The sequence below is a fragment of the Balaenoptera acutorostrata genome, chromosome 17 (assembly GCF_949987535.1).
Source record: "Balaenoptera acutorostrata chromosome 17, mBalAcu1.1, whole genome shotgun sequence".
Taxonomy (NCBI): domain Eukaryota; kingdom Metazoa; phylum Chordata; class Mammalia; order Artiodactyla; family Balaenopteridae; genus Balaenoptera; species Balaenoptera acutorostrata.
In genome coordinates, this window is record NC_080080.1 from 1333631 (window position 1) to 1403364 (window position 69734).

General features: G+C 53.5%; 2 protein-coding genes and 1 long non-coding RNA gene across 5 annotated transcripts; all 3 read right to left on the bottom strand.

Moving 5' to 3' along the window:
- Positions 1–22603: 22603 nt before the first annotated feature.
- Positions 22604–24171, bottom strand: LY6L (lymphocyte antigen 6 family member L). The gene is made up of 3 exons (XM_028169313.2): positions 24006–24171; positions 23735–23851; positions 22604–22830 (listed from the first exon to the last, which is right to left on the bottom strand). Exons 1-3 carry the CDS (start codon positions 24169–24171, stop codon positions 22604–22606), a joined length of 510 nt encoding a protein of 169 aa, XP_028025114.2.
- Positions 24172–39551: 15380 nt separating this feature from the next.
- On the bottom strand, positions 39552–42348 carry LOC103008867 (uncharacterized). The gene is made up of 3 exons (XR_449720.3): positions 41514–42348; positions 40106–40138; positions 39552–39964 (listed from the first exon to the last, which is right to left on the bottom strand). It is a non-coding gene; the product is annotated as an uncharacterized LOC103008867 (long non-coding RNA).
- A 6111-nt stretch (positions 42349–48459) lies between these two features.
- On the bottom strand, positions 48460–52628 carry LY6E (lymphocyte antigen 6 family member E). 3 transcript variants are annotated; one of them, XM_057532482.1, is made up of 4 exons: positions 52472–52628; positions 49970–50080; positions 49471–49590; positions 48460–49384 (listed from the first exon to the last, which is right to left on the bottom strand). In XM_057532482.1, exons 2-4 carry the CDS (start codon positions 50019–50021, stop codon positions 49164–49166), a joined length of 393 nt encoding a protein of 130 aa, XP_057388465.1. In that variant the 5' UTR covers positions 50022–50080; positions 52472–52628; the 3' UTR covers positions 48460–49163. The 3 variants fall into 3 exon arrangements, with proteins under 3 accessions (XP_057388465.1, XP_057388466.1, XP_057388467.1); XM_057532483.1 differs by having other exon boundaries at positions 49970–50075; positions 52472–52605; XM_057532484.1 differs by having other exon boundaries at positions 49970–50096; positions 52472–52580.
- Positions 52629–69734: the final 17106 nt, after the last annotated feature.

A 69734-nucleotide genomic window follows, 5' to 3' on the forward strand; every position in this document is an offset into this window, starting at 1 on the left:
GATGATCAAAACTTCCAGTGAGAAACGGCGTGTTTAATTGGGAAGAGTCCCAGCTCCCGGCGCTGATGGTCAGTGTGCGCACAGGGTCCCTTCCAGCCCGGGCTCTGTGGGATGTGCTTGATTCCCCAAGGGCAGAGTGAACTCACTCCTGCACGCCCAGGGGAGGGAGTGCTGCCAGGACTCAGGTCAGCCTGTCCTCCAGCTTCATTACACTTTTATCCTCAGCCCCAAAGATTTTTTGAAGATTTTATGTGTCAGTGGGAGCATTTCATTCTGTGAGATTTTCAAAGGCCATATACACTTCTTTTCCTGTCTAATCAGTTTTCAAAGGTAGTCAACCCGGGTTTCAAATCAGCCTCCCCAGGTATCTTCTCATCCTGGGGTCACTGTCAGTATCAGCCTGTTTTTTTTTTTTCTCATTTAATTCTATTAATAAATTTATAAACACTTTGTTACACCATGCAACTGTGGCAGAGAGATGAAAATAACGTTTGTTACGTGACACTTAAAGTGACAGCCTCATTTCCTTCCTTTGCAGCTGAAATGAACTTCATGTACATTCCCCACGATCCCAGTAGCTTGGTGCTGACGGGAGGCTGTTGTTCACCTCATTCTGCACTCCTTCTGGCCGGTGGACATAACCGTTTCCCAGGTGGCAGCACAGATATTTGCAGATTCGGGCTCCAGATGTCCTTACGTAACGTTGGTCATTGACACCTGCCCTCCCGCAGGTGGGAATGTTCATCCCGGCTGGTCCAGCAAGAGCGGAGTAGAGGTTCCTTTTTACGTGGTTCTCGGGTCATCAGAGAACAATGGTAGAGCCCACACTGACCAGTGATGTCCAGTAAATACCCCCACCCAACCCTGCCTGGCCACTGACCTTTAAAGCCACAAGATGCCACGGTGACAAGAATGCCAAGAGCCCTCGTGGGTGGGGGGAGGCGGCCCTCCCCTGTGTTGTTGGCGGTGTGACCTCTTGACTACATCATTCATTGGCTTTTGTTGGCCTCCCAAGCTAATTTCCAGCTGAGGCCAGTCTCCTGGAAGGGATCTCCCTCTGGTGTCTCTAGTGGGGACAGCAAGGCCTTTTCTTCATGATGCTGAGCCTCCAGGAACATTACTTCCGCCTGACTCAGTACCCCCAAGACCAAATCCTAAAGCCCCCTGAACTTACGGCAGGGTAGGGCCAGTCCTACCCAGGCCAGTGCACCTGTTCCCGTCACTGACTATGGGTGGGGTTAGTTCACTCTGGGAAGATATACTTCCAAAAATGTGGTGTGTCCCTGAGGGTAGGCACTTTACCCTGACTTCGGCTCAGCCTGGCTGTGTCGGAGGCTCCGGTGAACCTCCCGGCTGGGCCTGTGGGAGGGGAGGGCGTCCATGCTCTCAGGCCACTTAGTCACCCACGCTGAGTACCCTCCCCTCCACACCTGTCACGTCTGGAGGAGCAAATCAAGCTCTGACGCTCCAGGGGGGCAGCCACCTGCCCCCACCTCCCGCGGGCAGGGGCTCAGCCGACTCCCGGCCACACAGAGAGCGAGGCCGTGCCGCTCGGCATTCCCCGGCCTCCGGCTTCACTGGCGTTATTTCCTGCAGGGCGTCGGGAAGTAAGCAGATGGCAAATGCAGCTGCGGACGGTGCACTGAACAGCACCAGCTGGTGTCAGTTACCAGAGGACACGGGCTGCTGTTTCACTAACGCGCTCAGGTTGTCCAGGCGATGTTCCGAGGCAAGCGCGTAAGTCAGCAGGAATCCCGTCCTGTGACCCAGGCAAGCACTCGGCTTGGTGCCGTGAAGGGATTTGCAGACATGGCGCGCACCCCACGATGCACAGGTGTGGGTGGGCCCGCTGGACCTCATGCGCCCTGCAGAAGGGGAAGTCAGGGCGATAGACACACGAGGACCACTCGGGAGAAGGAATGGGTGTCAAGGGACAGAGCAGGTCTGCTGACCCCCAACAAGGGAAAGGGGGCCTCAGCCCCACAAGGAAAAGAGTTCTGCCACCAAACTGATGAGGAAGAAGAGCCCAGCTTGGCTGATACCTTGATTTCAGTCTGTGAGAACTGAGCAGAGAACCCAGCCAAATCCACCCAACCTCTGATGCAGGAGATCCCTGGAGCACAGGACCTCTGGGCCAAAGCACGCTCCTCTTTCATGGAACACCTGTGGGATTCCATGGTTACCTGGCACGGTTGTCGACCACAGCATGGGTTTTTGAGTAATCAGTGCTCTTAACTGAGCTACTCTTCACCAGAGTGTGGCATCTGTTTAATTGGTCACAAGAGAAAAGACTTTCCGTTGACTAGAAAACTGGTCGGCTTCTTTCTGATTATCCCAGCTCCTCTAAAGGTCTAGCTTTTACCTACTAACAGCAGCCAGAGAATAAACTCTTCTTCCTAATGTCCCTCTGTCTGTCCCCTGGGCAGCTCCATGGGATCCAGGTCTATCTCCTCCGTTTGCCACTGGTAGGACCTGTTCTCTGTAGCTGCCTCAAGACTTCCACTGTTCTGTATCAAGGATGGGTTTTCAGGAATCCTGGCTCCCAGTGCCTTGGTTTTCCCACTCCTTTTTCTTGTCATCATAAAAAAAGCAATCCTATTCACAGCACCAGCCAGAGGTAGCACAGGGGTTGGGTTGTCCAGTTCACTGTGAGATGCAGGGCAGCACGAGGACCTAGCCATCCTCCCCGTGACGCCTCCCTCGCTGGGGTCCAGGTTGACGAGTGCTTGGCGGTGTGTGAGGCCGACACCAACACTGGGTGTTTCCATTGTGAAACATTGCCCTTCAAACGCCAATAACCTCAGGGGAGAATCTGACCCTTCCCAGGGCTGTGGCCCATAGATCCAGATGTGTTTATCACAAGCTGAGGCAGGCCAAGGTAAGGACACACCCCTGTCTGCTAGTAAGAACACCAGGAGCTCTGAGCAGCAAGTCCACAGGAAATTTGCCTGGTGGTTTCCTTTTCCTCTCTTTGTATTTTTCTCCTTCTCCAAGGCATCCCTAGGGGAGGAAGGGAGAGTTGCAACCAGCTGTTAACCCTTCCTTTCCATGTATATATGAGTGTGTGTTACAATTATGCATATCTGTGTGTGTGCATGTATGTGTGAATGTGTATGTGTGTATATTTTTGTATGTATATGTGTGTATTTATGTGAGTGTGTATATGTGTATGGGTGTATGCACGTGGGTAGGTGCGTGTATACGTGTGTATTCACGTGAGTGTGAGGATGTGTGTGTGTGTGTATGTGTGTACACTCACATGCCATGTTTCTGGATATGGGTCATGGTCAGAAAAGTTCCATGGCCACTGGCTTAAAGGACTGAACTCCACTTGTTTCCTGAGTTACCCCTGATTCAGTCCGGATCATGAGGGGGCGTACCATGACCCCACTGTTGCCAAGCGCCAGCCCGCAGCATAGCCGTGCAAAGAACAGTGGGCACTGCTTCCCTGAATTGACTCCAGTATGATGTCAAGAGGTCTGTCCCACATGGAGATACAAGGGAGCCCCTGGTTCCCCTTGTCTCCTCTGAGGGGACGTAGGGTTGTAATTTGGCCTCTAGGGCCCTAGCTCCGCTTTGGCTCCTGGCACGAGGAGGTGCACCTGTCCTGTTTCCTTCACACGGGATTCCAGCCTCGGCGCTGACCGCCTCACGCCCTGCACCTTCCACAGGCGGCGGTTCGGCCTTCGTGACTGCCCCAGGCCCAGCTTTGCTTCTGTTCCTTCCCCTCTCCCTCCCATTCATGGAGTCTCTGATCATCGGCTTCTGTGGTCCTTTACTCTTTGGCTATAAATGGGGGCAGTTTGGCTCCTCTGACCCTCCTCCTATTTTCTGGTCCCTGCACAGAGCAACGCCCACAAAGTCCACCCTTGCTCTGCCTTCTATTCCGACTCCACCGTACAAGCTGTGGCGTCTCGCTCAGACTCCCTCCAGCGGTCTGGGGACAAGGCAAAGCGTGCAGTTAGGTACGTATGGACCTCGGGGTTCATGCGAGTCGGGCGGGGGTGCGTTGCCCAGATGCTGCAGGAGCATCACAAGTGCTCCGTGAGCACAGGCCACACCCTGAACATTTAACCAGACCTCGGGGCTCCAGGGCTGCCAGCCGTCTCCTCTTGACTCGTGAAGGACACAGTTTAGTATTTCAATTTCCCATCTAACAAAAAGACAGGCTCGGTGGTCTTCCTCAGGCCACTGTTCCTCCTGCTTCCCTACCTGCACCCCTACTCTGCAAAATTAATGAATCTCACACCAGGAACAGGTGGGTATTTGCTATGGAACCTTGAATAGTACATTCAAGAACTTTAATTTCATTCTAAAGTTCCAAATTTCTCCTAAATGAATTGTTTATTATGATGGCCACACTCTCTGATCACCACCCATTTAATTTAAATGTTGATACAAATAGATAAATAAAAATTAATTTATACCAGTAAATTAAAATATTCTTCTGGTATATCTAAGGATGAAAAATGAAATCACAATGGAAATGGGGAATTCCCTGTTGGTCCAGTGGTTAGGACTCTGCACCTCCACTGCAGGGGGCATGGATTCGATCTGTGGTCAGGGAACTAAGACCCTGCATGCTGTGCACGGTGTGGCCAAAAAAAAAAAAAAAAAAAATCACAATCACAATGGAAATGTAAAACTATCTCTAACTGAAAAATAAGGAAAAAACAACATATCAAAATTATTGGGATGCATGAAATTGGGCATTTTTATCCTTAACTACTTATACTAGAAAATAAGAGAAGCTGAAAGTGTCCAATTTTGAACTTAAAAAATGAACAACAGATTAGATCCAAAAAAAGAGATAATAAAGGAAAAATTGGAAATAAATGAAAAATAAAAAAGAGATGATAGGATGATCAAGCGAGCCAAAATTATCTCAAGACCAGCAGAAGAAATTCCTGACACGATTGAACAAGGAAATTAAAAAGAGGTAAGGCATATATAGATAATATAAGATAAAAAGAGAGCACATCCACAGACAAAGCACAGCTGATATGGCAATTTGAAAAACCAGATGAAACAGAAAAATTCATAGAAAAGAATACCTTGAAAAATGGACTCGCAATTAGATAGCATGAACTGTGCTATAGCTGACATAAATTAAAGCAAAAATCTCCCTAAGGGAAACATTAGGCCCAGATGATTTTACAAGTGGGTTTAACAGCCCTTCAGATCCCCTCAACCTCATGCACTTTCCCGAGAATAGGAGGAGAGAATACTCCCCAGCTCATCCAAAAGGCACTGCAGTACAATGTGAAGGCCTGAAAATCATGGCAAGAACATTTCTGGCCCATTTACTCAAAAACCTAGAAACAAAACTACAAGCAAAATTTTAACAAATTAAATCCAAAAAACGTATAAAAAGATAATTCAAGATGACCAAGGTAGATTTAATCCAGGAATTCAAGGAAGGCTTGAAATTAGAAAATCTATAAATGAATTTTAACCACAGAAGCAGACTAAATGATAAAAGTCACCTGGTCATTCAATGAAAAAGCTTTTGGAAAAAACTTAACACAAATTCATGAAAAACTTCTTATAAATAGGACCAGAAGAGTATTACCCTAAGTTGGTAATGGCTACCTGTAAAAAACTTACCACCAATTGTAAACAGGGAAACATTATTAGCATTTTCGGTAACATCACGAATGATACATAAATATTCACTCTCACCATTTCTATTCAATGATAGAATAAGATAGTGTAACAAAATAAGAAAATAAAAATAAAGGCATAAAGGAAGAAACTAAACTGTCATTATTTATAGATTATAGAAGGGGTTGGCAAACTACAGCCTGCAGGAAAAATCTGACCCACAATGTCGGATCTGGCCATGCCTGTTTGACTACATTCTCTCTGAGTGACCAAAAACAAGCAGGTACCAAAGGGCAGTCAACATTTGGGACAGGGGACCACTGGTAAGTTTACTATTGTTATGGATTTTAGCCTGAGGACATCTTCCAGTCTGTGCCATATGGGGAGACTAAAAATCAGGTAGAAAATCCACATTCTTGCTGACTTGAAGAACCAGAGGGCAAAGTGCATGACCACAACAGCAGCTGGAATATGAGGGAGCAAATCCAAAAAAGATTGATCTAGAGAAGGGGAGTCCAAAATTCCATGTAGAAAGTCTCCTCAGATCTCTGGTTGACCTCTGAACCATGCATGGGCAGGGAAGACTCCAAGAAGCCCAGTTAAGAGTAATAAAATGGAACTGAAGCTTTAATTGTCAGCCTCTGCAGAGGAGACAGTTGAGTTCAGCCAAGTTAATGGGCTGATTTTAAAAATTAATACCCTTCAGAGGAATATAACAAATTCAGACTTTCTATGCATATCATTCTCAATGTCCAGGAAGCAATCTAAAATTACTTACACATGATGAAACAGGAAAATATGACCCACACTCTGAAGAAGAGATAATGAATGGAGATCAACTCTGAGGTAGCCCAGATTTTGTAATTACCACATAAAGGCTTTAGAGCAGACATTATAACTATGTATAAGGGTATAAAGGAAAATATGCTTGTAATGAATGAAGGGATAGGAAACCTGAACAGAGAAATAGAAACTATAACAGGATTGAAAGAACTAAAAAGAGAAAAATATTTGAACTAAAATTTCACAAGCTGGGCTTACCAGAAGATCGGAAGTGATAGAAGAAAGAGTTAGTAACTTGAAGAGAAAACAATAGATATTAACCTATATGAAGAATACACAGAAAAAGACAGACAGGAAAAAATGTACAAAGCCTCAAGGAACTGTGGAACAATATTAAAAAAGCTCACATAAATGTAACAGGAGTTCCTGAAAAAGAAGAAGAGAGAGAATTGTTTGAAGAAATAATGGTGAAAAATTTTCCGTATTTGATGTAAGGCATAAAATTACAGATTTAAGAATCTCAACAAATCCCAAGTAGTATAAATATGAAAAAACTACATTTAGGCACAACACAGTCAAACTGTTGACAATGAAAGATAAGAGAATTTTGAAAGCAGGCAGAGAAAAACACCCTTGACTAAGCAGAGAGACAACAACGCAATTATCAGTTGACTTACCATCAAAAAAATTGAGGCCGGAAGACAGTGGAACAATATCTTTAAAGTGCTGAGATAAAAATTGATTTGCCTAGAATTCCATACCCAGTGAAAGTATTCTTCAAGAAGGAAGGTGAAATAAATACTTTTTTGATACAATAAAAGTATGAGAATTCATTGCCAGCATATCTGCACTGCAAGAAATGAAAAATTTAAACTATGAGCCTCTCAACAGAATAGTTTTATTGTTCTTTCATATAAGTACAGAAGGATATAAACTTTGCCCAAACTATCACCCTTCACTGCATCCCAAACATTTTGGGGAGTGGTATTTTCCTCATTCGTCTGTTCTGGGTATTAAAAAAATATATATTTCAGATGCTCTCTTTTTAAAGTCTGTGTTAATTTGAAATGTGTTTTTTAGATTTTTACATGTGTTAAAATTCTATTTATCTTTTTGTTAGTCATTTCTAACTTAATTTTCCCAAAGTTGGAGACTATGATCCTGAGATATGAGATAAAGAAGACTTTTGAGAAATGATAAAATCTGGACACTGAACAAAACCAAAGCACTGGAAGATCTTGTTCAAGTCTCAGTTCAAACACCTGAGTGCCAGGGGCAGGGGTGTTTAATTACTGCCACAGAGAGAGTGCCTGAGGGAGCCCGTTGGGCCATTAATTTTATGGAACATGAACTTAATACAATGAACTGTCCTCTCTTATTTCAATGAACTGACAATAGCAAACTCTCCTTCAACACGAGATATTGCATACGGGGCAGCCCTAAATTCTAGAGGATTTGGTCAATTTCTCAGGGCATGAAAAGTGGGCAAGGAATATTTCTGATGCCCCAATTGTTTGCCATCTAATTCTAGTTCCACTCATATCCTCTGGTTGATTTTTACCTTTTCAGCAAGTGGCAGGGGAAAGTCAGAGACGGGCTGCCCATCGCAGGCTATGGCGTCTACCTGGGGAGGAACTAGAATAGGCCCTCTTTCCAGACTGAGCTTTACAGAGAACTAAGCAGGGCCAGGAGGGGACGAAGACATCACAGATCTGAGAACAAGAGACTTGGAGAGTCTTAGAAGGAGGGGGAAAAAGAAAGTTGACAGGGGGACTTCCCTGGTGGCGCAGTGGTTAAGATCCTGGCTCCCAGTGCAGGGGGCCGGGGTTTGATCCCTGGTCCGGGAACTAGATCCCACATGCATTTCGCAACTAAGAGTTCCCATGCCACAGCTAAGGAGCCCACCTGCTGCAACTAAGACCCAATGCAACCAAATAAATAAATTAATTAATTTTTAAAAAAAGAAAAAGAAAGAAAGTTAACTGGTGTGTGACAATGAAACATGCAAACATGAATAGCCTAGAGATTTACATGCTTGCTGGGGGTGGTGCAAATAGGGATCTGAGCTATCTGGCACTCGAAGTGAAAAAGAAAGATAAGCATGTATATAGTCATATATACAGACAGACAGGAAAACACCCCACCCCCTGCCAACATGTACATAAACACAACATTTATAGACAAAAACCCAAAATACACACATTCAATACCCTTTCATATATGTGTCTGTGCAGGACTTTCATAAACGCTCATGTGACATTTTTATGTGCATGCGTGTTGTTTTCTGCAGTGGTCGCTACCTCTAAACTGGCTTCGTGACCCACACAGCCTTCCTCAAACAGGGCTCCCTCCTGAGCCCCGGACCCCAGACGGTGCTTGCCGGCTATTTTCTTGGTTCTCTCAAGGACCGCACATGACTTGCCATGAGGGTGCCTCAGGATGCGAGAGCCACCTTCTGAGAAGCGGACAGACCAAAGCTGATGGGGCTCAGGTGCGCCTGGGGGACAAATGTGACCTGTGACCTTGCAGACGCCCCTGTAGCTCTGGGAACCAGCTCTTTTGCCTGTGAGAATCTTCCACCTGGTGTAAGCCAATTCTGGGCTCTGGCTGTGTCCTGCTCATGGGACTCAGCCATGGAGACCTGGCCGGTGCCCAGATGTGGCCCTCGTGGTGGGGGAAGGGCTGCAGTGCCCAGGAGAGACCCCAGGTTCCCCTCTCAGTGTGTGTGGCAGGTGAGGAGGCAGGGAGTGCCCAGGGCCTTCTGCAGCCGAGAGGGGGCGGGGGGAGGTCTGGCCACAGTGGATGGGGGAGGGGAGGGCCTCAGCACCTGGGGGAACGGGGACTGGAGGGCCACTCCCCTCCCCCACACTCGTCTGTGACTCATCTGAACCCAGAGCTTCACATGGGACACAGGAGGCCCCGGGAGGACAACCCGGACCGCGGGCACCAATAGATCTGGGGCCACCACACGAGGGTGACCGGGGGCTTCATTTGCTGGGAGGTAACCCGGGACACCCGGGGCTGGGGGCAGCTGTGGTGTGCGGGAGGGGTCGCCAGGCCCAGGACTCTCTGCTGGACCGAGAGGTGAATGTGAGAGTAATTGGAGGAATGCGGGGCACTGGCTCCACTGTCTCCGGCCCCTGGATCGCGAAAGGTTCTGACCTTAGCAAGAATCAGAGACACTTGGCCTTACAGCTCATGCTTATACACACACACACACACACACGTGTGCGAGTACACAACCTCCTCGACAGAACTGACAGACCACTCGCGCTGCAACGCTGACCGGACAGTGCCCGGTGCCCTCTGACCTGTCCTATCCTGCTCTCTTGCACTGAACAAAAAGCTGTGACTTCGGACCTGCCGCAGGCCACTTGCAAACACTGCTCCCGCCCTTCAGGCTCCGGCTGGGCCGTGGGGACAGCCCGCAGGGGAGAGCACTGGGACATCTGAGCAGCTGCTGTAAACCAGGGGCTACAGCAGTGAATGTGGGGTGCCCTTCCCAATCTAGAAGAGAAGTCGGAACACATCACTCAAGATGAGCGATTCCGCTACATGTATGAGGTAAACCGAACCGTCTTTTCTAGCTGCATTTGTCCACGGGTCAGCTGTCTCCAGAGCCCAGGTTGTTAAGACTCAGCCCCTGTGAGTGGATGGGTGCCTGCTCACCTCCCGCCGTGTGGCTGGAGCTCAAGATTCCGGCAGTGCCTCACGGTGGCCACGTCGGCTCAAGTCGCCTCGTTGGGAGAGCACCCAGGGCCCACGATTGGTCAGGACCGTGACCTGGGTGCTCTGAGGTCAGGGAGACTTGGGGTGGGCTGTAGTTGGGGGTTGGGGGGAGGGATGAGGGGCTTGGCTCAGAGGGCGCCAGCTAAGTGAGAGGCCCCCCTTTGCTGTTGTCACATCTTCCCTGAGGGCTCTCCCACAGCTTTGTCACTCACGCCTTGTCTCCCCACTACTCAAGGCCTCCTTCCTCATTAAATTATTCAGTGTGCTTCAGCCCTCGCCCATCTCCACCTGACCTCCACTCATCACTCAGTTCCTTGCTTGCTTTTGCTTTATCGATCCATGTTCCCATTGCCAGCCAGGCTTCCCTGGGGGACGTGAACCGCAGGGTCTGTATGGGGGACAACTGTCCCCACCCATGTCACCAGCACAGAAGGGACAGGGTTGGCGCTTGCCGGGGAGAGGCCCTCTTAGAGTGGACGGCGGAATGCCGGGGCCAGGAGGACAGGTGCGCCTGGGCCGGTTCTCAAACTTGCCAGGCTAGGGCGGCAGTGAGTCTGCCCTTCCCCCATCGGGGACCCTCATCTCAGAGGGTCGGCCCTGTCACCCCGTCCACAGAGAGGGAGGGGTTGGGGTGTGTGGGAGCGGGTGTGTGCAGAGCTTAGGGGAGCAGGGCATTTCCCTGCACCTGCGGGCACCTGGACCCCGGCTCTGCCCAGTCCTCACCTGTACACTATGGAGACGTTTAGACGCGTGTCTGCCTGGGCCTGTCTGCAGGGCTCCCTTCTGACAACCCACAAAGGGAAAGAAAATCACCAAACAGCCCCCAAATAGGAGAAAGGGTCACTGGGTGTGGTAGGAGAGACCCAACCTCAGAAGGAGGCTTTCCAGCTGGAGCACAGCTTAGAACCCCTGCGGAGGCCTGAGGGTCCGTCTCCCAGGAAGGCTGGGCAGGTGGGAGCAGGAAGCCCGGGCCTGAAGGCCCAGCAGCTCCCGGCAGCCTGCCCCTTCCTCCTGGGCTCACCCTGAGGGGTCCTTGTCACCCCCAAACCCACCCCCCAGGAGAGTAGAGATGGAAGGACAGGTGAGGGGGAGGGGAAGAACGTAGGCCGGGACCAGCCTCTCCAAGGGGCATGTGTTCCCCAGGGTCACTTCCTTCAGAGCAGAGGCAGGGAGGGGACCCGAGGGGGAGCCGCAGGGAGGAGGGGACGGGGGGCAGGGAGGGTAGTGCAGTGACAGCCCCCTGAGCCCAATAAAAATGGAGAGGGCTCTGTGTGGCTCTGAAGGCCTCCTGGCCCCCTGACCTGATGCCCCCTCCAGAGCACCCCCTCCTGAGGTCACTCAGGTCACTCCCTCCTTCGTCCTGGGATGTCCCCGTGAGCTTTACATGGAGGGAAGCAGCCGAACATCGGGTCCACGGAGGGGGAGACGCCCGACCCAGCTCACGGGGCGGAGTCCCCTTGGAGCAAGCAGCCCAGGGACCGCCGGGCCGGGCAGCTGAGCTCGGCCTTGGACTCACCCATCTGGAAGACCACCTCGTAGGAGTGACAAAACAAGTGCACGATCGGGGTGCAGGCAGCTTTTATGCAGCGAGAGGTGGTGTTGACCTGCAAGCAGTGGTAGCAGTGCAGGCTGGGGTCTGGGGGGAGGTGGGGACAGAGCAGAGTTCGCTCAGGGCGCACCCGGGGACAGCCACAGCACCACCCGCTGAAGACCCTTGGCGACCGTGGGCTCGCAGAGCCCCAAGTGACAACCCCCGCCCCCCCCCCCGAGACAAGGGCCTCCTGGGACCCAGGTCAGACACTCACACCTGCAGGCTGACGTCATCACCCCCAGCTCCCTGCAGGCCCGGGGGAGCGTGCGCGTGCACGTGCACACACACACACACACACACACACAGACACACAGACACACACACACACACACACACACACACACACACGAGCAAACGCCCCACGCAGCCCTACCCTCACTGAAGAACCCACCAGGCCTTCCCTTCTGCCACAGTTGGCCTCACCCCTATCTGCGCACACCAGGACCCACCGCAGGACCAGGAGAACCCCTCTCATGGTGCGGTCAGGCCTGAGTCGGTGGAGGCAGAGAAAGAGCCTGATCCAGAGCCCCGCCCCCCAAACCTGGCCTGGGCACCTCCGATTCCGCTCTCCTCCCCCTCCCTCGGTCTCACACCCGCACACACCCTTGATTCCCGTTTGCATACGTCCTCCTAGCTTCTCTGCTCCTCTGTCCGGATGTGGGTCCTGATTCCGGGACCCTCACCTGACCCCCCTCTCCTACACCTTCCAAGTCAGAATCAACCCTGCTCTTGGGAAGGCTTCCTGGGGTTCTTAAGTCGGCAGCCCCTGAGGCCCAGGGAGGGGGAGGAAGCTGAGTCATAGCTGGGTGTTGGGGGAGAACGGGGTGGGGACTTGGTCTCCCCACCTGTGGGTCCACCCACCTGGGCCAGCCTCAGACTGAGCCGGCAGCTCTGATGCAACTTTTTTGGTGTAATAGACCCCATGGAGCTGGGAGGGAGTTCCACACTGTGGAGGATATGGGGGAGAGACTTGTAGGGGTCCACAGATGGCTGAGGGGGAGACCCAGAAACCCCTGAGCGCTGAAAGAGGGCGGCCAAGGGATGGGGTGAGAAAAGACAGTTCATCATATTAAGTTCATGGTCCATAAAACAAATGGCCCCAATGGGCTCCCTCAGGCACTCTCTCTGTGGCAGTAATTAAACACCCCTGCCCCTGGCACTCAGATGTTGGAACTGAGACTTGAACAAGACCTTCCAGTACTTTGAATTTGTTTAAAGTGTCCAGATTTTATCATTTCTTAAAACTCTTTATGTCATATCTCAGGACTGTATTCTCTGACTTAGATGCAATTAAGTTAGAAGTCAATAACAAAAAAGATAAATACAATCTTTTCACATGTAGAAATGGAGAAGAAACACATTTCAAATTAGCACAGTTTTTTAAAAAAAATCTGTTTATTTATTTATTCATTGGCTGCGTCGGGTCTTAGCTGCGGCACCCAGGATCTTCGTTGAGGCATGTGGGATTCGTTGTGGCGTGCCAGTTTTCTCTTCTCTTGTTGAGGTGCGCGAGCTTGAGGGCTTAGTTGCCCCGAGGCATGTGGGATCTTAGTTCCCCGACCAGGGATGAACCCGCCTCCCCTGCATAGGAAGGTGGATTCTTTACCACTGGACCACCAGGGAAGTCCCTAGCACAGTTTTTTAGAAGAGGATGTCTTAAATATTTTTTTAAAGACCCAGAATTGATGAATGAGGAAAATACTACTTCTCAAAATGTTTGGGATGCAGTGAAGGGTGATAGTTTGGGCAAAATTTATATCCTTCTCTACTTATATGAAAGAACGATAAAGACTAATATTCTGTGAAGGGGCTCATAGCTTAAACTTTTCATTTGGGAATAATTTCAGGTTTATAAAAAAGTTGCAAACAACTTTGCAACTTTTTAAAGAATTATACTAAGTATAGAATTATACTACACAACCCTTTACACAGATTTTCCAAATTTTAACATCACACATAACCATAGTACAACGATCAAAATGACAAAGTTAACACTGACGCAAAACTGTTATCTAGTCCATAGACCTTATGCGATTCTGCCCAGTGCCCCTCTCCCTTCTCCTGCCCACTGTCGACCCAACCTCATGCACCACCTGCTGGTCTTGCCTCCTGAGGTCCCTTTGATTTGGAACAGGCCTCCGTCTTGATTTCTTTCAGGACCTCGACACTTTTGAAGAGTGATGGCCAACTGTTTTGTAGAAAGTCTGTTCATTTGGGCTTGTTTATTCACGATTAAATTCAGCTGAAGCATTTTAGCAACAATATCTTGGAAATGTGGTTGTGTCCTTCTCAGCGCATCGCATGAGGAGGGCATGGGGTGCTGACTCACTGGTGATGTTGGCTTTGGTCCCTTGTAGCCACGGTGGTACCTGCCAGGTGTTTGCCCTGTAGTTACACACACTCACACTGCAAGTCACATACATGCTCTCTGACACACGCATTCACTCTCTCTCTCACACACAGAGCCCGCTCTGGTGCCTAAAACACCCCCCAGGACCCCCATAGTCATGGCCAGGCCTTTTGGGAAGGACCACCAGAGACCCCACCCCAGGGCCGTGTCCCCACTGTGGACTCCTGACAGGAGCTCAAAGTTTGGGAGGGACGTTGATGGCTGCAGCCTCCATCCCCTGCCAATCGTCTGGGTCAGGACCCTGTAGGCCCCCCTTTTCCGGGTTGAGGACCCCCACAAACAATGATCACTGTGGCTTTTTGCCAAGTGGTGATTATGTATTTCCATCAATCTCTCTACATTGATTAGTTGGAATTCTACTGCATTTTACTTTCTTTCTCCTACCCACACGCTGGGATTACCTATTTATTAAAATGGTTCAGAGTCCATTGAGAAGGAAATGTCATTTTTATTGTATTTAAAAACCAAGATCTGGACCAATGTATGCTTATTCCTACTAGGATGTTTCGCGCAGATGATATATATTCATGCTAATACCTCTCCAGTCACCACTGTATTTCCTATTTCCTCCCGCCCACCCTGCCCCGTACTTTTTGTTTCTCCTACAGAGAGAATCCTGTCTTGTGACAACATCAATGTATTAAGCAGTTCATTATGATAGGTCTAAGTGTGTATTTCTTTGGATTCTTCCTATTTGGAATTCACTGGGCTTCTTGAATCTATAGTTTTATGTCTTTCTTCAAAACTAGAAAATTAGCAGTCATTATTTCTTCAAGTATTTTTCCTGCACTCCAGTTTTTGTCCTCTCCTTCTAGGGCAGCAATTACACAGATATTGGACTTTCTGGTATTTCCCCTAGGCTCCGTTCATTAAAAAAAAAATCTTTTATTTATGTTGTTCAGATTCTATGATGTATCCTCAAGTTGGGTCTTTCTTTTTTCATCTCCATTCTGCTATTGAGCCCAGTGGAAAGTATTTTATTTTTGTTATTGTATTTTTCAGTTCTACAATTCCCATTTTGTTATTCTTTATATGTTTTACTTCCTTGCTGAGACGTATCTTTCCATTTATCCCAAGAGTGTTTGCCCTTAGTTCTTGGAGCATTTTTAAAATAAGTGCTTTAAAGACTTTGTGTGATAATTCTTAGTTGAGGTTTTCCCTGATCTTCTGTACAAAGAGTAATTTTGGATTATATCCTGGATATTTTGAATTTTGCGTTATGAGAGGCTGACTCTTATTTCCATCTTATGGAGAATGTTAATCTTTTTGTTTTAGCAGGCAATCTACCTGGCTGGGTTTATGCTTCAAGTGAAGATCAACCTTATGTGGGTTGTGGCTTCTATGTCAGTTCAGTTTTCAAAGGCTTTGCAGTGTTTTGGACACAGTGGCCAATCTGATCCCTTGGTGGAGGTCAGTCCCATAGCTCAGTTGTCATAGTTTATGTTTTTCAAGGCCAACTCCATGTATGCACAGCTCAGAATGAGCCTGGGTTTTCATAAACATCTTCATGGGATTTCTTTCCCAAGCTTCTCAATCCCTGCGGTCTCTCTGGCACTTTCTAGTAACTTGCAGTTCCTCTTTTCGGTCATCTAGTCAGAAAGCTGGAGCTTAGTTATTCCATAGTGCTGCACAGTTCCCACCCCTATAACCACATCTGGGGTCATGAGGTGGGAAGATGTAGAGAGAAGAAGGTCAATGGGTTTTACCCCATCATCTTGGGATCACAGATCCTCTGACTGGAGGGACCAGTTCCCTTCTCTCAGAACTTTAGGTACCTGCAGGCTCTGTTGGGAGCTGCTGAAGTTGCTGCTTTTCCCACTCATTAAGTGAGACCAAGAGGGGTTCTAATGGACCTCTTCTGTCCATGTTCTGGTATTCACTTTCAGAATGTGGGCTGTTTTGGGAATTCTCTGGTGGTCCAGTGGTTAGTACCCGGGTGCTTTCACTGCCAGGGCCAGGTTCAATCCCTGGTCAGGGAACTAAGATCCTGCAAACTGTGCAGTGTAGTTAAAAAAAAAAAAAAAAAAAGGATGTGGGCTGTCTTGAGTCAAATCTCGAGAATACCAGAGGAAATGAAAAGGGGAAACTTACCACACATTTGGTGGCACCTCAAAGTTTTGTCTTATTCCCCAATCTTTCTGCTACTATTTTCTGTTTGGAGTCCTCATATAGCTTCTCCGTGTATTTCATTCTGGGTTTATAGCTGCATTCTGTGGGAGAGGTGGCTGGGCAAAGGACAGCGTCTAGCCATCTCACTCTGAACCAGGACTGGCCCTGACGGTGTAGCCCCCTACACTCTGAACAGCACACTCTACAGCAGGGGCTGCACCATCTTCCCTGTTTAATTTGAATTTCCTTCACAAGTGAAGGCAAACGTATTTTCTTATGTTTAAGTGGTATTTCATATCATTTTTGTTAATTTTTTTCATGTATCACTCATATTTGCTTTAGCCCTGTTCCCCCACCCTCAATGTTTACAGAGTGATATATATCCCCTGGGGAGTGTGTGTGTGGAAAATCTTTATATTTGTATAGAGTCAAATTAGTCTATCTTTTCTTTTCTTGCATTTGGATTTTGAATTATACATAGGAAAACGTTTTCCACACCCAGGTTATAAAGATATTCACATGTGATTTCTTTGGGTATTTGTATAGTTTTGGTTGTTTAATATTTAGTTTATTCTCATGTATGATGTATGGATGCATGTGTATAGATCCAATTCTGACTTTTTCTAAATAGTCATTTATTTGTTCACAAACCAATTATTTATTTAATTATTTATTTTTACTGGAGTAAAATTGCTTTACAATGTTCTGTTAGTTTCTGCTGTACAATGAAGTGAATCAGCTATACGTATACCTATATCCCCTCCCTCTTGGACCTCCCTCCCACCCACCCCCATCCCATCTAGCTCGTCACAGAGCACAGAGCTGAGCTCCCTGTGCTATACAGCAGGTTCCCACTAGCTATCTATTTTACACATGGTAGTGTATTTATGTCAAACTTAATCTCCCAATTCGTCCCACCCTCCTGGGATGGGCTCCAGGCATGTGGGCTTCAGTAATTGCAGCACATGGACTTAGTAGTTGTGGCATGTGGGCTCAGTAGTTGTGGCCCACAGGCTTAATTGCTCTGCGACGTGTGGGATCTTCCCGGACCAGGGCTCGAACCTGTGTCCCCTGCATTGGCAGGTGGATTCTTAACCACTCTGCCACCAGGGAAGCCCCTAAACTTTTTTTTTAAATTATGTTTTAACCTGTGCTAGTACTTATTACTCCCACAACTTAATTTTTTCCTAACTGATCTTGAATGTTTTTGTTTACATATCTTTCAACTTGCCCATTTCAAGAAAAAAAACCCAGTTATTTTTATGGTAATCACATTAAATTAAAAATCTTATAAATTAGAGAGAACTGACATTTATTTATTTGTTTATTTAGGCTGTGCTGGGTCTTCGTTGCAGCACACAGGCTTCTCTAGCTATGGTGTGAGGGCTTAGTTGTGGCATGTGGGATCTTAGTGCCCCGACCAGGGATCGAACCCAGGCCCCCTGCATTGGGAGTGCAGAGTCTTCCACTGGGCCACCAGGGAAGTCCTGAGAGAACTGCCATTCTAATGATATTTAGAGTTGTCCAAGAATAAGGAGTGTCTTTACAATTGTTCGAGGCTACTGTTGCATCTCTTGGAAGTTGGTTGAATTTTCCTCCTTTAGACTTTGCATATTTTTAGTCAGATTTATTTTCTTATTTTATTTTTTAAAATTAATTAAATTAATTAATTTATTTTTGGCTGCACTGGGTCTTTGTTGCTGCGCGCGGGCTTTCTCTAGTTGCGGCGAGTGGGGGCTACTCTTTGTTGTGGTGCGCGGGCTTCTCATTGCAGTGGCTTGTCTTGTTGTGGAGCACGGGCTCTAGGCGCCTGGGCTTCAGTAGTTGTGGCACGTGGGCTCAGTAGTTGTGGCTCACGGGCTCTAGAGCGCAGGCTCAGTAGTTGTGGCACACAGGCTTAGTTGCTCCGTGGCATGTGGGATCTTCCTGGACCAGGGCTCGAACCCGTGTCCCCTGCATTGGCAGGTGGATTCTTAACCACTGCGCCACCAGGGAAGCCCAGTCAGATTTATTTTTAAGCATTAGCTCTCTATTCCCCAATTGTAAATAAAAACTTCTCTTCCACTATAGCCTCTAGGTGGCTATTGCTCATGTATAAAAAGGCTATTAATTTTCATTTTAGTTTCATATTCTACTACCTTACTGAATGATTTTATTGACTTTGCTAGTTTTATCATTGATCTTTTAGGGTTTTTGAAACATACTATTAAGTTAGTTAAAAATAGAGATTGTGCTTTCCCTAACTCTCATGCCTCTGATTGTTTTCTCTTGTTTATTTTCATTTGCTTATGTCTCACATAAAATGTTAGAAAGTACTGATCCTTTAGTTCAGCACCATCGTAAGACTGCATCCAGCACTTCCTCATACAGTTAAGTTCCTGGCTTCAGGGCTGATACATACACACAGTCATGTTATTGTATAATATGCTATTGAATTTGGTTTGTTAATATTTTATTTTATTTAAGATTGTTGCATTGATCCACAAAAATGCTGTAATTTCCTTTTTAGTATCATCATCAGGTTTAGCTATCAGTATTATGCTTGCTTTGTAAAAGGAACTTGGAAATTTTACTTCTTGGGTCGAGTTTGGTAATCTGTGTTTTTCACTAGGAAATACTTCATTGCATCTAAATTTTCAAACCTATCCCATAGAGGTATGCAATGACTCTCTTGTGATAGTTCAGTCAACTTTCCTGAAGTGTGATTTACACACAATAAAAAGCACCCTTTGAAGTGGACAGTTCGGTGAGTTTGACAAATGTAAACACTTATAGAACCACCAACACAGTCAAGACATAGAGCATTTACCTTAACCCAGGAATGCCCTGCTACCTCCTTGTGTGGCCCGCAAGACTGCTTTCATTGTTAACATGTCCCTTTGCTAGAATTTTGCGTGAATGGGTGATTAGCATTATGTGGCCCTTTCATCCATTTTTGTCATTTATTTGTATTTCCTCTTTCTTCCCATTTTCAATCTTGCCAATGTCACCATCTTGTTAGTCTGTTGGCTTTGTAGATCTTCTGTATTTTATTTTGATTTCCTATTTCACTAAGTCACATTTCTGGCTTAATTTTGTTTTTTGGTTTTTTGGGGGGTTTAATTTGTTTTTCTTTCTCCAGGTTCTAGATTTAAACACATGGTTTATTGATGTTTCAGCCCCTCTTCTTTTGTAACATAAGGATCTAACCTATCCATTTTCCTTACAGTGCCGTTTTCTTTTTAAAATAAATGTTTGTCCTGATTTTATTACTGTTCAGATCAAGGAATTAAAAAAATTCCTATTATAATTCCTTGTTCAACAGATGAACTAATCAAAGTGTAATAATTTAGTTTAGAAATATTTGGGATTTAAAAGTGTATCTGCTTTGTTATAGATGTTTAATTTAAATGCTTATGGACAGAGAACATTGTCTATGGGGTAATTTATTGTTCAGTGATAAAAATCTGGACATTTGGAACAAAATGAGAGTACCGGATGGCTCCGTTCAAGGTTGAGCAGACCTTGGGCGGGGGTACTTGTACCCTCGGGGGTGGGGTGGAGGCGGGGGAACAGAACCTGCGGGAGAACACAGGCCGTTCTGGACTCTGCTGCGTGTGGAGTTCACACACGACCTGACTCACGACTCTGTACCACAGACGTGGCAGACTTGGGTCTCTTTTTTAGGGCAAGGGGAGTGGAAGCAGCATCTGGTACGCCCTCACTGCTGGCTTTCCCTTCTACGTCTTCACAATCCCAACACACGCTGCCATCGGGCTGTCCTGCGGTGCCTCCTGAGCGCCCTGCCCTCACGTGGGCCGTCTGGGGAGACACCCAGCCTCCATCCGTGGAATCAGGACCCACAGCAGGACGAGCACAGGGGGTACCCTGCAGGCAGAGCCAGTGAACAGAGGTCAAGGGATGGGGAAATCATGCACGTTGACTCACCAAATCCATTTTATAGTTAAAAGAGTTAAGGTAGTACAAACTAGGAGAATCAGAAACTCAAATAATTTTGAAGGAGGTGGGGTAGAAGAAAGGAAAGGCAAGGCGTGGCCAGGATGGAGACGGGATTGGGTACATCTGAGTGTCAGCACGAAGCTGGAAGCCTGCTGGAGCGCAGGTTGTAGCCGGATCTGAGCTTCCCAGCAGAGACTGTGAAAAAGAACCTAGTCTCCAAAGAATCCACGGCAAAAATCCTGAAACTAATGATGGCTATAGCAGTGCCCGCACGTTGGTGGTCCTGAGGCCGGCTCAGACCAGCTTTGGGTTGCTCCGTGGCGGCCACGTGTTGCTCAGGGCCCTGGGGAATGGGGGAGGGCCGTGGTGCCCAGGAAGGATGTGACCCGCCATTGTCTTAGGTCAGAGGGACTTGGGGAAGCTGAACGGCTGAGGTCGGGCTCCATCTTCTCCTCACCTCACGCGCTCAGCCCTCATGAAGCATCTATTCACTTCTCAAGAATACCTTTCTCATTCGGTTGTCAATCATCTTCATCTTTCCTTCACTCACTCTTTACTCATTTCTCCATTCATTCAGCAAAGTTTCTGATTTCTAGCCGAGAGGCTTCCCAGAAGGGCCTCCAATCCTGGGTCCCCTGTCCAGAGGTGGGACCAGGATGCCCAGCTCCAAAGGTGGTCATGTTCATGGAGAGGGAAGCAGGGAGTGGCTAGTACAGCAGTCGTGGGGAGACAGGGTGTGGTGGCCCCTGACCCGGATCACATACACGTATTTCCTAGGAGAAGGCAGCTTGGAGAGAAGACCACGGCCCTACCGGGTGATTGTTTCCCCTCTGCACTGGCCTTGTGGACTGGCCTCGACTCAGGAAGTTGGAGATTCCTGATGCCTCAATGGGCCAGGAACCTCGTGTGGGTAGTTGGAAGCAGTAGATGGTGACCAGCCTGCTTGGCCAGCCTAGGGGTTTAAATTCAGCTTGAAAATTCACAACTGCGTTGAAGGGGAGTGAGGTCCCACTTTAAGCTGGGCATTCTGGGACTCTCATCCAGAGCACCTGGCCACTCCATTGGTCTCCTCGGCACAGAGCGGAGCCTAGCCCAGGACTGGGAATGCATGAAGGCCCTAGAGCACGAGGCGCAGCCAGGCCCATCCTGGTCCACGGGGGAAACGACCAGGAGTTGGAGATTGGGGTCAGGTGTGCGATGGGGGAGGCAGGTGTAAGGAACCAGAGCTGGGCAGACCCTGGGGGGTGCAGACCCTGGGCAGGGGGGTGTGCAGACCTTGGAGGGGGGAGGTGTGCAGACTCCGGGGTGGGGTAAGCCTGAGGAACCAGGACTGGGGAACAGGTGTGTGGACCCAGCGTTCTTCTGGGTTCTGGGGACCTGCTGCCTGGTGACGCTGCCCCCACCCACAGATTCTTGGCCGCTGTCCTCTACCTCCCCGTCCTCCAGGATGTCTCCCTGGATGTTCCCCTGGATGTGTCTATGAGCTTGTCATCAGTTCCACTTGTCCCAACCTGCTCCTCCCCTGTGCCCCTCTCCTGGGTGACCCTCCCCCAAGCCAGGCATGGGGCCATCCTGGGCACCTCCAGGCCTTCCATCAGCCCCTACTCTATCCAGCCCCGCTGTGCACCAAACATGGGTCCCATCCACCCCGCCGCCCAGCCGTCCCCTCCCAGCATCTCTCCACCCCACTCTCCTAGGCAGGCACCACTGACCCCTGTCCTGTGCCCCAGACTCCGACCCTCTACCCCACCATTGGCCAGCTGGCCCTCCCGAGGACCCGACCCTGAGCCTGTGACTGCTGCTTGCCCAGTGCTGGTCCTGTCCCCAGCTTGGTTGGCTGTAGCCCAGCTGGACAGTTTTGTCCACCATTCCAACCATGGACAGCGCACAACCACAGAGTCGGGGGAGAGCAGGCCAGAGGGCTGTAGTCTGGGCCCAGTGGGTAGAGACGAGGAAGAAGCAAGAGGGGGTGTGGTCAAGCAACGACTTTATTGTCTCTGGAAGGAGTGAAGGTCGTGGTCCCACTGCAGGACTCTGCCTGGGCCAGGGACAGAGGTGGCCAGAACAGCGGACGTGGAGGGGCCAAGACCACAGAGCTAGTCAGAGCCAGAGCCAGGGCTGAGCTACCCTCTGGCCTTGCCGGGCTCTTCTTGCCCAACACAGGGGCCTGGAGCTTCTGTTCAGGGCAGGGGCTGTTACCCCAAACTGAGAAATGCCCATTACATGCCCCCTTCCCTGACCCCCACGGAGCGGGGCTACAATCCCAGGCTGGGTGAGCGAAGGGCCCCTGCTGGGGACAGGAGAGGCGGCGGCCCAGGGCGAGGTGATGACACCTCCTACCGTCTCAGGGGTGAACGTCCCACCCACGGTCTTGAGAGCGATGGGGGCAGGAGAGAGGTGGGAGGACAGCATGGGCTTTGGGGCCGAGCGGAAGGTGCTCACAGCAGGACCCAGAGGAGGCCAAGGCCCGCCTGGAGCAGGAACCCCCTTGGAAGGGCCCAGGGACCCTCCTGCGGGGCGGGCGCCCTGTTGCAGAGAGATCTGGAACAGCACTGCCTGACGATCTTGCCCAGCATCCCGGGGCCCGACGACCATTCAGACTTCATGTTGGCGTTGGGACACCTCGGAGCACAGTGCTTGCTGAGCAAAATCCCCACCCGTAATCCTGCAGAAAAGAGGAGACAGCGTTCAGGAAGAGGAAGAGCCTTGGGAAGGGTGCTTTCCTGTGGGCAGGGAAGGCCGGAACCAAACCTCAAGGTCAGAGAATGTTGGTCCCGAAACATCTACCAGATACCTTCTCCTGACCCTTTCACAGGCCAGGCCCTACACAGCAGTGGGAGCACAGCTGCCCAGGGTCACCCTCAAGGTCACAGCAAAGACAGGGTTCAGGACTGCTGGCCCTGGTCGGGGCTCTTCCCTGAAACCACACGTGGCCTGGACAGCCGGGTAGCCAGGGCCCTGGGAGTCCCGGGGAGACGGGGGAAGCAGAGCAGAGAGAAAAGCGATGGTGACCAGAGGACCTGCTGCACCCGTCCTGGGCTCCCGTCCACCCCCTCCCTCCTTCACTTAGAGACGCGCAGAGACCTCTGAACGAAGCACCGGAGGGAAGCAGGACACTCAAAACAACCCAAGCTATAGAAGAAGAGATATTCTTGGGTGGCGTCCACCTTCCTTGTGTCGTGCTGTGCTGTGTTGTGTTTGTTTTGCTGTATCTATTGTGTGCATGGTATCTCACTACACTGAACCTTATTATATTTATTATATGACAATTGTATGCATTGCATTACATCATATCACAGGCTGCTCAGTGGCACTTGGTTTAGGGTAACCGAAAAGAAGGAAAGAGACGGCCAGCCTCCTCCGGAAGTCCCCAGGGCTCAACCTTGAGCAGCTGCCTCCTTCTTCCGCGTGCTCAGGACGGGGATCAGGCAAAGGTCGGCGCCATCAGGCAAAGGTCGGCGCCGGCGAGGAGGCCCCTGAAGGGAGCCTTCCTCAGCTCCCCGCAGAGACCCCAAAAGATCCAGCGCAGAGTCCCCGACAGGCCCCTTCCGCGCTGGCCAGGTACTCACTCAGGGTGATGGTCACCGCGTGGGAGACGCAGACCCGGTCGGTGGAGGCGCACGCGGCGGGCGCGCAAAACTCCCGGCTCGTGGCTTTGAAGCACTGGTAACAGCTCAGGTTCTCACCTGCGGGGCAGCACCAGGCGGCGCTGGAGCGCGCTGCGCACCTGCCCGGGGCGCAAAGGCCTTCCGCTGCCGAGAGATGCGCCCGCCGCGCCCCGCAGCCCCCGCAGCCCCCGCAGCCCCCCGCAGCCCCCGCAGCCCAGAGGGCTGCCCTTACCTGGTTCTGTGGCTCCGCCAGCACAGCCCAAAGACGCCAGTAGAGCCCACAGGACTAGAACCGGCTCCCCCATGACGCCAGACGGCTCAGCCTGCAGGGGGGCGGGAGGGGGCGGTGGAGCAGAGAAGGAGGCTTTGTCCGGACCGTCCCCGTCGCCCCCGCCCATCCCCTCGGTCTCTCCGCCCTGGACCCTCCTCATTCGAGGCCACTCAGATCCTGGTTCTCGCGGCACCCCTCTCCCAGCCGGACGCCTTCTCCTGAACCTTCCCTCCCCTGCTTCAGGGCGCGGGGCCCTTCGAGGAGAGGCAGCTGAAGGAGGGGCCGGCTGTGGAGGCCTGTCAGCCCCTGCTCACAGCTCGGGCTCGTGGGAGGGTCTCCTGGGGTCCGTGAGGATGGCCGCTTCCTGCTGGAGCAGAGAAGACGGGTAGGGAGCGCGTCTCCCCTGTGGGTTCATCCCCTCCGCCAGCCTCCACCCCGCGCCAGCTCTGATGCGTCCCTCTTTTCCTGTAACAAACCCCTGCGGAACAGGGCCCGGTTCACACCCTGGGGACACAGGACCACACTGAGTCCCTGCCTCAGAGGCTCAGGAGAGCTGAAACTCCCCACAGGTGTGGTGGCAAGTGGTCTGGTGTTGGAGGTGGAGGAGAGAGATGGAGGGCTTCAAGGGGGAGGAGGGATCATTGGGGCTGGAGGACAGGAGGCCGGTTGGGCAATCAGAGATAAAGTGCAGGGCCGTCCAGAGGGAAAGCATCAAGAGCCAGGCCCAGAGCAGGAAACAGGGAAATTAAGTGTCAAGGGCAAGTGGGGGAGGGAGGGGAAAGGGGAGAAAGGGGAGGAGGAGGAGGGGGAGGAGGAGGAGGGGGAGAAGGGGGAGGGAGAGAAAGGAGAGGAGGAGGAGGAGAAGGGGAGGGGAAGGAGGGGGAAGGAGGGGCAGGACAGGCAGTCCGGAGAGCAGCAAGAAGGGGTCAGATGACAGGCTTGAATCTTTTCTTTCTTTCTCGTGACTCCCTGTGTGAGGCGGGGTCTGGGACCCCAGGAGAAGGGAGGAGAGCGTCAGGAGCTCCTGGAACAAGGCTGCAGAGATGCTGTTTCCACGGGTCCCCCAGCTCTGTCCCCCCTTGTCAGTGCTCCGCGGGGCTGTAGCCTGAGTCAGCCCGAGCAGCAGGCAGGGCCTTCAGCCAGACGCCCCTCAGCTCCTTCCCTCTCGCCAGGCGCCAGGCGAAGCACGTGTCCTCAGCTCCGGCCAGGGCATCCTCCTCCCGCACCTGAGTCTCTTGGGCCCCTTGGCTGTCCCTGTGATGGGCCCACTGGGTCTGTCAGGTAGTTTAGTTGTGCTTGGGCCCCATCAAGCTTCTTTTCCAAAATCTCCCCCTGCCTGGCGGAGACCTGGACACAGAGTGTGGAGGTCAGCTCTTCCCATCACGGTGCAGACCAGACCCCACCTGCTTCCCACCCAGGTCACCTTCGCAGTCCCCTGCAAGTTCTTCCCTTTGTCCTGTCCTTTATTCTTGTTTTTCAGCACCTAGTGAACTGAACCACTCTCCATCGGCCCCGGGGTTCCCAGGAACCTGTCCTCACCAGAACCAGTGTTAAAGAAAGAAAATTCCATGACACTTGTTAAAGCTCAGTAAGACTGAATAATCTTAGCGGGGCTCTTGAGACCGGCGCAGGGACCACTGTGATGGGGTCCTGCAGGGAGAGATTGGGGGCAACTCCTAATACAGCAGAGGCAGTGGGGATTTACAGCCAAGGAGCCGGTGTGGTCAATGGATGGAAAAACACTACCCCTCAAGGGTAGGGGGATTCTGGCTAAACAAACCTGCCAGGCTCTCCCTGAAGGCAGGGCCGGTGCTCAGTCCTCACCTGGGGGGTGGGGGGGGGATGGAACCCCATCGGATACTGAGTTGGGGGGAGTTCTTGTTAAAACTGGATTTTACAAGCAAGTGCCCAGATGGGCCCAGGAGAAGGTTTGGGAGCCTGACTAAAGTTTGGTCAAGCAAAGAATCGTTGTCACCAAACAACACGGCACAGATGAAGCAGCACAGAGTCCACTGAGGGCAGGGGCGGTGGTCCGGAGTGGGACCCCGTCCCCTCTGGAGGCACCATCACCCCAGCCACAACCTCACCTGGAGACCGGGCAGGTCTAAGGGCCCTGCGTGAGTCCAGGTGTGGGCAGGAAAGGCTGCCCTCTTTTCTGACCCGCAGGGACCCCTGCCTCCCAAGGCTGCCCCCTAAAGGCAGCGCCCATGCCCAGGTGCCCGCACCTGCGTGTCAGGTGGCTTCACAGTTTTTCACGCCATGTCCTGCCAGCATCTTTCCCCAGGTTCTTTCTTTTTTTTTCCCTTCCTGCCTTTATTTCCTTGATCACGCCCTTTTGAGCTCCCCTGAGGAGCAGGCAGGGTGTGAGCCCTGGATCTGGACTTGCAGTGGGTGACCCTGCCCCCAGGGGCCTCGCAGGAGGAGAACGGGCCGAAGGATAAAAGGGGCGACTAGTAGGCAAAGGGCAATTGGACGGGCTGCCTCTGGCCCCCGGGTGACTGCTGCCGGTCGCCTCCACTCGCAGCCACCGGGCCTCTGGGGGCCTCGGCACGCCCTGCAGGCCCAGCTTCCCGTTGCCACAGGGTGAGGAAGTGCTGGCTATGAAGGAGGGTGTGCAGCTGGTTGGGGTCATTTCCCTCCAGGTCACCCAGTGGTCCAACCAGCAGGACTGTCCCCCGGCCCCTCTTGCCTGGCATGTCCTAGGGACCATGCCTGGCCAGGTGCAGCCTCCGCCTTGGTGCTGGTGCACCCAGAGCCTCCCTTTATTGGGTGCCACTCCAGCCCTCCCTGCTGTCCAGCCTCTGCCCGGGCATGGGCCCGGCTTGGAGGTGGGCACAGAAGGGATGGAACTGGAGATGCCCGGGGGGAGGATCTGGGCTTACGTTGTGCGTTTGTTCATGTGTCATTTCATGCCGTAATGGAGTTGAATGTGAATCTGTGAAAAATTCGAAAACCCCAAATCGCATGGTGCTGTTGGATGTGGGCGTGATGAAGCAGCCCGGGTGGGCGTGGGGCGGGCGGCGGGAGGACTCTGTGGGAGAGAAGCCCCACCTGGAGCGGGGCCGAAGGCACACGGTCCCGGCCACGGCGGGTCTCCCCGATGTCAGCCCCTGTGGGCAGGAATGGGCCATCCTCAAAGGTGACCCTGTTTCTCTGGCACTGGACTAGGGGTGTCAGGGGGCACAGTGGGCAGTGGTCGCTAAATGTCCAGATGCCCTCCTGGCCTCCTTTCTGATCTCATTCGGTCCTGGGTGCTGGGAGAGGCTGGGAGGAGAGGCGGGAGGAGACTCAGAGGCAGACAGGGCGGGGCCTGGGGTCAGCCTGGGGCGGCAGGAGGGGTGGGGACAGGGGCTGTTCTCGAATTCTCTGTCGGATCATAAATTACCTTGGTCACTAGTCACCCCAGCTCCCCCAGCAGACAAAGCCCGCTGTTTTCACAAGGAGCTGTGGGCTGGGGACGGGCAGGGGGCCCTGATGGTCCTCTGGGCTTCCAGAAACAGACACGACTGGGGGCGAGGGGACCCCATGTCCCTCGGTGACCACAGGCCTGTGCCTGAAATCCCCAGCACCAAGACCAGGCCACCACGACCCGGACATTTACCCGAGCCTGGCGGTGGGTGGGCCCCTTCCGTCCCTGTGAATCCCTACTGTCATGGCGCTGACACAACGGCTGCAGTTAGGGTCATTCTGGGGATGGGGGTGTCCTGGGGAGGGAAGCAAGCCTTCCTGACTCCTGGCCTGTGATTGGGCCACTGGCCAGCCTCAGATTGGCCCCCTGTGAGGACGGGGCCTTCGGATAAAATCAGTTCTGCTCTTGATGAACGTTTTTGTTACCCACGAGACTGCCCACTTGCCCACTGGACTCTGTCCTCCATCCCGGAGCAAGCAGGTGCACTGCCTGTCACCTCCTGATCCCCTGCCCCCAAGGATGGCCCCTGGAAATCCAGACCCCACCCCTGCCCGGGCCTGTGCGTGGACAGCCTGCCGTCCGGAAGTGCGGAAGCAGCAGGACAAAGCTGGCCTGCTAGGCGCTGCCACTGCCAGCCACGCCGGACAGGCTCCAGAGCCGGCGGAGGCCGATCCTGAGGGGCTTCTTGCCCGGTCCAGTGGGTCTGCTGGGTCCCGGCTGCATTGACAGGCTCCCCAGGGGTGGCCCTGTGTGTCCCACTGACCCAGGCCACACCATCCAGGCCCTACATGCCCTCGGGGTTCCCGAGCTCAGTTGCCTGATAACAGCACTGGGTTTGCATCCCAGGCTGCACAGCGTGGCCCCATCCTGGGGCGCGAGGAGCCCCCGGGTCCTGTGTCACCTTCCGCCACAGGGCGACTGAGTGCGACTGTGCTTGGAGGCCTTCCTCCCTGGCTTGGAACCAGCTGAGACCCCCAATTCCCACCCTCCAGGCCCCGTCATCCATTGCGCTGGGAGCGACCTTGATGGTGGCCTCGGTCCACCACTGCCTCAGACCCCTTACCTGGCTCTGGGCCCCACCCCTCAGAGTCCCACCCATTCGGATCCAGACAGGAGCCTGTGATTCTCACTCAGATCCTGAAAAATTGGGGTGCAGCTGAGGCGTGGGCTCCCTGCCAGCCTCGTGGGAGAAGTGCCCCCCACACCCGACTCAGGGCGCTGCCAGCAAGGATTCACGCCCTCTGGCTGTGCTCTTGGCCCACCTGCAGGCCAGCCCAGGGGTCCTCCGGATGCTTCCCCCTGCTCAGCCCTCAGCACTCTCCCACGCCTTGCCCTCCGCCCCAAACCCCCCTCTCTCCCCACCTGTGGGTCGGAAAAATGCAGAAGCCTCAGCAGTGAGATCAGGGAGGAAGTGGAACGTGTTGTGCTGTCGTTTCCTTCTGCGTTGGCTGCTGTCACACTGTCGCAGGAAGTGATGGGCAGCAGCTCCGGTGCCTCCACGGTGGCTCTTGTTTAATCACCTCTTCTGACTCCTCCACAGCTCCTGGAGCTCCTGGAGCACCCGCTCTGCTGCTCTAACGGGGGACGTCGGGCACGATGCTCAGGCCTCTGGGCATGACCGTCCGCTCACATCCTGCATCTCACAGCTCTTGAAACGTCCGGGTGTCCCCGTGCCTAGGGTACAGTCCCGAGTTAAAGCTGTGGGCACCTTTCAGGAAGGGCGGGGTCACCACCTGTAATGTGTGTGTGGCAGTTGCTTTCTTCTGGGGGCCCAGGGTTCCAGGTCTGAAAACTGGCTGGCAGGTCTCTGCTTGCTGCCCGTTGATTTGCCCCAGGGGTTTTGCTCCCTGCAGCTGCCACCTCCACAGCCCCGTCACAGGTTCCCTGGTACCGCAGGCTGACGCGATGACGACCACATCCCGGCCTGGTTGTGGAGCCGTGCCGTCCGGGGGCCAGCTCTGCCGGTGGGCTCAGGAGTGGAGCAGTGGAGGCAGGGACGGGGGCGCGCCTGGGTCTGGGAGCGCGGGTGCCCTGCCGAGCCAGGTCTGGCCGCTGCTGACGCTGAAGCCGACACATCTCAGCAGGAGGGACGGAGCCCTCCGTCCGGCTCCGTCCCTCCTGAGACCAACCAGCCTCCTGGGGGGGGCTGACCCTTTTGTGCCATTTCTACACTGCAGGGTGTGATTTTTCACCCTGCTGGGATTGTTACAGAGATCAGGAATGGATCTGGTGTTTTCGCCCCAAGTGCCTCGATCAGCAGCATTATCTGAGAACTCGCAGAGTGATTTACTCCGTGGAGCCTTGTATGACATCACCGCAGACAAAGGGACATACTTTACACCAACAGAGGTATATGTTTCCTAGGCCTGCTGTAACAAAGTTCCACAAATTTGGATGACTTAAAACAAAAGAAATTTATGATTTCACTGTTCTGGACACTAGAGGTCCGATACTAAACAGCAGACAGGGCCGTGTTCTCTCTGAGGGCTCTAGGGAAGCTTGGTTGGGATTACATGGAATATATGATCAGTTTGGGGAGAATAATAAACCCCCAAAGTACCGAGTCTTCCAATCCATTTGCAAACGGTAACTATTAGTACACACTGGGTAGAGTGTACGCAGATCTCTCCATGACTTCTTAAAGCTCTATGTGAATCTACCTTATCTCAATTAAAAAAATTTAAATTAAATTACAAAAAAATGAAAAATCAATGTCATTTAGAGTATCATCAAAAATGTGACATACTGGGACTTCCCTGGTGGTCCAGTGGTAAAGAATCCGCCTTCCAATGCAGGGGACACGGGTTCGATCCCTGGTCCGGGAAGATTCCACATGCCGTGGAGCAACTAAGCCCGAGCACCACAACTACTGAGCCCGAACACCACAACTAGAGAGAGAAAACCCACATGCTGCAACTAGAGAGAAGCCCAAGCGCCACAACAGAGACCGAGCGCCATAACGAAAGATCCCGCGTGCCTCAATGAAGATCCCACGTGCCGCAACTAAGACCCAGCACAGCCAACATTAAATAAATAAATAAATATTTTAAAAAATGTGCCAAAGGAATTAAAGAAGACTTAAATGTATGGAGAGATATAGCATGTTCATGGATTGGAAGACAATATTATTTATAGTCTCCCCAAACTGACCTATATATTCCATGTAATCTCAATCAACCCACCAGCTGGCATTTGTGAAGAGGTTAATAAGGTCACTCAAAAACTTATATGAAAATGCAAAGCAGTTAAAACAGCCAAAACAGTTTTTCAAAACTCATGAAACTATACTTAATCATAAATTTTACTTTTTACAAATAATACCTCAAAAAGCTGATTTAAAAGAAACTTTCTGCAAATGAAAATTCTAGATTTAGATGCTCTCACTGGTTAATTCTTCCAAACATTCAAAGAAAAGATAATATCAATCTTCCAAGCTTCTTTCAGAGGAAAGAAAGAAATGAACACTTCCTAATTAATTTTAAGAAGCTAGCATAGTCTTGATTTTTTAACAAAAATGGATAAGGTATTACAAAAAGTGAACATTCCAGAGCAATATCCCACAAAAAATTAATGAAAACATATCTTAAACATAATATTGGAAAATCACCAATGGCCCACAAAAAGGAAAACATACTATATAATCCAATATATACAGAAAATTATTTGTTAAAGTCAACACAATTTGTGATTACAACTCTCTCAGCAAACTAAGAATAGAAGGGATCTTTCTAATCTGATAAAGGTCACTATAAAACCGGCTCTAACTTGCATCATCTTTATGGTGAACTCTTGAACACTTCCCCCCTTGTTATCACCCCTTCTACTCACTCTGTCCTGGATAGAGAAACAAGGGGATCATCATTTTAGATGAGAAATCAGGGACTTCCCTGGTGGTCCAGTGGTTAAGAATCCACCTTCCAATGCAGGGTACGTGGATTCGATTTCTGGTCTGGGAACTAAGATCCCACATGCCGCAGGGCAACTAAGCCCGTGTGTGCAACTACAGAGCATGCAAGCCACAACTAGAGAGAAGCCTGTGTGCCCCAACGAAAAGATCCTGCATGCCGCAGCAAAGATCCCATGCAACTAAGCCCCGATGCAGCCAAAAATATAAATAAATAAAGATTTTTTAAAAAGATGAGAAATCAACTTCTTATCATTTGGACATCATGTGATTTTGAGTTTAGAACATAATGTACAGAGAAAATATTGGAATTAATCCATGAATTTAGAAGGGTCATTGGTTATAAGATTAAAACCAATTGTATTTCTATATATTTGCAATAATAAATTTGGAATCTTAAGTTTTAAAAACCCCACTGAATTCTGGCCCTAGGATCATTTCAGCTGCCTACATCCAACTCTATTTACTCTTTCTAGCAAGAAAAGGAATTCAGATCAACAGAGCAAGGGAACAAGACCCCACGCTCCTCATGACCTCAGCATGCATAGGAGATGGAGAGACCACAGATGTCATTTACTTTCATGTAGAAAAACGAACACAAACTTCTGGCAGAGCCGTCTTTGGACCTGGGGCACCTGCTGGGCAGCGTGGGTATCGCTGGAGAGAGCGGACGGAAACGGGAGAAAGGAACCAAGGGTCTGAGAGTGATGGGCTGGACAAAAGCCATCCTCAGAAAGAGAAGGTCCAGCTCCCCTCGTGGGGATGCTGGGAGCCAGACTGAGAGCTGCTGGCCAGCGGCCTGGCTACAGGTGATGGGCTTGAGAAGATGCAGGGATGCAGGGGCAATGGGAGATGCATCCTTTCTTGGGAAGCAGACCAGTAGGAGGGGCGAAACCCCTGCAGGCTTGGCGGCAAATGGAAAGAAGGAAGGAAGAAGGGGAAATTAAGTGCTGCAGCAACCAGAGAGACTCCTGATGTTGGCAGGCACCCACCCCTCCCACCACCAGACCACGGACGCAGGAACAGCTGCACTTCATCGCGCAGCCGGAAGAGGGCGGCCTCGCGCCAGGAGGCCGCGTCCTACTGCGCACCCATCTGTAGGAAGACACTGCAGGGAGAATTAAAACGAGAATAAAACTTCTCTTGAAAAATGTCTCAGAAAACGAACCAGGAAGCAGAATAAATCTCTCATGCCTGAGTCAAAACATTTGAAAATATGAAGGAACACCTTGCATCAGAAGTTCAGAACCTCAAAACAACAGTAGGCAATAAAAAGAAGACATGAGATGAAAAACGATGAAAGTGAGGAAACAAATGGAGGAAAACGTAAAGACCAGCTTAGAAATAAAGTCTCACAAAGTTCCAAGGGAGCAGGCATTTGAGATCGCTAAGTCAGAAGCTGTAGCAGAGGCACTGAAGCAGGAAGGCAGGCAAACAAGAGGACAAAGCAACCTAAATCCGAACTAAAAGGGCTCACCTGTTCCTGGAAAAACGACCTAGAATGGTGAGCGCTAAGACTATGCTAGTAGAAAATGCAAACGACACAGGGCTTCCCTGCTGGCACAGGGATTGAGAATCTGCCTGCCAATGCAGGGGACACGGGTTCGAGCCCTGGTCAGGGAAGATCGCACACACCGCAGAGCAACTAAGCCTGTGCGCCACAACTACTGAGCCTGTGCTCTAGAGCCCGCAAGCCACAACTACTGAGCCCACATGCCACAACTGCTGAAGCCCACGTGCCACAACTACTGAAGTCCGCGTGCCTAGAGTCTGTGCTCCGCAACAAGAGAAGCCACTGTAATGAGAAGCCCGCACACGGCAACAAAGTGTAGCCCCCACTCGCCGCGACTAGAGAAAGCCCGCGCGCAGCAACGAAGACCCAACACAGCCAAAAATAAATAAATAAAATAAAAATAATATTTAAAAATGTAAAAGATACAGAAGCGTCCCTTAGTGCCTACAACCCACAACATATATGTAAGGGAAAAAAATAGGTTGGTATCAGACTCCTCAAGACGCAGTGAAGCAGAAATGATAAAAAAAAAAAAATCACCCTCAAGTTTGGGGACTTCCCTGGTGGTCCAGTGGGTAAGTGGTCCAGTGGGCCCCCAATGCAGGGGGCCCGGGTTCAATCCCTGGTCAGGGAACTAGATCCCTCATGTCGCAACTAAAGATCCTGCATGCTGCAACTAAAAGATCCTACATGCCACAACTAAGACCCGGCGCAGTCAAATAAATAAATAAATATTAAAAAATAAAGAAAATAAAGTTTGAACCAAGGATTTTATATATAGTCAAGAGTATAATCAAGCATCAGTTCTACAGAAAAAAGTTTTTAAAGCCCTAAACTTCGATTTTAGTAAACAAGGAAAAGAAATGACAATACATGAATCAAATTCCCAATTCAAAAAAACTGGAGGGGGGAACCAAAGCGAACAGAAGAAAGCATGGAGAAGAAAATCATAAGGCTAGAAGCAGAAGTAAATGGTGCAGAGAACAAACCCGGATGTGATTAATAAAGCAAAAGCTTGGTTTTCTGAAAAATTAAAAGAACTAGATGAGGAACTAACTAACCCAATCAATAAAAGAGGGACAGTACAAATATACAAATAATAAATACTAAGAGTGAAGTAATTATTGAAAGAGAGAAAAAATTTTTAAATGATAACAGACTATTTCATATACCCTTCTACAAATACAGGACCTCAGATGAAGGGGATAACTACCTAGGAAAATACACTTAAGCAAAAGTTATCCCAGTTGAGAGAGAAAGCTTAAAGAGATCAATTTCAGTAGAAAATAAAGAAACATAATAAGAAACTAACCCAGCACAAACAACCAGGATCAGATGATTTCACACAAAAAATTCTACAAAATCTTCAAAGACCAGATTTTCCTAATGACACATAGATTGTTTGAGAACATAAAAGAGAAGACTTCCAAATTCTTTTAACGAAGCCAGTATAATATTGATAACCAACCTAATAAAAATTGTAAAAAGAAAATTACAGACCAACATCTCTTAGATATATCAGTGCAAAAATCTTAAAGAAATATTAACAAACATAATCCAACAGCACATTAAGAAAATAATACAGGGCTTCCCTGGTGGCGCAGTGGTTGAGAATCTGCCTGCTAATGCAGGGGACACGGGTTCGAGCCCTGGCCTGGGAAGATCCCACATGCCGCAGAGCGGCTGGGCCCGTGAGCCACAACTGCTGAGCCTGCGCGTCTGGAGCCTGTGCTCCGCAACGAGAGAGGCCGCGACGGTGAGAGGCCCGCGCATCGCGATGAAGAGTGGCCCCCGCTTGCCACAACTGGAGAAAGCCCTCGCACAGAAACGAAGACCCAACACAGCCAAAATCAATCAATCAATCAATCAATCAAACATACGCATCTGATTCAAGATCCTCATTAAAAAAAAAAAAAAAAAAGAAAATAATACAGTATGACAAAGTAGGATATATTCCTAGGATTCAGTGATAGTTAAATATCAGGGAATTTGTTAATGTAATTCACCCTATTAATAGATATGAAAATAAATGTCATAGGAGTAAATCTATAGACTTTGAAGTACCTTTGAATAGACTAACTATCCTTTCTTAATTAAAAATATTCAAGAGAAATATAATCTCTTAAAGTTGTCATCTTACAGGACTTCCCTGCTGGTCCAGTTGTTAAGAATCTGCCTTCCAATGCAGGGGACTTGGGTTCCATCCCTGGTCAGGGAACTAAGATCCCACATGCTGCAACTAAGACCCAACACAGCCAAAAATAAATAAATAAACAAAATAAAATGTAACATTTATTTTTTTAAAAAAGTTATCATCTTACATTAGAAGAAAAATACCCATTATAAGAAAAGCATTCCCATCACTATTTGAAATTCAGTCAGAAGTATTCACTGATACAGTTAGAAAACATTAAACAATTAGAGGCTTTAGAATGGAAAAAGAAGTAAAACCAGGTCCATTTGTAGATGATACGGCAGTATACCTGGAAATCCTAGAGAATAAGGAATAAAAGCAACAAATTTGGAAAACAATCAGTAATGAATCAGGATGCAAAGTAAGCATATAAAATTCAGTAGCCATCAGAGGGCGTCCGGGATTTGCGAGGATGAAGTAGACTGGCGGTCACATGCTCCCACTGGACCAAGAAGAAAAAAACAGGCAGGTTGCAGGTGTCGTAAGTAAACGTGTTGGGGAGCTGAGAGGGACAAGGACCAACCGGACTGGCTTCCAGAGGTGGGGAAGTCCCCCGAGCTGAGTCGACGCTGCCAGCCTGCCCTGTCTTTCCTTCCTGGGGATTTGCCAACCACCAGCGGGACTGTATCCACAAACCAGGGAGGAGGGACGAGCACGCTCAGCTCCGGGAAAGCGAAACCTACGAGAAACCAAACCGGAATGCGCGCTGAGTCCCGGATGCAGGCGGTGGTACCCAGGGCGGGGCGTGTATAGGGAAGAGTGACGTCCGCAGCAGTCCCACGGCTCTCAGGAGCCAAGTTCCCACCCGAGGAAAGAGGCCTGCTCCAAACACACATCTGATCTTGCTCTGAAGAGACTTGCCAGAGTCTAAAGCGGCCGCAGCAGTTGGGAGTGGGAGGCTTAAAAGCAGGGCGCACAGACGTGAAGGGCATCTGCCACGCTTTCCAGGACCAGGAGACAGGCCTGCCCGAGTCTCCACCGGAAGCCTAGGAGGAGAGGGACAGGAGGGGGTATGAGTTTCCTAAAGCTGCTACGGTCCAGCCCAACCCAGCTCAGCTTGTGATGGAGTTGACCTGGTGAATGAGGAAACGAGGGACCCGCTACTACAGAGGTATGCGTGGCCTCTGGCTCTTATTTATACAAGGCCCCAAGGTGACCAATAGCAATAGGGGAGAAAAGCCGCAGACACAGACCAACGGATGATCCAGACAATGGAGTTAGCAGAAGAGGACTTTAAAATAACAAGTATGACAAGTATGTTCAATAATAGACTTTAAAAACTGAGAGTTTTGACAGAGAATAGGACTTTATGAAACAAATCAAATAAATATTCTCTGTATTGGCCAGGATTCTACAACCAATAGAATGTGTGTAGAAACAAAAAGAGATTTATTTTAAGGAACTGGCTGCAGGGCCAAAATCTTCAGGATGGGCTGTGCTGGGGGGGAAGAAGTCTTCCTTTACCCTTCTGGCTGGTCTAAGGATGAAATTGACATGAGACAGATTAACAGGAGAGAATCACGCAGAAGTTTAACAACATGTCTACATGGGAGAGACCCAGGAAAACTGAGTAACTCACTAAAGGGGCCGCAGCCCTCACCTTAAATACATCCTCAGCTAAAGACAAAACAGGTTGTTGAAGGTGGGGAGAGTCAGTTATGGCAGGTGACCAGGATTGTGAGGCAGATTTAAGTCATTGCCTTCTCCAATGATAAGAGTTTCTAGAGATTTGGTCATCCCAAATGGAGATTTCCCTTATAAATGTAAATGTTTCTTACAAAAGGTCAACTCCTACTTGGTTGTCAGAGCCCTTCCCATGTCTGCTCTTTCTCAGAAAATAACCAGCTGAAAACAATGAATGTGCCAAAGAGACGTATTTTAGGGTGGCAAATTCTGCTCCCCTGCAGCCAGAAGGCCGGAGAGCTGATGCTGCAGTTAAAGTCCAAAGACTGTTGCAGAATTCCCTCTTGCTTGGAGGAGGTCAGTCTTTTGTTCTATTCAGGCCTTCAGCTGATTAGATGAGACCCACCCATATTATGGAGAGCAGTCTGCCTCACGCAAATGTCACCAATTTAAATGGCAATCTCATCCAAAAACATCCCCACAGAAGCATCCAGAATAGTGTTTGACCACATATGGGAGTACTGTGGCCCAGCCAAGTTAACACATACTATTAACCATTGCATTCTGGAATTAAAAAATAAAATATCTGAAATTAAGAACTCATTTGGATGAATTAGGAGCAGAAGACGATATGAACGTAGGTAGAGACAGGACAGTATAAAATAGCCCAAGGGAAGCTTAGAGAGAATAAAAACAATAGAAAAAAATTAATCGGAGCATAAGGACCTGTGAGACTCAGTCAAATGGTCTAACTTTACATGAGATTGGAGTACCACAGGGAAGAAAGAGGGAATAAATAAATACTTGAAGAGATAACATTGTTCAAAATCCATGAAAGATAATTCACAGATCCATGGATTGCAGAAAACTCTAAGCAGGATAAATGCAAAGAATGTCATCCCAGCTAGTGACACTGCAATCAAAATGCTGAAAACCAAAAAACAATACTCTTAGCAGCCAGGGGAAAGAGACACAGTATCTACAAAACAACAACAATTAAGGTCTAAAGCTGACTTTTCACAAAAAAGCCAGAAGAAAATGAAATTGTATCTTGAAAGTGATGAATGACAAAGTCTGGCAACCCTGAATTCTGTGCCAACCAAAAATATTATTCAGAGATACAGAAAACAAAAAGTTTGATTTATACACAAGTTGCGATAATTCATTGCCAGCAGACTCAAACCACAAGAAATAAAAAAGGAAGCTCTTCAAGGTAAAGTGAAATGATTACAAATGGGAACATGGAACTCTAGGAAGAAGGGCAGAGAAGCAGTAGTGATAACTCTGTGTAACTGAGCAGGACCCTCTGGGGTCTTCTCGGGACAGACCCTCCTCCCGGGACAGACCCTCCTCCCATATCCTCTGCTGTAGCTCCTCTCTGAAGTACCCAGATAACATTATCTGATGCACATTTCCTGAGTTGTTTTATGGATGCTAAAACCACCATCAAATGGAAGAAATAAACTCCTTGATGATCATGAGGCCCCAGACCTACAAGCACCTAAGGATTGATAATGTTAACCACCCTCTTACCTCACCATCAACCAATCAGAGAATTGTACCTGAGCTGATCACAGACCCTGAGGCATACCTGGAGGCACAATGTGAGGTCTTGGGGAGAGAGAGCTAGCACTAGCCTGGGGTTCTGTTTTTATGAGGTTGAGGGTGGGGGCCTAGGGTTTGGTGGGCTCACTCTTTATTGGTGACTTTAAAACAGAAGAGTGGGGATTTAAAGCATGGGTAGAGGAAAAACTAGAGCCCAGGATGGTGAGTTATAGAAAGCAACTAAGAGCTCTAAAACAAAGGAGCCTGGGGGTGGGCATGTCTGGCTCCTACCTAGTCCTGAGGCTGGCAATGTGTTTATTCTAGAGAGTCATTTGGGAGTGGATGCCTGGCAAGCAGAGCTGAGGTCAGGCCCTTGCATTAGAAAAAGAGAAACCGGGACTTCCCTGGTGGTGCAGTGGTTAAGAATCCGCCTGCCAATGCAGGGGACGTGGGTTCGAGCCCTGGTCTGGGAAGATCCCACATGCCACAGAGCAACTAAGCCCGTGCGCCACAACTACTGAGCCTGCGCTCTGGATCCCACGAGCCACAACTGCTGAGCCCACGTGCCACAACTACTGAAGCCCACGCGCCTAGAGCCCATGCTCCGCAACAAGAGAAGCCACCGCAATGAAAAGCCTGCGCACCGCAACGAAGAGTAGCCCCCGCTGGCCACAACTAGAGAAAGCCCACGTGCAGCAACGAAGACCCAACGCAGCCAAAAATAGATAAATAAAATAAAATAAATTTATAAAAAAAAAAAAAAGAAAAAGAAAAAAAAAAAAAGGAACCAAGTGTCAGGGCTGCACTACATTAACCCAACTATGTTAGTTCTCATGTTAAATGTAAATGGACTTAACATTCCAAAGTAAAAGCAAAATTGTTTAGACTGGATACAAAATAACACTAAACTGGTTACAACTCTGACTTTAAAAATCAGGACACAGAATAGCTGAAAAGAAAAAGAGTGGGAAAAACATCATGCTGATAGTAATCCAAAGAAATCTTGTTTCACCCTATTAATGCCATATAAAGTATACTTTAAGGCAAGAAATATTACTAAAAGATATTTCATAGTGATAAAAAGTCAATATAACACAAAGATATGTCAATCCTACCTCTGTATACAACTAGTAACAGCTTCAAAATGTTTAAGCAAGATACGGCAGAAGTGAAAGTTGAGGCAAATTTACAGTGACACAAATATTTTAACATAAATCCTTTAAGTAACTGATAGTGTTGCAGGAAGGGGGACCCCTTCCAGGGCCCCAGAGCGGGCTCTTGTCTAACGCTCAGAAATGAATTGTCCGAGGAGACATACGTGCTGACAGAGCAAGAGACTTTATTGGGAAGGGGCGCCGGGCGGAGAGCAGGATGGTAAGGGGCCCCAGGAGGACTGGTCTGCCACGTGGCTCGCAGTCTCGGGTTTTATGGTGATGGGGTTACTTTCTGGGTTGTCTCTGGCCAATTATCCTACTTGTGCCCATATTTGGTCTGACTCAGGGTGCTTCCTGGTGGTGCGTGCATCTCTGAGTTAAGATGGATTCCAGTCGGAGGGTTTCTGGGAGGTTGGCAGGATGTATTATGGGCTGGCGTCTCCTCTCCTTTTGGCCCCTCCCAAATTCTCCTGGTTAGTTTTCTGCGGCAGCATCGTGTTCCTTATTGGGACCTCCTTTTGTGTGAAAGTGGTTATTATCATGCCTGGCCAAGGCGGGCAGTTTTGGTCAATGGTTCCCTAACAATAGAACAAGCAGACAAGAACGTCACTTAGAATACATAAATTTGTACAAGATTGCAAACAATTAACATAATGGACATATATGGAACATCATACCAAACAAGTGAATCCATATTTAAGTGCATGTAGAACACTTACCAAATATGTCATATACTCAATCGTGCAGTTAATCTAGGAAAACAAAATATAGGAAAGTTGGAGAGGAAGAAATCCAAACAAGAATGGCTAGTATAACAAGTACTGAAAATAACCCGGAGCTGTGCAGGATGCGGAGCAGCTGGAGAGCTTACACTTTACCAGTCTCAGTATAAACTGGCACAATCTGCTTTCCTGTGGATGGAAAATGTTGCTGCCATGTCAGCAGCCAAAGGATGTTGCAGCCATCAACCACCACCGCCCCCCGGAAGGTGAGCCCTGAGGGAACGCAGGATGGAGACGAGGAGGGTGCCCACTGCCAAGCCCTCAGCTGCCGCAGCTGCCCCGCTTGTGCAACCCGAGGGGACTCATGATGGGAAAGAACGGGATACTGGCCCTAGAAGCTGAGATGCCTATCAAAGGAGTGATTTCAATGAGCCCAGGCTCTTACATCTTCCTATTCATAGAAAAGCGCTACATTCCTTAACTTGAGATGTCTGGTTTTCTTTAATTAACAATAATCTATTGGGAATTCCCTGGTGGTCCAGTGGTTAGGAGTCTGGCTTCCACTGTCGGGGGCATGGGTTTGATCCCTGGTCAGGGAATTAAGATCCTGCATGCTGTGCGGTGCGGCCAAAGATAAATAAATAAAATCGGCCCTTAAAACAAAACAAACAAATAACTCCAATAGTCTTTTGATGCTCCGACTACCTGTCTTTGCTGCAAAACTTCTGTATATCCTCACTCCTCCCTGACCTCTTCCGAGCAGAAACTCAGAGCTATTCTGAGAGGCTGCCTCCCAGGCTTGAAGTCCTCAGAAAGGCCGCCAAATAAAACATGATTCTCAACTTTTAGGTTGTGCTTTTTTTCAGTCAACATTAAACATACACATACCCTGTGACCCAGCATTTCCACTCCCAGGTACGTACTCAAGAGAAAAAAGTTCACCAAGATAAATGCCCACGAATGTTTAGAGCTGTATTATTCATGAGCATCAAACCTGTCAACAACCTTAACGCCCATTAAGGGCAGAATAAATACATAAATGCTGGCATGGGCACACAATAGAACACTACATGGAAATGAAAAAGAATCCTCTACTGCTACACTCAGCAACATAGGAATCTCACAGAGTGATGAGTTTAAAAAGCAGCAGAGTTCATTTCCTGGCAGCGCCACACCAGCAGAGAGCCCGTGCTGCTGGGGGCACTTCAGAGGACTCGTGAGGCCACCAAAGACAGCTCCCTTCTGAGTCACGGAAAGTCAACTGATCAGGAACTTTAACTGTATCTGTACAGTCCCTTCCCTTGTGCACTTTCTATGGTGAATACAAGTTACAGGTCTCACTCACACTCACACAAAGATTTCAGAGAGGAGACACAGAGGTCAAGAAAGTAAAGTGAGGACTTACGAAGCGACAGCGCGCTCTCAGTGCGACAGCGGGCAGACTCACGTGAGTAGCTGTGCGGAGTTTCTTTGGCAAGCTGCTCACGTGGGGTGCAGAAGTGAAGGGGCGGAATATTCATTGGGGAGGGAGGGGTTTGGGGTCGTATTCCCTGATTTTCTTCCCAGCTCCACCTTCCCAAGAGGCGGAGGCATTTTTTCTTTATTTAGCCTTGATCATGAGTGTCATGGCTTCGGTGCCCGATGGGTATTTCTTATCTGGGAGGCTAATTTTATTGTAATCAGAGTATAATGAGCAAAAGGTTACTTTTGGACTCTGGAGATTCCAGCCTCTTCTCATCTTTCTTTGTCTGTCTCCAGGGCACTTGCCATCCCAAAATGTGTGGTTTCCTGTCAGTCCAGAGGTTCCTGCTTTTCTCTGTCTGTCGAAGGGCCACCGTTGTTTACAAGATGTATGGTTTCCTGCCATCTGGCCCGTGCCCCCCTTCCCCTGCTCGTATCTAGCTACCTGCCTGCTGTAACACCATGACCCACTACTCGTTTTGTACATGTAGATCTGGATTGTGTAAACTGTCAATAATACACCATCTGGCGTATAACCCTTTGTCTCAGAAACATGTAACCTTGCCTTGACCTTTAGCGGGTGGAAGAGTCCTCAGAGTTTTCTGAAAGACTGTCTCCCGGCTTATAATCCTCAGGTTGGCGCCACTAAAATTCTCTTTTCTTAGAATGCCTGTTGATTACTTTTTTGTGGACAGGAGGATCCTCGGGGTGGAGGCGGGGCTGGGGGCTTGCCCTCACACTGTGGCCCGGGTCATCCCTGGCCTGTCCACCCTGCTGGGGACCACAGCGTCCCTCCCACAGGGACCACAGCTCTCACCAGGCCCCGGGGGAGGAGGGCTGGGGCCTGAGGACGAGTAGACCACTGAGGAAACCGAGTCACAAATCTGAGACACCACGGGAGGGAGAGCGAGGCCGCCTTCCCAGGGGAGCTCGGGCGCCAGCAAGTGAGGGGACCTGGGAGGTCTGTTCCCAGCAGGGGGCTCAGCAAGGAGAGCCTCGGGGGGCAGGACGCTGTAGTCCCCTCGGGACTGGCCCGGAGCCGGGAGCTCCTCCATCCCCTTCTCTGACAGGCGCTCTTGGTGATCCTGGGGGAAGGGATGCAAATTACAAGGACCTGCAGGAAAGGCTGGGGTCACTGGGAGCCCGGGGTTGCTGGTCTGACCCTCACCGGCTCCAGACCCCAGGCTATGAGGGTCTCAGGCCCAGTGCAGCAGAAGCTGTGGGAACAGGGAGGGGGACGGGGGTGGAGCGGCGGGTGAACCCATCTCTGTGACACCCTCAGGATGGCAAGACTCTGCTCACTCCTCTGGGCAGAACCGGCCGGGGTGCCCATGAGCCGCCAAGAGCTGCCTCCCTGCCCCCCAGCCCCACCCCAGGCATTAATGTGAGGAGGGAGCCAGATGCCCCTGGGTTCAGTAGGGTGAGAGCCACTGGAACCCACCCTTCCAGCCTCTGAGCCCCTCTCCTGCCCACCTCCAGTCCAGGCCTGGGGTGCTATCAGTGTCCCAAGTCCTGACCCTGGGACCGTGTGTGTGTGTGTGTGTGTGTGTGTGTGTGTGTGTGTGAGAGAGAGAGAGAGAGGGGTGGACGGGGCATCTCGTGAAAGCTGGGCCTGGGGGGCAGAGCTCAGGGACATCTTCTGGCTAATCCCAGACTCAGGTGAGCTGGGAGCGGGTGCCTGATCCTCTGGCTGCCTGTGTCCCCACAGGCTTCTCCAGTTCCCTGGGGGGGTCCTCAGGCTGGGGGAGCTGTCAGCAGGGGGGCTGTCAGCAGAGGAGCTGAGGGTTGGGGGAGGGACGGGGGGTGGGGACCCTCAGCCTGGCGTCCCCTCTAGCCCTCAGGAGGAGGCCAGCTGTTAGAAGAGGTAGACTTTCCTTCAATATTACGATGAAGCCCCGCGGGCTGCTCCAGGACAGTCTTCCTCGGCAAAAGCGGGATGGACGGACTGACTGAAGGCTGGGAAGCTGAGTGTGACCTGTAAGAAGACGACCTCCGCAAGGGGTGGGGCTGGGGGGCGTGGTGGGGAGGCTCCGCCCAGCCTGGGCCCACCCCGCCCCCCGGGCCCGCGGAGAGCCCCGCCCTGCTCTGCCCCGGAGGCTAAACGGAAGGGCTGAGGGCGGAGGGCAGACGCCCCCCCGAGCGGCCTCGGCGCTCCCGTCGTCCGTGTTCCGCTCGCGGCCGCCAGGGGACGGCGCCTCGCCGGCTAACTCAGAATCCCAGCAGCTCGGGCACCTAGAGCAGCGCTCCTCCTGCCCTTTCCACTCCGACCTTAAATGCTTTCCTTCCCAGGACTTCATCGTGTCACTCAGATTTCTCCAGGGAGCCGTCCTCCCAGAATACACCCTCTGCTGAGGTTATTAACCTTCCATTCAAGGGGTCCCAGAAAGCGCCCATGGGTGGGGCTCAGAGAAGGGAGGCCCATCTGTGCTGTGGCTCTGTCACCAGCCCTGGGGACGGTCTGGTGCCCGCACCTCCCCCCCCCCCCGCCAACGGCACCAGACCGGGGGGAGCCAGGGGACCAGAGGGACTCTGAAAGCTCCGGCAGGGCAAGCCCAGGCCGGGCCGTGAGGTAGCCTTTGCGAGGGGCCCCCGCCAGCAGGTTGGGTCCTGGGTCACAGGAGGGCAGGAGCGGGGCAATGAAGGTGATGCCAAGGACTGGGGAGGAGGGGGCGCAGGGCCCTCCCGGGCCGGGCCATGGGCATCACAGGAGTGTTGTGGGAGAGGGCAGACCCTGGGCAGGACCCCCTCGTCCCGGAGGCCAGCTGGGTCAGGCGGCAGACCGAGCAGCCTGGGAGGGGCAGGCGAGGGGGCAGGGGCCAGACCGGACGGAGCTGAATTTGCCTACAGAGAAATGGCAGGCATCACTCCGGCCCCTGGGCACTGAGACTAGAGTCCAGACTCCCGGCCAGAGTGTGCCCGGGACAAACAGTGCTGCGCCTGGCACCTCCCTGCAGCCCGGGCAGATGCCAGGGGGAGCGAGAGTCCGGGCGGAGCCCGAGAAAAGCTTTCCTTTCCCCTCCCCTCTGTCGCTTCGTTCCCCTTCCTGCCCTCTCCTGGGGTTTCACCTCCCTCCCCTCCCTCCCTCCCTGCCCTCCCTCAGGCTGTAGGAAATGGAAACTCAGAGCCCTGGGCTCCTCCGCCGCCCAGCCCCACCCAGCCCCACCCAGCCTCCCTCTGCTTTTGCACAGCTTGTGCCTTCCAGCCTCCCCCCACCCCAGGGAGGGAGGCGCAGCCGGAACCAGCTGCACCCAGGAGGTCCAGCTGCCTCTGAACCCAGCCCTCAAGGACTTTGCCCTCCAACCCAGAGCAGAGGAAATGCTGGGTACCCTCAGGGTCATAGACCCAGTAGGACAAGTGGCTTCAACCCTGAGCCCTGGTTTTCACTTCTGAAACCTGGAGGTAACCATCTCTCATTGTAGTTGTGGGAAGAGTATAACAGATCGATATCACCTGCAAAATAGTCAGTACACAGAGATGGAAGCTGAGGTTAGCATTAGTGGAACGCATTTGTTACATACCTGTCCTGCCACTGCCCCCCCCCTGCCACCCCCTGGCTCCCAGTGTCCCCAGACTCAAATCCAAACTTCCGACTGTGATGGTCAAGTCCACCTGTGCATCTTCCTCTGGCCTGGCCCCGCTGAAACGACAGAACGCGTTTTGGGACTCAGTAGAGCATAGGTTCTTCAGTGCAGAAAGACTTCAGCGAGAGGCAGTGACAGGTAAGGAAAAGGTTTATTAGTATAGGACGCTTGTGAGAGATGCAAGCGGGCAGGCAAGGGAGCGCCGTGATGAAAGCTGGGTGGCTACACTTTTATAATGTAGAAAAAGTGAGGGGAAGAGGACCACCTTCCTCCTCATTCTTGAGTAGACGTCAAACTTCCATCATCAGCTCCTCCCCCACGTCAGGCAGGGAAGTTTTCTCGTCCCTACATGGTCAAACCAGGACTGTCATGGTGCTATGGAAATGGGCAAAAAGGTGGTAACATATACTGAAACGAGGTAAATCATCTCAGGTTGCAGCAGAACGTCACCTTTGCCTATAGTTTTGTTTTTAGTGTGCGCAGAGGAGCATGTGCTAGGAATCACTACCTTACTGACCTCACTGGGCAGGATGTGGGTCTTGCCCCACCATTGTTTGGGGCATGTCTTGTGCTTCTGTTGCATGGTTTTGTTGCTAGGCAAGCCTGCTTAATTTCGATGCTAAGCAAGCCTGCTTTCTGGCGTGATCATTAACTTACAGGGTTCTCCCATACTTTTTTCTTTACTTATGATCCCTTAGTGGGAGTAACTATTTAATCGCCTACTTTGTCCCTTCACTCTGTCCCTAGCACCACCACTGCCCCACCCTGCTGGTCTCAGTCCTTTTAGCAAAGCTGCTTGTGATTTGTTTTGAGTGAACAACACAGTGGATGCATCCTATGTGGGGACTGTCAACAGTAAACAAAGCAAACAAAATGCACAATGTGAAAGCAGTTGTTACCTGAAAACTGGGCTCACCTCTTGGTAGGTGTGGAGCCAAAAGCCACAACCATGCCAAAGAGCAGGAGAAGGAAGGATGTATTACGGGCAGCAAGTAAGGAGAACACCAGGGATCTCACCCAAAGCAGAGTCTCCCCAACGGCGACACTGGGGAAGTTTTAAGCTAAGGGTCCGTGCATATTCAGGAAGGGGCTTGAGCAGAGGATTATTCAGTATAGAATCGGGGCAAAGGTTGGCAGAGTCCAGGCTTGGGTTGACTGAAGTCAGAAGGGACATCATCATCCCCCACCCACCACCTGGGTGGGGGCCTTAGTTCCTCACAGAACTCAAAGATAGATTATGTCTATCCCTTGAGGAGGCACTAGGACTCCGCTTCATCACTGCACTATTGTTTGACTGCTTTTCCTCTGTTCCTGTATTCTGTTGTTCCCTTAAGATCATTGATCACGGAGACCTCTTCAAGGGCAAGCATTGCGGCCAGGCTTGGATCACAAAATGGCTTAGGCCAAAATGGCTTCTCTTATGTCAAGAAAGCCATGCCTGGTTCTCTTTCTCTGGGGACCCCCTAACCTATCTGCTTACACAGTTTCAGTTTTTTGCGGGGACTTTACCGAGGACTCTAGTGTGGGAGACAGCCTCTCAGTAGCTCCGAAGAGGTAGGGGAGCCAGGATATATATGAATTTTTTGATTGGGAAATACAGGCGGTCAAGCATACATCTTGGTAAAAGATTACTACTAATCACAAAAGACAGACATCTCAAGTTAATGATTTTAGTGCTTTCTATGTATGGGAAGATGCAAGAATCGGGGGTCATTGAAATTCTCCCTTAGATCCACATCTTAACTAGGGGCCCACATCCAAAGCACAGCGAGCTTCCTCTTGTTTTTCCCTATCATGAATTCGCCTCAGGGCACACTGCTGGTGGGCGACTGCAGTGGGTTGCAATTTAATCCTCGTGGAACTGGAATGGTGGGCAGCATTTCTGTTGTTTTTTGGGTTTTTTTGGCTGCACCACACAGCAGACTAGGGATTGAACCCGTGCCCCCTGCAGTGGAAGCGCAGATTCCTAACCACTGGACCGCCAGGGAAGTCCCTGCAACATTCTGTTTACAGGACTCTGAACTTCAGGGGTAACCAGCATTCCTGGGGGACATTCTGATTTCATCCCCTTGAATTCTTTTCCTTGCTTTGGTTTTTAATGCTGGTCTGATCCACTCAAGTGAATCTCAACATTTCTACCACCCCGTGAGTCTCAACCAGACTGCTGTGATGTGCTTCTGGACCCTTCCACAAGATGCTGGCTGGGCCTGGGTCTCCTTCCCCTTGTCGTCCTGATCTCCTGGGGCAGACCGCTCCTCCCGTCCCTCCCTTGAGCTCTATCACCGCATTGGCGCTCAACCCCAAGGGCTGGCTGGCATCCCCCTTGGTGGCAGTGACGCCGAGGACGCTGCATAAATGTGTGTCACGGGGCCCATTCTGCGCAGAGCTGCTCACCTGCTCCTGTGACCCGGGCCCGGGATGTGGGCCACAACCCGAGCCCTCGCAGGGACCACTGTCCCGCCCTGCTGCACAGCGATGCCTGGACCCTGGACCCAGGCACATCGGAGCTTCTGGCCAGCCTGGACCCAGCCCTGCTGTGTTCCCTCCCACCACCCAGGAGACATGACAGCATCCTGAAGGATAAACGTATCACTCTCTGCAAGGCGCTCAGCTGCAGCCCTTGGTTCATTGCTCCTCGGCCACCAGCCCAATCAAAGAATCCCCTTGGCTTAGAACTCAGACACTCCCCCAGTGCAGACACTGGGAACCCCTGGCTTAGCCACAGACCACAGTCGGGCTTGCCGGGGGAGTAGGCCTGTAGCAGTGAGGGCTGCTGGCTCGGGGAGCAGCACCCCTGCCCTCCAGCCAGGGTCCAGGCCTTCTCCAGGGGAGTCCCCCCCCCCCACTCCTCCCATAGGTCCTTGGGATGGACATCTCACTCACCCACTTACTGAGCTCCTGCCCCCCTCCCCACCATGCTTTGTGTCCTCCTCAGCCTGACTGGCCCAGGCACCCCGTACCCAAGTCCCGGAACCCCGGCTGTGGGGTCCCCTCCCCTCCCGCCCAACCCCATCCCTCCCTCTGTGGGCTCCTGCCTTCCACCCAGAAGTAGGCTGACCTCTGCTAGTTTCTCTGTCCAGTCCAGTCCTGTCCGGAGGATAAACTTCCCAACTTCCCAACCCTGCCCAGCCGAGGGCAGCTAGCTGTGGTCTCCCGCGACCCTCTTCCCCACTGCCTCCCAGTGGGCCTCAGGGTGGGGACCCTCAGACCCTCTACACCTGTGGCTCTGCATCTCTGCTGCCCCCTCCCCCTCAGTAGGACCCTGATGGGAGGGGCGGTCTCAGGCTGTGGGCCACACCTAGAGCGGGAAAGGGTGGGAACATCTGTGTTTATTTGAGGCACCGAAGCAGCAGGAGGGCTCCAGTGTGGCGGTGGAGGGAGGGGGCCCGAGAGCAGCTGGATTTTGGGCTGGGAGCAGATTCCTGGGTCAGCAGCCTAGACCTGGGGACAGTGGAAGGCCTGTCTTCCTAAAGGCTGCCCTCGAAGTGAGTGAAATGAGGCGTGCAGAGACGCCAGGGGAAAGGGGTTCTGTGCTGGCGCTTGGGGCTCTAGGGGCTGCGGATGCTGGGCTCCTGACGCTTTTACTCCCATCCTCCCCCCATTCAGGCCGAGACCTGGCCACACACTCACCCGTGCCCGGCAGGGCACACAGACCACACGCCTGCCCACACAGCACATCTTCCGCACCTGCGGGCGGACAGGGCCTGGACAGGCGCAGGCCTGGGACCAGGTGCCCCCACCAGCATGTCCCTGGGACGTGGTTCTGACTCTGGGGCCCTCAGGCTCCGTTCCCAGGTTCCCCCTGGAAGGCTGACCGGGAAGTAAGGGCAGCCGGCAGGTGTGTGGGTGCAGCGGGCAGGCCTGCCTGTGGGGACCCAGGGCCTAGAGGGTGGGCTCAGCAGGGTGAGGAGTCTAGGGGAGGGGGCTTCGAGATCCTCTTGGGTCTGGGAGGAGCTGGGCTTTCCTTCCTTCCTGAGCTTTGGGAGTCTGGGCCGGGCACAGGGTCCCGGGGGTCAGGGGCCAAATCGTAGCAGAGCCGACAGCAGGCTGAGCAGGAGCCCGAGGCCCAGCACAGTGGCGCTGGCCCGCAGCCCACCGTCGGCCGCACTGATGTTGCACAGGAAGCTCTGGCAGCAGTGGGTGCCCACGGACGCCACGCCGAGATTGACGCTCGGGATGGGGCAGATCGGGGAGCAGCCCTTGTTCAGGGTGTAGCCAAAGTCCACCACGTTCCCTGCACAGGAAAACGAGGTTGTGAGTGGAGGGGCAGAGAGGACAGGACGGGTGGGGGAAGCCTGGCTGGCCTGCGTCTGCACTCACCGATGCCCGCGGATGCAGAGATGGTCACACAGTAGTTGTCTGTATCGGAGCAGACGGTGGGCTTCAGGCAGTACCAGTTGCTGTTCTTATTCACGCAAGAGAAGCACACCAGGGAGTGGGCTGCAGAAGGAGGGATGCCTGTCTCACGCCCAGGAGTCTTCCCGTGTCCCCTCCCAGCCCGGACCCAGAGGCATGAGGACACCCCATCTTGGGCAGGCATTGGCTGAGCAACTACGGTATCCTGGGCCCGGGCTGGAGATCCAGAAGACAAGGACACCAGACCCTGGCTCTGGAGGAGCTCCAGTGATGCCCCAAGTGTCCAGGCAGGGCTGAGCCGCCAGTGGGGGCGGGGGTAGGAGGGGCCGCTTCGCCGTGGGAGCGGAAGCTGTGAGGTGGCACAGAGTAGGTGACGTGGGCACTGCTCGGGAGAGAAAGGGGAGAGGGAGTCCAGGAGGAGGGCACAGCCCGCCCAGAGGCCTGGGGCCCCAGGGCACCTCACCTCGCTCCACACCCAGGAGGGCAGCCAGCAGCACCGGCAGGAAGACCTTCATTCTGGAGGGGACTGGCGTCCCGGCTGGGGTCTCACGAAGCCAAAGAAGTCAGCCCTGCACTAAAAAGACAGCTGGCTGGAGGGCGGGGCTCACCACCCCTTGCGCAGGGCCCTGGGGCAGGGGCAGTGCCTTGCTCTTCCCAGTGGGGTCCGGGACACTGGCCCTGGGGGCAGCCTGGTGTCCCCACTTCGTAGATGGGGGGAGCTGCCAGCTTCCAGCAGCAGGGCCAGAGCACAGAGGGTCTTTCTGCTCCGCTCCCAACCTTCCCCTCGCTCAGTGCAGACTCCTAGCTGAGACCCTTCCCCAAGTCTGCGGCACTTGCTGCTGGGGGAGGGGGGACTAGAGGCCAGATGAGGGAAATCATTAAGGTTCTCAGAATCACCCAGAAAGGGAGGTCAAGGGAGTGGTCCCTGCCCACGGTCCTGGGGGTGAGGGTGAGACAGGCTGGGACCTGGGATCCTCTATCAGAGTGCTTGCACCTGGACAAACGTCCCCTAGAGCAACAAGATACGAAGAAACTATAAGTGACTAAAAATAACTGCGCCCACGCACAGTGGGGCGACAGGGTACAAGAAGCCACAAACTACGTTTTTGAGGTGCTGGGAGCAAAAGCAGGGCACTGCACATCATTCCTGCCTGGTACCCCCAAGGGGGGGACAGGCCACCTAAGCTCTGCCTCCTGCCTGACCCACAGATCTGCCCCGTTGTCACCCCATTTAAGGACTCAAGTAGCTCCTCTCGGGAGCTGTTCCTTGTTTTTGCTTCCTTGTGCTGCAGCTCGAGCCCCAGTAAAGCCTTGCCTGGAATTCTCATCTGGCCTCTTAGCAATTTCTCGAGTCCAAGGGCCCTAGGGGGGGATGGCGACCAGTAATATTAGCTGACCTGCGTCCAGAAATTTCCAGGGGCCAGCTCCGTGCCTGACATGGGGACCTAGAGATGGGCTGGGGGCATGAGGCATATCTAGCTGAGTATCCCCCTGGGCAGCTTCTGTGCTGGGGCAGGGGCGAGGGGTCTCCCATTCTGTGTTATTTAACGCTGAAGACAATGACCCCATACGTATCCGCTACTCCCCCCACTTCGTGGCTGGGGGAGGCTCAGGGAGACCCAGCAGTGTGCCACCAGTCACCCCAGCGGGAACAGGCACGGGCTCTGGCAGGTGGCTGTGAGTCCCTGGGGGCTGTCCTGCACCAGGACCCTCCCTTGGGCAGAGGTCCTTGGCAGTGGGTGGAGAAAGCACTTTGAATGCGACCAGCTGGGGTTCTGGTTCTCTGTTTTGCAGGAGGCGCCGTGTGGGAGGAGCAGTCTGGTACCTTCTGCTGGGGACAGCCGTGGGCGGGCGGGGGAAGGGCTAGTCCCCAGGCACCGGGAGGAAGGAGAATGCCAGGGAGAGGACAGATTTTGGGAGGGGCTGGTGGAGACCCTGAGAATGGGCTTCAGGTCTGGGCAGGAGCTGACGTCTTGGGGTTGGGAGCAGGAGCTGCAGAGGTCCAAGAACAGCGCCAAGCCCAGCCGGGGCCTCTTCCGGGATCCCGGCAGTTAGGGAGGAAGGAGCCTCGGTTTCCTCCTCCACAAAGTGAAGTTCCGCCGGGAGGAGCTCTGAGCTGTCCTGAAGGAAGCTCTGGGGCGCACCTCCGCGGTCACGGCCAGCATCCCCACTGCCTGCTGCCAGGCACCCCACCAAGTGCGCCCTGCTGGGCTGAGTCCAGGCACTGGATACTAATGTGTCCACATTAGCAGGGCCAGGCGGAAGGGAGCCCGGAGGGGAGCCCGTGGGTTTGCGGGCAGGGCCATTCGGGACCCAGACTGTGCACTCCTCCCCCAGGCTCACAGGGCTGATCTCCGGGAGAGCCTGGCATTCAGTGACGCTGGGCCAGCAAGAGAGGTAGGAGCACGTCCTGGACCCCAGGGATGGAAGGGGCCAGGTGGCCCAGCGCAGGGGGCTGGGCTCCTAGGCACCTCATACACTTGCGTAATCTATGCCAAACAAGGTGCTTCCACTTCTTCCCAAGGCAGGCTCCCGTCCCCATGGTGACCCACCAGGGCAGTTAACTCTCTCCTTCCTGCCAGCGCGCCAAGATCCCAGCCCCTTCAAGTCAGGAAGGCTGGCCCCTCCCCAGTCCCCATGTGAGGGGTCAGGGGATGGGCCCTAGAGTTGGGCGATGGGCCCCCGGCGCCTGCGCAGCCCTAGGCTACCCAGGCCGGGAGGGCGCCCGGCTGCAGTCTCCGCCCGCTCCCGCCCTCGTCCTTTGGAAATACTGGGGAGGGCGGGGAGGCTTGGGGGCCGGGAGTGGAGGCGAGGCGCCCAGGGGCCGGGGCCGCTCGCAACCCCGAGCCCCTGCCTCACGCAGGCCTCTCCCGCCTCCCTGGCGCCCCACTCGCCCGCTCCCCCTCCTCGCTGGGCAGGGCCCCGTCCCCGCGCCCCCGCCCGCACGGCCCGGGCCCTCACTCACCGCAGGCGGACGCAGATCCCCGGCCCGGCCGCGCAGTCAAGCCTGCCCCCGAGCCCGAGACCGCGGAACCCCGCTCTCCCGGGCGGCCAGGCGGCGCGCGAGCGCAGGGGGCGTGCGGGAGGCGGGACTTGGCGCCCAGGCCCCGCCCACCAGCCTCACCCCTGCGCAGGGCCCGTCGCAGCCGGTCCGTCTGGTCCGCTTGGGCGGGGACGTATCGCGACAGCCCGGCCAGGCTGGGCAGGGGTGGGGGAGGCCCCCAGGTGGCCGGACACTTTTGAGGTGGAGCTCGGGGGAGGGGATGCGTCCGGGGAGGCCGAGGGGGCAGTACTCGGAACCCCTTCTGCAGAGTGGGATGGGGGCTGCGAAGAGGCCTTCAGCACGCCGCGCCCGGGCCCCGGGCTCGCCTGGCGCCCGGCTGTTAGCCGTCCTGTGGTTGCGGGGGGGGGGGGGAGGTGACAGGACGAGGGGGCTTCCGGGGCAGTGATTGTGGGCCACAGTGCCTTCCAGCAGGAGATCCGGGCCGCACCAGCGTCTGGACCCTCAGCCCAGGAGCACTCAAGAGCCCCCTGGGTGCTCCCCTGCATCCGGGGCTGGGTGCGGCGCGTCCTCACAAAGCCAGCCTGACCTGACCCTCTCAGCGCGGAACCGAGCGGCCCCTGTTAGAGTGAAGCGGGCCGTGCTCAGTCTGACGCCAGTGCGTTTCCTGTGTTCTGTCTCCAGGTGCCATTAATTGCCTTTCAGCAAACGTTCACAGAGCACCCACTGTGTGCGGCCCTGTGTCCCCCACCCCGGGCTTGTGAGCCAGGCTCAGGGGCCAGGCTCTGCAGCACCCCAGGCCCTGCTCCTGCTTCTCCCTGGTGGGGGTGGAAGAGCCTCGCAGCCGGCGGGAGCTGGAGGTGCCAAGGCCTGCCCGTGGGCGGGGGCTGCCAGGCAGAGCGCCCTTCCTGTACGTGTCACCGTCTGCTGGTTCCTTTCTCTTCGTGCAGAGTCCTCTCAGCGCCTGATGGGTCCCTGCAGATTCGCACTTCTTACTTTCACAGCACATTTCCTGTTGGAGCTGTTTTTTGCACGTGACCTTTTCTTGCAGCCTTTCTGGGTGTCATCTGCTGGTGGCATCAGCGGTGACAGTGGGGGAGGGCCCCAGGAGAAGTGGCCTCTTAACTATACAAGGGAGAGGGACTGAGGCAGGATGGCGGGGTGGCCAGGATGGAGCAGGATGGGAAGAGGGATCCTGTAACAGGAGAAGAGTCCCATGGGCAAGGCAGGGGTACACGAGGCACCATGTGATTATGCATGGATACGAGTGATTGTGTGATTGTCTGCTGAGTGGGTTTGTGTGTTCAGAGTTCTGGGTCGGGTCAGCTTCTCCTATGGTCTTCTTTGATGACCAGATGACAGGAGAGTGGGATAGATCGACTTGGAGAGGCTTTCGGGGCTTTTTCCTTGGAGGCTGACGGTGGGACTCTGTGTGTCATGAGATGTCCCAGCTGAGGAGTGATGACATCCTCGGGGTTACACAGCCCTGGGGCCCAGGGACATGCAGTAGGCTGTGGCCTTTGGTTAGCCCCCTTCTGGGTCTCACCTCTGGGGAGGAACTGCCTCACCTCCGTCCCCTCCCTCTCAACATAATCTGAAAACTGGGGCCAGGAGGACGGACGGCTGGTTCCCTTGAGCTTGATGCTTGCTCTCAGCATACGGTCCAGTCAGATTTGTCTGATGGGGGTGAGGGTGGGGTGTGTGTTGGGGGGGCGGCCAGATTAGCCTGCTGCACTCAGAAGGCCACGCCCTCGAACACATGGCAGCCCTGGGAGGTGTGACTTCCTGGTCTACATCCATGAGCTCGACGTAGTAGCCAGGCTCATCAGCCAGGGGCGTTTCCTGGGACCAAAGTGATGCCACAGGGGCTTTCCTAAAAGGCCCACCCACCCTTGGGGGGCCCACTCAGTCTCCCTCCTTCAACCTTGGGCTCTGGGAACTTGCCTCTCACCCACTGGACACCTGCTGGAATGGCCGGGTGTGTGTCTCCCCACTCTCGGGTCTAGTCATTCTGCAGATACCTCTGCCTCTGTCTCTGCTTCCCTTCCTTCCGGCCTGCCCCCACCCCCAGAGCTGCCCACGCCCCCTGTGACCCTGCGGCTTCTCCTTTCCACACAGACCTTAAAATCTGACCTTGTGCTGCCAGTCCCACGTGTCACAAATCCCAGGAGGCCCAAATGCCCAGGCCAGCCCCCTGCAGTGCACTTGGGGCTTGTGACGGGGCGGTTCAGGGGAAGCGTGGTGGCCAGGGGAGCAGGCACACAGTGAGTCCAATGAGCTATCTCTAACTAAGCCTCCCTATGCTGGGGAAGCAGGTCCGAACTCGCCAGGTGTGTCATCTCTGCCACCTGGGCCTCGCATACACATCCTTCCAGGGCAGACATGACGTAGGACCGCCAGCAGGGGAAATTCGGTTACCTGGATCTCTCTGGCTGGGTGCCACGTGATGACAGTGGCCATCCACAGTGTGCCTGGGACGGGAGCCGCTCGTCTCGTCATGGCCCGGAGTCCCGCGGCCACCGTGAGGTGGGTGCCTTTGGGTCACTCTGAACCTCTCCTCTCGGAAGCACCTCAGACACGTGGCAGTGGGTGGGATTTCTGGGCGAGCTTGGCTCAGAGCTGCAACTTTCTATCTCCCCTGGGCACGGAATCGCCCACCTCATAGGGTCTCAGGGGACCTGGCAGGCAATGGCCTGGAGGGGCACAGGCACCCTGGGGCCTGGACACTTTGGCCAGGACTGGGGCATCCTGGTCAACCACCTTGCTCCCTGCTCCGTTTTACTGATTTTCCCTGCCTTGAGGTTGGGATTAGGTTTATACGGCCCCTCAGCATCCAGTGCTTTTAGTCTTTTTTAAAATATATATTTATTTATTTATTTGGCTGCACCAGGTCTTAGTTGCAGCACATAGGAAACTGCGGCATGCGGGATCTTTAGTTGTGGCATGTGGGACCTAGTTCCCTGACCAGGGATCGAACCTGTGTCCCCTGCATTGGGAGCACAGAGTCTTAGCCACTGGACCACCAGGGAAATCCCCAGTGCTTTTAGTCTTTTCTCATCTGGGCCAGTTCCTGTCCGAGGATATGCCCTCTAAGGACTTCTTGTCCCCAAGAGTGACCTTTTACAGACAGAGTGTAATTTCCTCAGAATGTCCAGAAGGTGGCCAGCCCCCGTGATCTGTCCTGATTTCTGGATTCTAACAGTCCACGGTTCTGACCAGGAGGAATTCTACATAAAGCTGCCTGCACCCTTGTGTCTGGCTTTCTGGTGTGGTCATACCAGCATTGGCTGGGACCTCGCCCCATGCACACCCAGGGCGGGGCTGGGCAGGTTGGGAAGGCCACAGGCTCCATCCCCGCTATCAGAGGGCCTGGTTGGAGTGAGGCCCCTGCAGTGGGGCACATGGACACCCCCCCACCAAGTTCTGGCGCCCCTCCCAGCACTCCCCTGGTCTCTGGTGAGAAATGGAATATTTCCTGCCGTATCAGTAAACAAAGGATGTCACAGTCCTCAGCGATTGCAGCCCTCCCACAGGAGCCGGTGAGCCCTGAGGAAACTCAGGAGGGAAAGAATACCTGCCATCTAGCAGCCATCAGACTGCAGCCACTCCCTATGGTGAGCCCTGAGGAAACTCAGGAAGTGAAAACACAGGATACTGGCCCCAGACAGCTGAGGTGCACATCAACTGGCTCCCGCCTCGCCTCCTCAGAGCAGTTCTCTCGGGATTACTTGAGGTGCTGCTTCCCAGGCTTGAAGTCCTAAAACGTCCGGCCGAGTAAAACATAACTCTCAACTTTTAGGTTGTGAAAAATTTTTTAAGTCCTTACTGGGGTCACTCTGTACACTCTCCATGCTGCCTTGCTCCCTCTTCTAAGGCTGCCTGAAAGCTCTGAGCTTGCCAAGTTCTTTGAGCTTTTCGCCGATCTCCAGGGCTGCTTGCTTTTCCGATCCAGTTTGCCTCACAGCTTCTTGGGCAGCCCCTGTCCTGAGCACTGCCCAATGGGTAGAGGTGGATGCAGCCTTGGCCAAGTGTCCTCCTGCACGGCCCCCCTCACTGGCCTGCTTGCTCCCAGGTCCCCATGCTAGCCAGGCTGGTCCAGGAAACCAGGGAACGACCCCTTTGGCCCGTCAATCCTTATCCCCCCTTTAGAAGTCACTAGGCCTCCCTCCTGCTCGCCCGTCCCTTCTCCTGGCTGTCCTGAAGGAGGTCTGGGCACCCCTTGGGCCTGGAGTGCCCTCTGGTGCCAGGTGCTGGTGCCCCAGAGCCCTGCAAGGTTGGCAGGTGAGGCAGGAAGTGAAGAGGCCCAGATCTTCCAGCGCGGAGGCTGAGCAGCATCTATGCTGGTGGTCCAGCCCTCCCACCCTCAGCCACGCTTCATTCCTCAAGGCTTTGCTCCAGCTGCCCCTTTAGTCCAGGGCGATGTCAGACGGGTACAGGGCTCAGATGGGGGAAGCCTTCCATCTTGGTATGTGCCATGGGGTGGTGACACTCCCTCTAAAGACAGAGAGCCTGCTGGGGGAGTGGGGGAGGGAAGCCCAGCAGGGCAAAGGCGGAAGGTGGCAGGTCCCCCCACCCCCCAGGATGTGTGTAAAATTTATCCGGGCTGTACTCCTAACTCATGATTCCTGGGGAACGTTCTGCTGGCAGAGACTACTGAGGTTTGGGTGACGCACACTTTGAATTATGGGGGGCACATTTGCTGCTGGATGGCCCCTAGTCCTGTCCTGGGCCTGAATCAGGCGTCACCGGGCGAGGCGGCGGTGTCTGAGCAGGGAGCCTGGAGCCACTGCCCTCGCGTCTGCGGAGGATGGGGGCTGACGGCGCCAAGGGGGAGCGGCGGCTGGGCTGCAGATGGGGCAATCGTCGCTCTCGGGCATTTTGGTTTCATCCTGCGAAGGGAAGGACATCCACCCGCGCCGGGTGTCAGCTGCTGTCTGCCTTTGTACGGTGCTCAGGCTCAGCCTGCGGTGGCGGCCGGGCCCAGGGCGGGGCCTCGGGAGGCGGAACGTGTCCCTGTCCCTGGTGCTCGCCGGGGCCGGGCTGGCACGCGGCAGAACGCACGGGTGAGGGCGCCGCCCGCCTCCCCAGTCGGCTCCACTGGCGTCCTGCACCCCACCTCGCTCCCCCAGTCCCCAGTTCCGGCTCCCCCGCCCCTCTCCATCCAGTCCCCAGTCCCCGCCCCTCGCGCGCCCCTCTGCCCTCGTTCGCCCTCTGGTGACCGGAGCGTGCAGTGCACCTTGCACAGGCTTCAAGGCCGCGGCCGGTTTCCACTGAAGCTGTTCGCTGTTCTCTGTTCTCCTTTCTCCCCGACGCGGTGGATTCACTCACACGGTCCCGGGGACAGGCCGGCTTCATCCTTTCCTTGCCGCTGCTTTTATCTCAGAGGCCTCCAGGCGGCTCCTGTCCTGGGCCCTGGTCAGGTGCCCCTGTAGTTCTCCCCAGCTTGAGTCTTGGGGTTTTACTCTCACAAGCATCTCTGCTTCAAGCTCCACAAGGTGTCCTGGGGGTGGGGAAGAGCCCCTCCGTGGGGACACTCTGATGTCCTGCCTGGGAGTGGGCTCCGGATGTCCAGGGGGGCGCTGACACCAGGACCCTGCGGGCCCTCCCGGCAGCTCTGCCCGGCGGCCCGGGTGGGCCGGCTCTGAGCTCTTCCAACAGCGCAGCCGGGAGGCAGGGCCTGGCCCCTGTGCCGCCTGGGGGGCAGCAATCAGCCATCCCTGGCCACTGGGAGCCCAGATGGCCGGAGGCTGGACGTGCCTCTCACACCCACCGCTGCTTCACCAGCGTCACTCCAGACTCAGACTTCAGCGCAGTTCTCACAAGCCTCAGCCTGGCCAGCGGGTTGCCCATCAGAGGAGGCTCCCTTTGGGCTGAGGCAGCGCGGCTCAAGTGCCCGTCCATGCCCTGTCGCTGTCCTAACTGGCTCCTCTGGGGGAGATGGGATGTGTTCCCTGCGGCGGCCGCGCCGAGCCAGCAAGCGGCAGCAGAAGTCGGGGACGGCGCAGGAGGCTCTCTCTTCTTCTTGTCTCTTGCTGCTGTCATGAGACCTTTTGCAAACCAGCTTGTTTGTAAAATTTCTACTAGGAAATGCAGAAAAGCCGGCCCTCAGCACCCCCCGGGGAAGGAGGTGGTCAGCGGGTCGTCCCCAGCCCCCGCCCCTGGGCGATAAGCTGCACTGGAGTGTGCCCCACCCCGGGGCTGCCCGCGTCCCGAGAAGCGCAAACCCACCTCCTCTCTGCTCCGCCCACACCCTTTGCCCCACGTCAAGGGCCCGCCCGTGTCTCCCTACACCCGCCTCGCTACCCCGTGCCCATGACTCCTCCATGCCGGGGAGGGGAGGCGAGGGGCGGGGAGGGGGGTGTCAGTTTGGGTGCTCTGAGAAGCAGACCCCCAGGGAGAGAGAGAAGGGCAGGATCTGGACGGAAGCCTGTGAAGGGCAAGGGAGGAGGGGCAGGGTCAGATGGGAGACCCTTCAGGACGTTGCAGGCCAGCCCTGTGGAAGGAGGGAGGGGAGAAGGCAGGGATGGAGGGGGACCCCGCCAGGAGATGGGGGCCCCTGGAAGAGCAGGTGGGTGTTGGCGGGGCCCCCGCTCAGCGCTGCCATGAAGACCTGGGCTCCTGGAAACGCTCCTCACGCAGGCTCTCTCTAGAAGGGACTTCCCTGGATACCGGGGAAGGGAAGGGGGGGGTGGGGGAGGGAAATTGTTTAAAAACGGGCTTTGTCCTGACAACATTTACTCTACTGTATGTCTCATGGCTTTAGGGTCTGGCAAAAGAAGGGAGCGTTCACAGTTCCTGGCCCCCCAGAGCCAGGCCTCAGCCTGCGTCCCCGGAGAGAATTCTCTCTGGGCCCTGGGTGGGACTCAGGCTATGGGTGAGGCCCAGCCTTGGTCAAGCACAGGGCATGTGGCTGGCGCCCAGGCACAGTCCTTCTCCTACCTGGGGCGGTCCCCAGCCCCTCCCACCCCTCCAGGAGGCTCAGCCTGAGCGAGCACACACTCACATGGTTGTTTTTTTTAAAAAATAAATTTATTTATTTAATTTATTTTTGGCTGCGTTGGGTCTTTGTTGCTGCACGTGGGCTTTCTCTAGTTGCGGCGAGCGGGGGCTACTCTTCGTCCCGGGGCGCGGGCTTCTCATTGCAGTGGCTTCTCTTCTTGTGGAGCACGGGGTCTAGGCGCACGGGCTTCAGTAGCTGTGGCTCACGGGCTTAGTTGCTCCGCGGCATGTGGCATGTGGGATCTTCCCAGACCAGGGCTCGAACCCATGTCCCCTGCATTGGCAGGCGGATTCTTAACCACTGCGCCACCAGGGAAGCCCCTCTTACATGTTTTTGACCAACATCTGCCATGAGAAATATATTTCTCATTATGACCAACACATATAAATTCTTGCTGTGTGGAGGCACTAGGTATTTTTGATTCTGTCCATATCTACCTTAGGGACAAAGCCCCTAGTTCATGACATTTATTTTTCAGATGGCTTATTAGAGCTCTCTACAGGAAACAGAGTAATTTATGTAATAAAAGCATTGAGTTGGAGAAAGAAATGGAATGTAAAGTGGAAATGAACTCGATTTGAGCCACATTAGATGGGAGCTTGGCCACTGTTTACTGAGAGGCAGTGAGCAGCAGAACAAACACAGACGCCGGCAGAGGGTCATCATTCATCCTGCACGTGCGGGGCACACATTAGAAATAAGGCAAAAGTTTATCCTCCCTGGAGCAAGAAAGGAAGGAAATTTCCTGCCTCCCTCTTCTTGGAGCAATCACTTTTGAAAACTGGTCGTGATGAATTCTCTCTCTTGAGAACTGAGCTAACTTGAGATGGAGTTAAATCCTTTTAAAAGGTGAATCTGGGGTGAGCCGCGTGTCAGTGCTGCAGTGCCCCGAGGACCAGTCACGGTAGACCTGGAGAACTGGCGTGCAGCCGGGGAGCTGACCGTCTTTGCCATCTCTCAGCTTAGCGACCGCCCGCGATGTGCCCGGCGCTCTGTTTAATGCTGATTCAGCAACACAATTCACGTGCAGAGGTTTTCTGGGTTTGCAGGAGATTTGTTTCTAATTCTACTTCCCAACGCGCCTGTTATCACCAGCATAGTTAGGGCACTAACTTCAGTTCCTGGGGGTCCTGGTCCTTCAGGACCACCTCTGCACGCCCAGCTCCTTCCCCTGCAGCCCCTGTCCTGGCTGAGCTTGGCAGCCCCTTTCTGGGGGAGGCTGCACAGTCACAGTGGAGTCCCTGGTCCCCCTCCCTTCCCCAGTAGATGGAGGGTCCTGGGGGAGTGCTGACTGGCTCGCAGTGGGTCTTCACCAGCTGGCCATCACTCTCTAAGGGAGGGGAGGCTGTGGACGGGTCAGCAGAGGCCAGGCCGTGTGGCCCTGAGGGCCGACTTCTGCACTGTTTCTGGGAATTGGCTCGCCCCTCATGGCACAGGTTTCACCTCTGCCTCACTCAGGATCCCGCACTGCAGGAGCGGCCAGGGAAGTGGGGTAGAGGGATCTGCCCCAGACCCTCTTGTCCTGGCTGGGCAGGGGCGGCCCCTCCCCCACTGGGTCCCCAGGCCCCTGGCTTGCTTCCTTGGGGCCAAAGGAGCCACCCGCCCGTCTTGGTGCCCCTCGCCTCTCCTCTGTTGCCCAGGCTGGGCCAGGAAAAGGAAACTGGAGGGCTGCCCTGGCCACGCTCTGGTGGGATGCCCAGCCCTGCATCTTCACTGAGCACACAGCGTGCACACATGCCAACACCAGCCCTGTGCACACGACACCAACACCAAACACAGAACACAGGTGCAGGGACTTCCCTAGTGGTCCAGCGGATAAGACTCCGCGCTCTCAATGCAGGGGGCCCAGGTTCGATCACTGGTCGGGGAACTAGATCCTGCATGCATGCCGCAACTAAGAAGCCTGCATGCTGCAACGAAGATCCCGAATGCTGCAACTAAGACCCAGTGCAGACAAAATAAATAGTAAATAAATAAATAAACAAATAAATATTAAAAAAATTTAATTTAGAACACACGTGCACACAGCGCGCACATGCACACATAGGCACACGCACACTGCTCCCTCTGGTACCCTGTATTCTGGGAGGCCTCCCTCCGAGGGTGACCAGCGTCTAGGCCACGGAGGGAAGTGAGGCACCTGCCCCCCAACAGAAGAGCCAGAGGAGAGGGCCGGGGGCTCTTGCTCCTGGTTGGGCAGCGGGGCCAGTGGGACAGACAGACTCGAGTCAGCCAGCTTTCCCAAGGTGGCCACTGTGCAGGTCTGTGCCCGCGGGCCTTGCAGATTCGGATGTTCCCAGGAGGTGCTCTGGGGGCTGGGGGGTGAAGGGCTGGGACCTGGGACCTCAGTGTGTGTGGCGCCTGGGGGGTGTTTCTAGCTCACAGACCGCTGGGCAAACCTGTGAGCGTCAGCTGCCAAAAACACGGACGGCTATGATTGACTAGGGGGTCTTAGAACGAGGCGAAGTGAAAGCCCTGGAATGTCAGCCATGGGCATTGGGAGGCCGGGAGTGGCCGGGGCCTCTAGGGGCGGTGTCGGGGTGAGAAGACCAGGGCACAGTGTGGAGGTGCGGTGCCGGACTGGGCTGTGGACTCAAGGGAAGAACTGATGGACGGCGGGGGATTCCAAAAGGGCCTGAGGGTCTGGCACCGGTGCTGAGTTCCTGTTTTTGGCGGCAGTGCTACGGTTATGTAAGAAGTTAACATTTGGGGAAGATGAGGGAAGCAATTCTAGAAACGCTGCATTATTTTTGAAACATCTTTGTACGTGTGAACTGATTTAAAAATGAAAAGTTAAAAATGTTTTAAAAACAGCACGGAGTGGGCTTGGCGGGAGCTGAGTGATTTTGGGGGTTCTCGTAGGAGGCCGGCATAGGGGAGCCCCGGCCTGCAGCTCAGAGGAGGGAAGATGAACCGTGTTGGGACTTGGGTAGGAGCGTCACGGAGAAAACATTTCAGGTGGATCAAAACTCAGACTGCAAGTGGAAAACTTAGAGGTCTTTAGAAGAAACGTAAGACCACCTCTTCACGTAGTAACAGAAAACATTTTTAAGTAATCCACCGATACGTTCAAGAATACGAACGGTGAAAAAAGTTTGCCTGTTATCATGATACAGCAATCAAAAAGAAAAGAGGAGATGGCAGGCTGAAAGAAGAGTCTTTCAATAATTAGTAGCTACTCATCATGATGGAAGATTAAAAAGCCCAAGAAATTGCCTGGCGGAGGAATCCAGGCTGATGGTTGTGCCTCAGGCCTCTGCAGGAGGACGGGGCCTGGCTCCCGCCCCTCGGGACACGTGGGCCCCTTGCGTCCTGCAGGGAGCGGTCAGTCCTCCCGCAGAGGGGCTCATACTCCCCTGCGTGGTGAGACTGCTGGAGGCCATGGTGCCCGAGGCCCAGAGGCCTCGTCCATTTCTCTGGCTCCCTCAGCGTGTGGTTTCCGTGGTCGTGGCCGCCGCCTGGTCCCAGGACGGTGAATCAGCCTCCAGCTGCCATCTGCACTCCAGGCAGAGTGGTGGCAAGGAGGTGGCCAGGAGGGAGGGGTGGTTCCTGTACTAGGAAAGCGAAGGTTATGGAATATCCCAGGAGACCAATGCCAGCAGTGAGTCCCAGATAGGACAGACGTGCATGCGTGTGTGTGTGTGTGTAGGTATATGTGTGAATCTCCGCGTGCGTGTGTATATGTGCGTGTGCCTGTGTATGGGCATCTGGTGTGTGTGTGTGTGCTGTGTGTGTGTATGTGTGTTACCAAACTCAGGTCCGGCTGCTCACTGCTCGAAAATCATTACCTGGTCATTGGTTACTTATTCTTCATTTCTACTTCTTTGATCCACAGATCAAAGAAGTTGATCCAGCAGTTTAGCAAGGTATCGTGCGATCAAAACATTTGAAAGGTGTGCTTGAGCCAGAGATGAGTAGAGCATGGGGGGAGCCAGGTTTCAGGTCAGTGATAAGACAAAAGGGACCACCTGCAGAGAACTCTTTCCTGCCAAAAGCTGCTTACACTTGTGTGTGTGTGTGTGTGTGTGTGTGTGTGTGTGTGTCTGTAGGGGAAGAAGTGCTTTAAAGCCTCTTCCCAGGAGAGAACTGCTCTCCTGGATGGCCCCACCCTAGGGCCCCTTCTGCTCTGGTGGGCAGAGTGTGGTACTGGGGACCTGGGTCCTCAGCCGACTGTGCCTCTACCTCCCCAGGTGGCGCCACCCACAGCAGGTGCCCGGCCTTCTCCCACCCCTCCGTTAAGTACTCACTGTCCAGAGAGGAGGTGGCTTCCAGAGGCTTCCTGGGGAGGGGTCTTATGACCTCCCTCTCGCTATGCTTTACTCAATCATGCCAATTCTGCCCCTTCCGACCTGCCCCCGGCTGCACGGGGAGCAGGGAGGTGACGTTGGTTCCTGAGCTCCTCACGCCCGGCAAAACCACAGGCATGCGCAGTGCGGGAGGGGCTCCTGCGTCGGCAGCCAGCACTGCCTGCCCCGCGTGTACCAGAAACCTGTCCGCACCAGCGGCTTCCCTCACATCAGTGGCCCTAGAAACACACAGCAAAGAAGGCTGATCTGGAAAAGCTAGATGCCACATCTGTTGTCATGTTCATCTACCACGGACACCTCTGTAACTAGCTTGCCCAACCTTCATACGTGGAGGAATGGCGCTCTGACCTGGGAAGCACATGCCTGGTTCTCATACTGGTCTGTCTAATTCTATGTAGAGGAGCAATTTTGTATCTGGTGGTTAATTAGACACAAGTTTGGTGGCAGAAACCAGCTCCTGTGAGCAATGTGATTGAGAACATGGAAATATAAGTGAGAAAACCACTCACCACGGTACAGTGCCTGTGATGGACATTCTTAGTCTTCAAATTACAGACCTGCTGAAACCGCTAGGTGGTGTTTTGGTGGGGGTGGGGGTGGGTGGTGGTGGTGGTGGTGGTGGTGGTGGTGGTGGTCCGAGGAGCTCCAGTTCTTTATGTCTCAGCACAGAAAGAATTCAGCGAAAGGCAAAGTGGTAGACAGAAGTGATTTATTAGAATAGGATGTTTGTGAGGCTTACAAGCAGGCAGGCGAGCATTGCGCTGCCCTGAGTACTTAGGGGGTTATATTTTTCTAATCAAAGGAAAAGAGGGGAGGGGGAGAAGACCACCTTCTTCCTCGTTCTTCGAGTCTTCCAACGTCAACTCCTTCTACATGTCGAGCAGGGGAGTTTTTGACCCTATATGTTGCATCCGGGACTTTCATGGCAACATGGAAAAATTATTTCAGGTCTCAGTATAATGAGGGTGTTTCATTTTGAAATGTCACCTTTCCCTAAATTACTGTGTTTGTGTAACAAACAGAGAGCATGTCCTAGGGGTCATTAACTTGTTGATATCACTGGGCAGGATGTATGACTTATTTTCCCACTATTGTTTTATTGCCTTGAGGCATGACTTGCACTTCCATTGCATGGCTTTTTTGATAAGCAAGTTAGCTTGGTTTTGTTGTTAGGCAGGCCTGTCTGGCTTTGATGCGAAGCGACTTGCTCTGCCTTATGAGTCAAGCAAGCCCACATTGTTTCAGGATTTTCTCATTACTTTCTCAAGTGATCACGAACTGACTGCGGTCTCCCAAAGCCACCTAAAATTGCCTCTCTATTTACCATCCCCTGGCGGGATTTTCGAGCTGACCCTGATGATCCTTCTCTATCCCTATCACTATGCTCTTCTGAATCACTGAAACGAACTCTTGATATTTTGGAAAAACTACTTGCCCCTTTTGAAAACTATTTTAAGAACTCATCTTTGGGGTCAGGAGCATTTGCCAGACTGCTTTCTGTCCCCAGAGCAAGGGCAAATGGCGAGCTCAAGGTTTTAATTCCCACAGATCGTATCATAGATGTTTACCGACGTTTTCATTAAGTATGGCTAAAATGCTGACGAAGATTTCCTCTGTAACAATTAATGAAGAATCACAAATGTGGGGGACTATATTGTATTTCCATAAACCAAAGTGCCCAGCCAACAGGGTACCCGTGACCAGAAGGTCTCCGGGCCTAACCCTCTGTGTCTGCAGACGTTGCCGTTGTCTTAGATGTGAGTGATCTGGGTGGCGGGGGGGTGTCTCGGTGGCCCTGGGTCCTCATGGGGTGGGGCTCTGGCTGGGCGCTGGACTCTCTGAGGCCTGGCTTTCTCACAGGTGCATTTCTCGGCAAGAGCCGTTCCTGGGGTTCTCGGGACCCACGACCTGGCCAATGGGAGAGTTTTTGGAAACATCTTTCTTAAAAGTGTCAGGGGATGACTGGAAGCTCCTTGTCGAGAAGGAGTACCCTGCCTGGGACGTCCCTCAGGCTCCGCTGCCTCTCCTCAGGGGCCACCAGGGGCTCTCCTGGGAGCTCCTCACCTGCCACGCCCCAGGCACTCCCTACACAGATGGGTCTGCCCACATTGTCACCCCCCCCAAGGCCCCTCCTCCAACACCCTTACATTCGAGGTCCCTGGTTACCCCGCAGGCCAGAGGGGACAGCCCTTGCCCGGGGTCACCCAGGGGGACAGGACCGCGACATCAGGAGGAGGGAGACTGGCCCACCAGGCTGGGGGTGAGGGTACCTGTGCAGGCCCGCTGGAGGCCAGCAAGGTATGCATGGGGTCTTCAGACCCCTCTTCCCGAGAAGCAGCTCCCACCCCGTACACGCCCACCCCCGGACCGCCCCACTGTGTGCCTGTGAGGTGTCACCGCCCACCCGAAGCCGGCTGCCCTGTTGAGGTTGGGGAGATGCGGGAAGGCAGGGTGCTGAGGAGAGGCTTCTGGATTTCCAGGCCTCAGAGGCCCTGCCCAGTCCCGCCCCCAGGCCCATCCCAGTGGGGGAGAGGCCCCCGCCCCACCCCCCTCAAGTCTGGGGTGGCCGCGCCATGTTCTGGGCTTGAGGCTGAGTCTCCCTTGTTTTCAGCTCAGGGAGTGAAGAAGGCGGGAGGAGTTTGGTCCGCTCCCACTCTGCTTGGCGCGGACGCGCAGGGGCGCGCGGAGAAGGAACTGCTTCACGGGGGAGAGCGGGGACCCCCACCGCTGTGCAGAGCTGGCCCCTCCGGGACAGGCGCCCCTATTCCCAGCCCCCGGCCATCGGAGCTCGCCCGGCCCAGGGAAAACGGGCTTGAAGCAAAGTCTCCCTTCGAGGGGGGGTCACAGGGGACCCCACCCTCTCCCCGATGGGGCTGAACAGCACGCAAAGATCAGGAGGCTGTGGAAAGCGTTTATTTTCGCTGTGAGTGGGACCCCGCCGGACGGGCTGTGGCCTCCGGTCTCCTACAGGCCCCCGTCCAGCCAGCGCCCCGCGGTTTCTGCATCTTGAGTCAGTGGTTAATTGACGGCGTTTGCAAAACATGTCAGCCTTGCTGGCACAGCAGGGCGCTGGGCGCCTGGGGCCGGGCTGGCCGGGTGGGTGGGGCCCCTGCGCCGGGCCCTGCGAGGGGACGAGTCCCGGCACAGCCTGTGTTTGCTGAGCACGCGCGGGTCTGAGCGCACACGTCTGCGCGGGCGTGCTGCGCTGGGACCGCCGTGCCGCCCCCGCGGAGCCGCGATCGCGAACGATGCCCCTCCCCATCTGCGTCCTCGCCGCAGGCCACCTCGCCGCAGGGGTCGTCACAGCAGGGCCCAGAGGAAGGTAGGGCCCGGGCTGAGCAGGAGCCCCCCGGCCAGGGCCCAGAGGCTGCGCCCCGCTGGGGCCACTCCATCACACAGGTCCTTTGCACAGCAGGTCCCGCCCCGCGCTTCAGACTTAGGGGTTATCGGCGCCGCCAGCACCGGCGTGGCTGTGGAAGCTGTCTCGCAGGAAACGACACAGTCCGCGCAATGTGACTCCACCTTCCCTGCGGGCACGGAAGGAGCCGTCTGCGGTGGGAGACCCCCTCCGACCCTCCTGGGGTCGTCCCTCCTCACCCTCTCCCCAGACCCGCTGGGCCCTCCATTCCTCTGCTGGGAGGCTGTCCTGTTCCACCAGGCACCGTCCCAGCCCCGCCCCCTCCAGGAGGCTTCTGGGAGCTAGCCCCTCTCTGTACAGATGGGGACACTGAGGCAGGCCGGTGAGGGGCAGGGCTGTGCCCCAGGTGACACTGATGTTGGCCCCCTGCCATTCCCAGAGCCCCCCTCAACCCATCCCCACGCTCTGGGTGCTGGGAACTCACCACTGCCTATGGCTGTGGTCAGGTCGCCCCTAAAGCAAACAGCAGGACTCCAGTTGTATTGGGTGGGCTGGCACTGGCTGAGATTGCCGACATTGCTGATGCCATAACAGGTGTAGCACCACAGGCTCAGGGCTGGGGCTGGGCAGGGACACAGGCCCAAGCTCAGAGGGCGGGAAGGCTGGGTTCAGACTCCCACACAACAGGACCACAGCTGTGTGGGAGCATGGCCTCTGGACGGCTGCCTCTGGGCCCCTCTGAAGGAACTGTGGCCCCTTTCCACACTCTCAGGTTCTGGAAGGCAGACCCCTCACATGCGCACAAGCACAGCTTCTCACAGGGCATTGCCACCCATGCCCTTGGGCCAGGTCCCTCGGGTGTCCTGGCACTCACAGAGCTCCGAGCACAGCAGGAGGACCAAAAGGACGAGATGGGGGCCTTTCATGACGCCTGGAAACGGCACGATTCCGTGGGCCCCTTTGGGGTGCCCCAGGTTTAGGCTCCTGCCTCCCCTCCCTGGCTGAACCCCCAGCACGCCTCCCTCCTGTGTCAACTCACCACTAGCTTCAGACTCCTTTCAGCAAGCCAGCATCTGGAGCCATTTCCCTGGTGGCCCACTGCTATATCCCCCGGAACCCTGGTGCCCCACCCATAGGAATGCGGGGCTGGGCTCACCTGCCTCCACCTGCATCCACCTGTCAGACCTCATCCAGGACCTTGAGTCCCAGACCAGCAGGACGGGTGTCACCTGGGCCCTGGTGGGAAGGAGTGATTGGCAGACATCCAACCTCTTTCTTCCTCAGAAGCCCCCACTTTGGGTAAATCCCAGGAGGAAGGAAGCTGGGCGGCTCCCGCTTCCTCAGAACTGCAAAATTGAGACCTTTCAGGACCATCCGTCTCCCGGCCCCCTTCCTTCTCCGGGCCCCCAGCCCCGAGTCCCACAGGCCACCTCCGGTCCTCTGTGCATTCCCCACACAGCTGCGGGGCAGCCCCTCCTGGGTATTCCTTGTCCTCAGCTTCCCCGGGCGCTTACTGTCTTCCCAGCAAGCCCCTTCCTGGCAGCTCGGCCGGCAAAGTGCCTGCTGTTGGTGGCCGCCCGATGAAGGATTTGGACCAGGAGGATCCTGTCCTTCCTGTGGGATAAAACGGACCTGTGAGGATGCCGCCGGGGGCTGCTCCCTGCAATGTGGGGGGGGGCAGTGTTTGTCCACCCATCTCCTGAATTAGCTGTGCCCCCAAAGCCCTGCTGTCCCCACAGGCTCCATTTCCAGAGATCTCTCTGGGGCAGATTCTGCCTGTCCATTCTGCTGCTGTCCTATTAGAAATGTTGGATGGGCAAGGCAAAGACTTGGAAGGAAGAAGTGTATTATACTCCAGGTCCCAGAGAGGGGGCTACGGTGTGCGTGGGGGCCACAGAGGAGCATAGCCAGCAAGGTACCCCACAGAACAGGTGGGGAGCAGAGAGAGAAAGGATCTGTGGGCAGAGCCTTTCCTGGGGTCAAGGGTTAGGTTGTTCCAAAGCAAGCCAAGCAAGCAGGAAAACGCAGGAAGCGAAGTCCCGGGGCTGACCTGGTTATCGAGCTTCAGCTAGTTTCGAGTGTGAGCTCAGATTAGGACGGGGAGACAGGTGTTAAACACTGGAGCAAGAACTCACAATGGAGGATATTTTTTTCCTTTCAGTTCTATTGAGGCATAATTGGACATTCGGCACTGGATAAGTTTAAGGTGTGCAGCCTGATGATGTGACTTACACACATCATGAAATGATGACCACGGTACATTTAGTGACATCCATCATCGCACATAGATGAAAAACAGAAATAGAAACAAATTTTTTCCTTGTGATGAGAACTCAGGATTCACTCTCCTGACAAGTTTCATACATAACCTGCAGCAGCACTCATTCTATTTATCATGTTGTACATTACATCCCTAGTACTTCTTTATCTTGTAACTGGAAGTTTGTACATTTTGACTACCTCCATCCAATTCCCCCTCCCTTCACCCCGCCTCTGGTAACCACAAACCTCTTCTCTTTTTCTATGAATTTGTATTTGAAGTATAATTGACCTATAACTCTA

What these genes read in the sequence shown, in the direction of transcription:
- LY6E (XM_057532482.1), bottom strand. Translation starts at nt 50,021, where the DNA reads ATGAAGGTCTTCCTGCCGGTGCTGCTGGCTGCCCTCCTGGGTGTGGAG. An exon ending in CCTCCTGGGTGTGGAGCGAG is followed by an intron (nt 49,591 to 49,969) that starts GTGAGGTGCCCT and finishes CTCCTTCTGCAG; the next exon opens with CCCACTCCCTGGTGTGCTTC. An exon ending in CTCTGCATCCGCGGGCATCG is followed by an intron (nt 49,385 to 49,470) that starts GTGAGTGCAGAC and finishes TTTCCTGTGCAG; the next exon opens with GGAACGTGGTGGACTTTGGC.
- LY6L (XM_028169313.2), bottom strand. Translation starts at nt 24,171, where the DNA reads ATGGGCGGGGGCGACGGGGACGGTCCGGACAAAGCCTCCTTCTCTGCT. An exon ending in TGGCGGAGCCACAGAACCAG is followed by an intron (nt 23,852 to 24,005) that starts GTAAGGGCAGCC and finishes GCTGCCCCGCAG; the next exon opens with GTGAGAACCTGAGCTGTTAC. An exon ending in CGCGGTGACCATCACCCTGA is followed by an intron (nt 22,831 to 23,734) that starts GTGAGTACCTGG and finishes TCTTTTCTGCAG; the next exon opens with GATTACGGGTGGGGATTTTG.